The sequence below is a fragment of the Arachis hypogaea genome, chromosome 9 (genome assembly GCF_003086295.3).
Source record: "Arachis hypogaea cultivar Tifrunner chromosome 9, arahy.Tifrunner.gnm2.J5K5, whole genome shotgun sequence".
NCBI lineage: Eukaryota > Viridiplantae > Streptophyta > Magnoliopsida > Fabales > Fabaceae > Arachis > Arachis hypogaea.
The window spans coordinates 66,677,840-66,749,928 of NC_092044.1; the positions used below are offsets into that span (position 1 = coordinate 66,677,840).

The following is a 72,089-nucleotide window of genomic DNA, read 5'->3' on the forward strand; positions in this document are numbered from 1 at the left end:
AGAAATAAAAGAAAGAAGAAAGAAGAAAGAGAGAGGTGAAATAGGGAGGCTTTCAAATTTCTGCACAGAACGCGACTCATGCGTACGCACAAATATGTGTGCGTACGCTGATGAGCGGATATTTTATACGCTTTTTTGGGGTAATTTCATTATGATTTTAGTGTGTTTTAGTTAGTTTTTAGTATATTTTTATTAGTTTTAGGCAAAATTCATATTTCTAGACTTTACTATCAGTTTGTGTATTTTTTTGTGATTTCAGGTATTTTCTGGCTAAAATTGAGGGAGCTGAGCAAAAATCTGATTTAGGCTGAAAAGGACTGCTGATGCTGTTGGATTCTGACCTCTCTGCACTCGGAATAGCTTTTTTGGAGCTACAGGAGTCTAATTGGCGCGCTCTCAATTGGGTTGGAAAGTAGACATTCAGGGCTTTCTAGCAATATATAATAGTCTATACTTTGCGTGAAGACAGACGATGTAAACTGGTGTTTAACGCCAGTTCCATGTTGCAGTCTGGTGTTCAGCGCCAAAAACAGGTTGCAAGTTGGAGTTCAATGCCAGAAACAGGTTACAACCTGGAGTTTGACTCCAAAAACAGCCCAAAAACGTGAGAAGCTTAAGTCTCAGCCCCAGCACACACCAAGTGGGCCACAGAAGTGGATTGCTGCACTATTCATCTTAGTTTACTCATTTTCTGTAAACCTAGGCTACTAGTTTAGTATTTAAACAACTTTTAGAGACTTATTTTGTATCTCATAAAATTTTTTTAGATTTGAACTTTGTACCTTTTGACGGCATGAGTCTCTAAACTCCATTGTTGGGGGTGAGGAGCTCTGTAGCGTCTCGATGAATTAATGCAATGATTTCTGTTTTCCATTCAAACACGCTTGTTCCTATCTAAGATGTTCATTCGCGCTTCACTATGAAGAAGGTGGTGATCCGTGACACTCATCACCTTCCTCAATCCATGAACGTGTGCCTGACAACCACCTCCGTTCTACATTAGATTGAATGAGTATCTCTTAGATTCCTTAATCAGAATCTTCGTGGTATAAGCTATAATCCATTGGCAGCATCCTTGAGAATCCAAAAAGTCTAAACCTTGTCTGTGGTAGTCCGAGTAGGATTCTGGGATTGGACGACTGTGACAAGCTTCAAACTCGCGAGTGTTGGGCGCAGTGATAGACGCAAAAGGATCAAGGGATCTTATTCCGACATAATCGAGAACCGACAAATGATTAGCCGTGCTGTGACAGAGCATTTGGACCATTTTCACTGAGAGGATGGGAAGTAGCCATTGACAACGGTGATGCCCTACATACAGCTTGCTATGGAAGGAACCTTGCATTTTTGAAAGTGAGAAAGCATTATGTTGTAGAAATTTAGAAGACGAAGCATCTCCAAAACTCCAACATATTCTCCATTACTGCATAGTAAGTATTAATTAATCCGTGCTCTCTTGTTTATTTGCAAGTCAATTGATAACTATAATTGGTATCCTGACTAAGATTAATAAGATAACCATAGCTTGCTTCAAGCCAACGATCTCCGTGGGATTCGACCCTTACTCACGTAAGGTATTACTTGGACGACCCAGTGCACTTGCTGGTTAGTTGTGCAGATTGCAAAAGTGTGATTGTAATTTCGTGTACCAAGTTTTTGGTGCCATTGCCGGGGATTGTTTGAGTTTGAACAACTGACGGTGAAACTTGTTGCTTAGATTAGGAAAAATTAGTCTTTTTGGTTTAGAGTAACTAGAATTGCATCTTTTATTATCCCTTTTAAAAATTTTTCAAAAATATTATTTTTCTTTATTAATTTTTAGTTTTTCGTTGAGTTTAGTGTCTTATTGTAAGTTTGGTGTCAATTGCATGCTTGTCTTTGTCTTTCAATTTTCGAATTGCATGCTCTTTATTTTTCCTTGATCTTCAAATTGTTCTTGTCAATTTTTCTTGTTTGATCTTTGGTTTTTCCTATTCTATGTGTTTTCGTCTTTTCCTTGTGCATTTTCAAAATATCAGTTTTCAAAAAAAAATTATTTATTAAAAATACCTCTTTAAAACACGTTTCATTTATAGTTCAATTGGCTAGAGCGTTGGTTTGTGTTCTTGGTAATTGGATATCTTTTTTTAAATCTTTTTCAAAAATAATTTTTCTTTAATTGAATCTTGTGCCAAACTTTAAGTTTGGTGTTTTCTTGTTAATCTTTCTTTAATTTTCAAAAATTTTATTGTGGTTTTCTAAAAATTTTAAGTTTGGTGTTCTTTCTTTTGTTCTTGTTGTTCTTGTGAGTCTTCAAAGTGTTCTTGAGTCTTCTTTGTGTTTTGATCTTAAAATTTTTTAAGTTTGGTGTTTCTTGGTGTTTTCCCTCCAAAATTTTTGAAAACAAAGAGCATTATATCTAAAAATTTTAAATCTTGGATCTCTTGTGTGTTTTTCTCTTTCATCATAAAATTCAAAATTCAAAAAAACTATATTTTTTCTAACTATTTTTAAAACAATTATTTCGAATTTTTTTTCTAAAAATTTCAGAATTCATTTTTAAATTTTTAAAATTATAGCATTTTCAAAAATATTCCAACCACTTTCTCTCTCTCCTCATTTTTTCAAAAATCTTTGTAAAATATTTTCAAATTTTCTATTTTTTATTTTATTTTATTTTTTTATTTTTTGTTTTTTGTTTTGGTTTTTATTTTATTCTATTTTATTATTTCAAAAATAATTTTTTTAGATAATAAAATAAATCCACATCATCTCCCTTTCTCCATCATGGACCTAAGTGGAAATGAACAGTCCAGAAGGACTCTGGGGTCATATGCTAACCCCACTACTGCTTCATACGGGAGTAGTATCTGTATACCCTCCATCAGAGTCAGTAGCGTTGAGTTGAACCCTCAGCTCATCATCATGGTGCAGCAAAGTTGCTAGTATTCCAGTCTTTCACAAGAAGAACCTACAGAGTTTCTGGCACATTTTTTACAAATTACTGACACGGTACATGATAAGGAAGTAGATCAGGATGTCTACAGATTGTTACTGTTTCCATTTGCTGTAAAAGACCAAGCTAAGAGGTGGTTGAATAACCAACCTAAGGACAGCATAAAGACATGGAAACAACTGTCAGAAAAATTCCTGAATCACTATTTTTCTCCAAAATGGATGACACAGCTAAGGCTAAGCATCCAAGGCATCAAACAAGGAGATAATGAATCCCTTTATGATGCCTGGGAGAGATACAGAGAGATGATAAGAAAATGCCTCTCTGAAATATTTTCAGAGTGGGTGCAGTTAGACATCTTTTATTATGGGCTTACAGAGAAAGCTCAGATTTCTCTAGACCACTCATCTGGTGGATCTATACACATGAGAAAGACAATTGAAGAGGCTCAAGAGCTCATTGATACAGTTGCCAGAAATCAGCATCTGTATCTAAGTAGTGAACCTTCCATGAAAGAAGAGGCTAAAACAGTAACGACTGAACTAAGTCCTGCAGAACAAGTTACTGAATTCAATTAGCAATTAAATTTTCTAACAAAATAGCTAGCCAAATTCAAGGTGATATTGCAAGAAACAAGAATGGCTAATATGAATATGGAAGTGTAGTTGAAGCAAACAGAACAGCAATTGTCAAAACAAATAACAGAAGAGTGCCAAGCAGTTCAATTAAGAAGTGGGAAAACATTAAATACCTCACTTCAAGGCAGCAGGAAGCCAAGAAATGAATAGACTGCTACCCAAAATCCCTCTGAGGACAGTCAGAGCCCAGAGAGGAATAATTCTGGCTCTCAAACGCCAGAAAATGGGTGGAAAGCTGGCGTTGAACGCCCAACCCATGCTCAATCTTGGCGTCCAACGCCAAAAACAAGCAAGGAACTGGCGTTAAACACCCAAAGAAAGCTCAGTTCTGGCGTTCAGACGCCAGAAATAGGTAAGGAGTTGGTGTCTAACGCCACTCCAGCTTCCACCCCTGGTATTCAAACACCAATGGGGGATCAGACACATACAAGTGCTGATAGCAACTCCTCTAAAAAGGCTTCTCAACCCACAGCTGTAGGCAATAAACCTGCAGCAACTAAAGTTGAGGAATACAAAGCCAAAATGCCTTATCCTCAGAAACTCTGCCAAGCAGAACAGGATAAGCAATTTGCCCGCTTTGCAAACTATCTCAGGACTCTTGAGATAAAGATTCCGTTTGTAGAGGCACTTGAGCAAATACCCTCTTATGCTAAGTTCATGAAAGAGATCTTAAGTCATAAGAAGGATTGGAGAGAAACTGAGAAAGTTTACCTCACTGAAGAATGCAGTGCAGTCATTCTGAAAAGCTTACCTGAGAAGCTTAAAGATCTGGGAAGCTTTATGATACCATGCACATTAGAAGGTACTTGTACCAAGCAAGCTCTATGTGATCTTGGGGCAAGTATTAACCTAATACCTGCAGCTACTATCAAAAAGCTTGGGTTGACTGATGAAGTTAAACCAACCTGGATATGTCTCCAACTTGCTGATGGCTCCATTAAATACCCATCAGGCGTAATTGAAGACATGATTGTCAAGGTTGGGCCATTTGCCTTTCCCACTGACTTTGTGGTGTTGGAAATGGAGGAGCACAAGAGTGCAACTCTCATTCTAGGAAGACCTTTCCTAGCAACTGGACGAACCCTCATTGACGTCCAAAAAGGGGAAGTGACCTTGAGAGTCAATGAGGACGAGTTTAAGTTGAATGTTGTCAAAGCTATGCAGCATCCAGACACCCCAAACGACTGCATGAGCATTGATATTATTGACTCTCTGGTAAAAGAGGTCAATATGACTGAGAACCACGAATCAGAGCTAGAGGATATTTTTAAAGATGCTCAGCCTGATCTGGAGGAACCAGAGAGAATAATAGAACCTCTGAAAATCCCTCAGGAAGAGGAAAAATCTCCCAAACCCAAGCTCAAACCATTACCATCATCCCTTAAATATGCATTTCTGGGAGAAGGTGATACCTTCCCTGTAATCATAAGCTCTACGTTAGAGCCACAGGAAGAGGAAGCACTAATTCAAGTGCTAATGACACACAAGACAGCTCTTGGGTGGTCCATTAGTGATCTTATGGGCATTAGCCCAACCAGATGCATGCACAAGATCCTATTAGAGGGTGATGCTAAGCCAGTGGTTCAACCCCAAAGGCGGCTAAATCCAGCCATGAAGGAAGTGGTGCAGAAGGAGGTCACTAAATTACTAGAGGCTGGGATTATTTATCCCATTTCTGATAGCCCCTGGGTAAGCCCTGTCCAAGTCGTCCCTAAGAAGGGTGGTATGACAGTAGTTCATAATGAAAAAAATGAACTGGTTCCTACAAGAACAGTTACAGGGTGGCGTATGTGTATTGATTATAGAAGACTCAATACAGCCACCAGAAAGGATCATTTTCATTTACCATTCATAGACCAGATGCTAGAAAGACTGGCAGGTCATGAATACTACAGCTTCCTGGATGGATATTTAGGTTATAATCAAATTGCAGTAGATCCCCAGGATCAAGAGAAAACAGCATTCACATGTCCATCCGGAGTATTTGCATACAGAAGGATGCCATTTGGCCTGTGCAATGCACCTGCAACCTTTCAAAGGTGCATGCTCTCTATTTTCTCTAATATGGTGGAAAAAATTATGGAAGTCTTCATGGATGACTTTTCAATATTTGGAGACTCATTCAGCTCCTGTCTTGACCATCTAGCACTTGTTCTAAAGAGGTGCCAAGAGACTAACCTGGTTTTAAACTAGGAAAAATGTCACTTTATGGTGACTGAAGGAATTTGTCCTTGGACACAAAATTTTGAACAAGGGAATAGAGGTGGATCAAGCTAAGGTAGAAGTAATTGAAAAATTACCACCACTTGCTAATGTTGAGGCAATCAGAAGCTTTCTGGGACATGCAGGATTCTATAGGAGGTTTACAAAAGATTTTTCAAAAATTGTCAAACCTCTGAGTAATCTGCTAGATGCTGACACACCATTTATCTTTGATTAGGAGTGTCTGCAGGCGTTTGAGACTCTGAAAGCTAAGCTGGTCACAGCACCAGTCATCTTTGCACCAAACTGGACATTACCATTTGAACTGATGTGTGATGCCAGTGACCATGCCATTGGTGTAGTATTAGGACAAAGGCATGACAAGCTTCTGCACGTCATTTACTATGCCATTCGTGTTTTAAATGATACACAGAAGAACTACACAACTACAGAAGAAGAGTTACTTGCAGTGGTTTACGCCATTGACAAGTTCATATCTTATTTAGTAGGATCAAAAGTGATTGTGTACACTAATCATGCTGCTCTTAAATATCTACTCACAAAGTAGGATTCAAAACCCAGACTCATCAGATGGGTGTTGCTTCTGCAGGAGTTTGACATAGAAATAAGATGGCCACCATGTGATTTGAACTCTCTCTTTGAGTGGGCAATTTCTTGATGGATGTTGTGCATTTATCTTAATGCATTGTATTTCATGATCATATGCATCCATATACTTTAGCTTGAATGCTTTCATGCTTCTTTAATGCTTGCTTTACCTTACAAGTTCACTTAAAGCATCTCAAGCATACTAGAATGAGTAAAGTACATGCTTCTTTTGTGACATAGCTTTTATGCTAATTTGTGTTCTAAAAGGCGCCTAATTTAGAATTCACACACCTACTTGTCATCAATGTCACACTAATTCACTCACTTATTTCTAGTGATTTACCTCATTCCAATAATGTATGCTTTCTTGCTTTTATATCTTCTCCTCTTATGGTGTTGTATTTTTGTTTTTTATGATGGATGCACCACAAGCAATACGGAAGCAAGACTAAGAACACGTAGCAATTCGGAGAGTCGCCGTACCCCCTTACTCGTCTTTGAGTGCACCGAGGACAGTGCAAACTTTTAAGTGTGGGGAGGTCGTCCGACCGATCGGTGATTTTTAGTGACAAATTTCTAATTCCAACACTTTTGCATTTCATTTTAGGTTTTTAGGATTTTTACGTGCATTTTTCTTATTTTTGCATATATATACAAAATAAGCCTAGTCAAAATAATGAAAATTTTCAAGGATTTCTATCTATAGGGCACCAATTGATTTGAGTGAAAACTTTCCATTAAACTTGCATGAATTATATATCTTGTGGATCATGTTTTTGAGCTAAGAACACAAGCAAGTGAGATTTGAGCCTAATGGTGTGGTTACATCTTATAACCACTTATTTTTCCTTCTTGTGTGCATTATTCTCTTCATATGATTGTAATCTTTGATTTGTTTGATTCTTTATGTCCATTATTTTGTGTATTCATGCATTTATATGATTGAGGCCATCACTTCATTTAGCTCACCTACCCAAAAAGCCTTACCTTTTATCTTTCATTGTTAGCCAAATTTGAGCCTACGATTAACCCACTTGTTCTTATTTTAGCACATTACAAGCCTTAAAGCGAAAAACAATAAATGTCCTTAATTTGGATCTTTGATTGGCTTAGGCTAGTGTGTGAGTATCATTCAAGTGTGGGAACCTTGAGACATTGGGTGAATAAAAAGGTAGTTTTGTATTTTTATTGAAATTATTGGGAATTGGGTACATGCTCATGTATTGATCAAATGTATAGACCTTATGCATTGATGCTCTTGTATATAGAAAGAAAAAAATAAGAAAAAACAAAAGAAAAAAAGAAAAGAAAAGAAAAATAATATGGAAAAGAAAAAAATAGAAAAAGAAAGAAAAAAAAGAAAAAGAGAGTAACAAAAAGGGGACAAAATGCCCCAAAGCAAGGTCCAATAAAACTCAATACATAAGTATTGTAAAGCAAAAAGAGAATGCATGAGTATGTGAAAAAAAAAAGTGAAAAATGGGTAGTTAGGTTAGAACTTAATTGTATAGGATGTCATAGGTTAGGTGGGAAGTTTAAGCTTATCAAAGATTCAAATTTCAAGCTCACTTAACCATATATGCATCATACCTTGACCCTAGCCCCATCACAACCAAAGAAAAGACCTCATGATACTTGTATGCATGCATGGAATAAATGTTGATTGTTAGATGGAAAACAAATCTTGGAAAGCATGATTAGGAGAGAATTGAGAGAATCAACCCTAAACACTTGAGCGAATAGAGTGCAAACACTACCGGTGAGGGTTCGATTGCTCAACTACATGCTTCCACCCATAATGTCACTTTTCATGCAAATTTGTAAAAATATTTAATAGCTCAATTCAATTGTGGTTTGGCATGGTTGTTAATACCTTTTGCCCTTGTGCTTATATATGCTTCTTGGAAATTGATTTATTTTGACCAAGCAATTGCATTCATTTAGATAGTTGCATATAGGTAGATTGCATTTAGTTAGTTCCATTGAATAAATGCCATACCCTTTACTTCATTCTTGGTTTAAGCATGAGGACATGCTTGGTTTAAGTGTGGGGAGGTTGATAAACCCCGTTTTGACGGTTTATCTTGCATTGATTGTAAGAGATTTTATCACCTTTTACCCACATTTATCCATTGAATTAGCATAGTTTTGTGATTCTCTCCTTATTTGTGCTTAGATGTGAAAACATGCTTTTTAGGACTTAAAATAGCTAAATCTAATTCTCCTTGATTCCATTAGATGCCTTGATATGTTTGTTAGTGATTTCAGATTGAAAAGGCTAGGAATGGATCAAAGGAGTGAAGAGGGAAAGCATGCAAAGTGGAGAAATCATGAAAAGTCAAAGAAGTTGAACTCGCCCATGGACGCGCGCGCGCACCTGGCGCTTGCGTGCACCTTGCGAATCACCCCATGGACGCGTATGCGTGCTGTGCGCATACGCGTCGGTGCTGGTTTATGATTTTTTAATGAAAATGTGACCAACGAATTCTCAAGGGTTGTAGGGCCCAATCCCAACCAACTTTGGCGCCAAAGATGCTATTTAAAGCCAAGGATTGAAGAGCAAAGAGAGATTAGTTCATTCACACTCATTAGGATTAGTTTAGAAGTAGTTTCTAGAGAGAGAAGCTCTCACTTCTCTCTAGGATTAGGATTAGGATTAGGTTTAGTTCTTAGATCTAGGTTTCCATTCACTCATTCTTTTACTTCTACTCTTCAATTCATTGTAGTTACATTCATTCTTCTTCCATTCTTTTGTTATAATTTCCTTTATGTTGTTCTTGTATTTTGTTGTAGATCTACTTTTGTTTCTTCCACTCTCTTTCAATTCAATCAAGGTAATTCATAATAAATGTGTTTCTTTTGATTGTTGTTGTTAAGTCCTTTCAATAATTGTTGTTAGATTCTATTCTTGTTATCAAGTTACTATGCTTTCCTTTTATGCTTTCCAAGTGTTTGATGAAATGCTTGGTTGGATTTTAGAGTAGAGTTTTATGTTCTTGGCTTGGAAAGGTAACTTAGGAACTCTTGAGTTACTAATGTCCAAGTAATTGATGATTGGGATCCATTGACTCTAGTTCTCACTAATTGAATTAGTGGAGAGTTAGGACTTATGGACTAGGATTGATATAGCTCATTTGACTTTCCTTTACTACTAGTTAGAGGATGATTTAATGAGATTAATCCTTGCCAATTCTCATATTGTGGTTAGTGATTAGGATAGAGATCCTTGACCACCAACCCTTGCCAAGACCTTTTTAGGCCTTAGTTTACTTTCTTGCCATTTATCTTTCATGTTTCTTATTAAAACCCCAAAAATAATTCACAACCAATAACAAGACACTTTATTGTAATTCCTAGGGAGAACGACCCGAGGTTCAATACTTCGGTTTATAAATTTAGGGGTTTGTTACTTGTGACAAAACAATCTTTTGTATGAAATGATTATTGTTGGTTTAGAAACTATACTTGCAATGAGAATTCAATTGTGAATTCTAAACCGTCAAAAATCCAATCATCAGCTACCAAGAGGAAGAGGTTGAAATTGAAGAAGCTTGCAAAGAGGTGAAAGTTGTCAAAGAAGAACACAAAGGAGTGGAGCTTGCACGTTCATTAGAAACACCCCCCTATGTTGCCATCATCCTTCACAACATTCAAGTGGGTAAAATTCATATCCCTTAGCTTTCTAATTCCACTTGAATACGGGCTACTGGAGACGGATGGTCAACTTAGAGCTCTTTGTGGCATTAAGAGTAAGAGAAAGATGGTCAGTGGTAAGAATTGTCCTGTAAGGTTCATTATGATTGGAAGCTCAAAGTTTAAACGCAAAGGTTGGTGTAGAGCTCAACTGAATAGGTCTAGGAAGTAGTTTGGCTGCTTCAGTGAGAATTCAGACTGCTTGCCACCAAGATGGAACAATATTGCCCAACTTGAAGATGGGTGTATAAACAAGATTTGGATCCAGGAATATATGAGGATCAACTTTGGGAGCTCAAAGCTTGTGGAGAACTTCATCAATGCTTGGTACATTTACTTGGTATTGATAGAGCTTATTGGAAGTCCAAGCATTGGTGGAAGTTTCAAGATGAGTTCAAGCACAAGCCACCATGACAAGGAGCTTGCCAAATGTCCAACTTAAGGACTATAATTAAAAGTGCTGGGTGGGAGACAACCCACCATGGTATGATCGTTCCTTTTTCAATTCAGTTTTGTTTGTTTTTGAGTTTTATTTTCTCTTATTGAACATGGAATTGTTCATAACATTTGCATCTGCATCTGCATACTAGATTTTGCATCTTGCATATTAAAAAAAAAACGCACGCGATGCATCCGCGTCACAAGTGCGTGGGGAAGAAATAAGATTGAACAAAGAGTCACGCGAAAGTGTGGCTGGAGGCGTGCCTTTGGCACAAGTTGATCCACGCGACCGCGTTGCCTACGCGTCCGCGTCATATGGCAAAAAATGCCTCCCACGCGTCCGCGTCACCCACGTGAATGCGTGCCCTGTAAATCTACGTAAAAAGGGTGTATGGCCGAAAGTTGAGCTGGATACGCGTGCCCCATGCGTCTGCGCCATTTTTCAGAAAAAGGCCAACCACGCGATCGCGTCCCCTATGCGACCGCGTCACCCAGATTTTTGGCAAAATGCATTTAAACAGAGAGTTGTGCGAACGCGAGGCTGCACTCGCGCCACTAGCACAAATCGAGTCACGCGTTCACGTCCCACACGCGTCCCCTGCGCCGCACAGCCTATCCATCCCAGCGCCAACTATCTTATCTTTTCTTAATCTTTTTCTTTCCCCTTTCTTAATTCTTTCTTCTTCTTTCTTTACTTTCTTCTATTATCTCTATTCTTCATCTTATTCATTCTTTTTCTTCTTCTCTCTTTACTCTCTTCTTTCTCTTCTTCTCCCTTTCTTTTCTATATCTGGTGTTTTACATTGGTGTTACAATCTTTTTACTCATCTGTTGCATATCTCCTGCATTATTTTAGGTGCTTCTTAACTTGTTTACTATTTAGTTGAAATTTCATGTGCTTCTATTATTTTCTCACTTACATGTTGTAGCTACCATGTAATTAAGACCCTCATTATTTGGCATTAACCCACCCAGACTTTATTTATATTTTTATTTTTATTTCTGGGTTACTTTTTCTTTTTTTTCCTCTTCTTTCAGGCTGGCCACCAAGAGGGAAAAAGACGAGTTTCTAACTGGAACTGTGAACAAGTTTACCGCACAATCTTTGGAGAAAAGCATCAGTTGGAGCAACCCGTCCACCTGCACATCTCAGCATGCACCGAGGACGGTGCAATCTTTAAGTGTGGGGAGGTCAATACCGATCTCCATGGGTTAGCTATTTTCTTCTTTTCAACACCATTGTTTCATTTGTAGTTCATTGTTGCATTTGCATGTTGCATTGCATGTTTGTTTGATTTTATGCATTTAGCTACTGCTTGGTTAAAGTAATGAGTTTCTTTTTAAGACCCTATTTTTGAAAAAAAAATTTCACTAATTTAAATCAAAATTTAAATGTTAAATTTGTTTGGAAGTTGTATTTGGAACATAGTTAAAAGCTAGAACACACAACATGTGAGATTTGAACTTATTTACATGGTTACATTATTTAACCATAAATATTTTATTCTTGTGTGTTTTCTTCTCTATAACTGTAATATTTTCTTTGTTCCATTCTATATGTCCATTATTTAGTGTATTTACATGCTTGCATATGATTGAGGCCATATTTGATTATTAACTCACTTATCCCAAATAAAATCTACCCTTTTATGTCACCCTTGTTAGCCACCTTGAGCTTTTTAATCCCCTTTTGTTTTATAACCACATTACTAGCCTTAACCAGAAAAACAAATTAAAAATCCCAAGTTGAATCCTTGGTTAGCTTAAGATAGATATTGTGTATAATTTAAATGTGGGGAATTTTATGGGAACATGGGATGATAAAAAAAAAGTAGGGAATTGAATTGAATACGTTATTTGAAAATTTGGGAAGTATGCTCATGTGAAATCAAAATAATTAAATTACCATGTGCATTGATAAAAAAATAAAAATAATTAAAAAAATAGAAAAAAAATTTATGAAGTAATTAAATAAGGGGATACAAAAAAATTTATTACCCCAAATGCAAAATAAAAAGAATCAATGCACATGGGACAAAATTCAAAAATAAGTTTGATACATGAGCATGTAATACAAAAGTGGAAAAATTTGGGTAGCTAGGTAAAGCATTTTAAATTGTATAAAGTACGTATATGTTAGGTGAGATCTTAGACTAATCAAGAATTTACTTTGTTAGCTCACTTAGCCTTATATTTGTATCCTTACCTTTACCTCAGCCCCATTACAACCCTGAAAAGACCTCATGATGTTTGCATTGGTATACTAAATACTTGTTGATTGGTTAGATGAAGAACAAAGCTTAGAAAGCATGACTAGGGAAGAGTAGAGTGATTGACCCTAGACACTTAAGAGATTAGAGTGCATAAACACTACCAGTGAGGGTTCAATGCTTGATTCTATGTTCCCTGCTTTTATGAGCTATCTTCTTACAAGTTTACTTGTTTTCACTGTATGATTTGAATTAGTGGAATTTGATTCATATTTCTCTTGGAGAACTTATTTACTTTTAACCAAGTAGATAGAAACATTTTGCATGTAGTTGCATTCATATAGATAGGTTGCATTGCATACTCTCTATCATGCCTTCACTCTTATAGCTTCTCTTGAGCTTAGCATGAGGACATGCTAATGTTTAAGTGTGGGGAGATTTGATGCACCACTATTTCGTGGTACATCTTGTATTTAATTGAGTGGATTTTATCCACTAGTCTCACACTTATTCATTGAATTCGCATGTTTTATATTTTCCTTCCTGATTTTGTGCTATGATTGAAAACATGCTTCTTTGGTCTTAATTTTGCTATGTTTAATCCTCTCTTACTACCATTTGATGCCTTGATATGTGTGTTAAGTGTTTTCAGAGATTACAGGGCAGGAATGGCTTAGAGGATGGAAAGGAAGCATGCAAAAGTGGAAGGAATACAAGAAGTTGAAGGAACTGCAAAGCTGTCAGCCTGACCCTCTTGCACTAAAACGGCCATAACTTGAGCTACAGAGGTCCACGCAGACACGTTACATTTGCGAAAATCAGCGTGGCAAAATTCATTTCTAGCGAATCCTGGGCTATTTCCGGCCTAGTTTCAAGCCCAGAAAACACATATTAAAGGCTGCAAAGTAGAGGAATGAAGAGGAAAGACTCATAATTCACACTTTTCATAATTAGATGTAGTTTTTAGAGAGAGAGGCTCTCTCCTCTCTCTTAGGATTTAGGATTAGGATTTTTAGAAATTAGGATTTATTTCTTCTTCATCACAGGTTCAATATTCCTTTTACTTTATATTTCTCTTCCACTTTTAGATACTCTAATGCTTTATTTGTATTTGACTTATGTTGCCCAATTGGCTTATGAGCTTTTCCATGTTAGATTTGACTGCTTTTATTAATGCAATTGAGGTATTTCCGATTTATGCTTGCTTTATTCTATTTATGATGTCATCAATTTAATTTAGAATTTTCCCTTTTGGCTCTGATTAAGTAATTGGTGATGCTTGAGTTATCAAATAAAGCAGTGGTTGAAATTGGCAGATCCCTCTAAAGCTAGTCTTCCCACAGGGATTGACTAGGACTTGAGGATCAAACTAATTATTCCACTTGACTTTTCTTTGCTTTAGTAAAGGTTAACTAAGTGGGATTAAAATCCAATTCTCATCACAATTGATAAGGATAGGACTTCCAGTTCTAATACCTTGCCAAAAGTTTATTTTATTATTACTATTTTAATTTTTTTATCATTTAACATTCTTCTTCCTTACTTTCAAAACCCCAATTTACAAGACTCATAACTAATAATAAGAACACCTCCCTGCAATTCCTTGAGAAGACGACCCGAGGTTTGAATACTTTGGTTATCAATTTATTTAGGGGTTTGTTACTTATGACAACCAAAACGTTTGTACGAAGGGATTTTCTGTTGGTTTAGAATCTATACTTACAACGTGACTATATTTTTATAAAATTCTTTACTAGCAAAAATCCTAACGTCAGAGTCGTATGCCCGGATCCCATACTTTAGTTTCTCTATCATCCTCTTATTGACTTTCACTTGTACCTTGGATAAACAACCTTCCCAAGCACCTTTGAAGCACCCACTTGAATGTTGGAATCCTCCAAATTGAACCTTGCACCACTTGTTCCTTGAACTCCATTGTCAACCAACATCCAATCCTTGATCATTTAACACTCCAAGAAGCACCTTATGTTGGTGATCCGTCTCCAAGATAGCGATTTGATGTGGTCCGATGAAGCTCATTGAAGATATTGTTACCCACTCAAATTGCCCTTGGGTTAGAGTCACTCTCTTGGACTCTTGCATGAATGCCTCCAATTCTTAGGTGATCACCTCTTCCTCACCACCCTTTTTAAGCTCTTCCCTATCTCTTTCAAACTCAAGTGTGGAAGGTTCCTCAAGATCATTGAGGGGTTGACCAAGTTGGACAAAAAATCATTGATGATGTAATCCACTTCTTGATCAGACTCCTTCAATTCTCCCTTTACCTCTTCCGGTTCACTACTTCTACCTTACTCCTGTTGTGACCCAAGCCTTGGCTCCTCTTCTTCTCCTTGAGGCTCCATGTTCTCCTCCTCTTTACACTCATTTGTTACTACTCCACATTCCTTAAGGGAAATATCTTGATTGCTTGAGCGTAATAGGGTCAAGCGATTCATCACTTCGGCTATGGTGGCCATGAAATCCCTTTGCTTCCTTCGGAACCATACTTGCTCTTGGAAGAATGATTGAAGGTCTTGTTGTTCTTGGGACAAGGGTTGAAAAACTTTACATTTAGGTGGAAGAGAAGGTTAAAAGGTTGGGAGAAAGGTTAAATAGTTGGAAGTTGTGTTAGTGACACACATCAACACTATAGAATCTAACCAGTCAGCCATACTAGGGGGAACCTTTGTAGACATCTCAATGATATTTCTACATGAAGACATAAAGAAACTACACCTACAACAAGAAAACAAAAAGAATGTCACTATCGAACAACTTGGACAGAAACAGAAAATGAAGAAACAACCAGCAAATAGCAGGTATGGCAGCAAAAGGGCACCCCAAGATTCACAAAAAAGCAAAAGAATCATCATCAAAACCCTGAGGCACCCTTTGGAGGCAACAATGCAAATACAGAAAGAAGAAACGCAAAAAATCAAAACCCTAGCCTTACCAACAAACAAGATAGAAATCAAAGAACTTCAACCTTTTTAAAAACCCAAAAGCAAACCAAGATCAAAACTTTGAAAGGAAAACAGAAACATGCAAACAGAGAACAAAACATTAAAAATGGATGCAACCAGGAAAGGGAACGGGAAAATGTAACACCAACCTACGACAAAGAAAGAAGCAACAGCAACAAACACACAGCAACAACAACAACGATCCACGAACACCTCAAAAAGCTTCAGAGAAGAAGGAAGCCTGGGGCAAAATCAAGGGAGCCAGATGCAAAAGTTTTTGCAGAGAAGAAGAGAAGAAGTAGAAAACTGAAAAGAAATAAAAAAACCTCTGTAATTTCAAATTGAAAGAGGGAACGAAACAGCAAAAAGGAATTAAAAGCCCTATTAATAGGCTTTAAAAGCGCTTGCATACTCCCAAGGAAACAACGCTTTTGAGAAATGAACGCAGCAATAAAGAAGTAAAAAAAAACTCTGCATTTTGAAATGTAGCATTTAAAATGACGCGAAACTCACATAGGAAGGAGCAAACCGGACAGATGCTTGAACACGACTTCCTCAAAGGGATCGAAGCTTGAAAGCACAATCTTAAGGGGAAGATGAAGCTCAAGCAGGGGCATTGTTCATACCCTAGACCGAGCTATAAGGTCCAGGTTGAATGAGGATATAACAGCCGACCTCTAAGGTTGGCTTGCCACCGACCTCTTCGTAAAAGAGTTTGGCCAAATTGCCATAAAGGCCCAAGAAGGCCCAAAGGTGAAGGAACCACCGCCCATACAAGAGCGGTCGACCAAAAGATAAAGATAAGATAGCCAACTTATCATAAAGAAAGATCATTAATCAATACTATAAATACACTGGAGTACCCAAGTATAACTGATACTCCAATTCTACAAAAAAATCTGCCTAAAGCCGGTACTGGCTTAAGCATCGGAGTCTCTTGCAGGAACCACCCCCTCCGTTGAACGAGGACCCGCAACACCTCCCACTCCTACAAGTCGGGCACGGCAGCCTTGATCAATCTAGAAGATCTCATCTGAGATTGACCTCTTCATTTCAGGTAACCTTTGGAACAAGTATGCATCATGGATTGAATTATGCTCATAGTATGTAAGAGGAGGTTGTTTCCATGAAGATTGTCCATATGCTTGAGGCTCCTCCAACCTTTGATTTTCCCATACTTAATACATATTCTCATTGAAATTCCCATTTCCTACAACATAATTAGAATCAAACTCAGCTTATAGCCAAAAAGGTGAGAATTTATAATAGAAAAAGAAAATAAAAACAAAAGCTACCAAGAAAACAAGGAAAATAAATTCCTAAAACTAGCAAAAAACTAGTAAACAAACCAAAAATCAAGTTATTCATAATATCAACATATTAACAATAACCAATAACAAGCGCACTGATGAGCGGATATTTTATACGCTTTTTGGTAGTGTTTTCATATAGTTTTTAGCATGTTTTACTCACTTTTTGTTGTATTTTTATTAATTTTTATGTAAAAATAACATTTCTGGACTTTACCATGAGTTGGTGTATTTTTTGTAATTTCATGTACTTTCTGGCTGAAATTGAGGGACCTGAGCAAAAATCTGATTCAGAGGCTGAAAAAGGACTGCAGATGCTGTTGGATTCTGACCCTCCTGCACTCAAAGTGGATTTTCTGGAGTTACAGAAACTCAATTGGGGCGCTCTCAATTGCGTTGAAAAGTAGACATTTTGGGCTTTCCCGCAATATATGATAGTCTATACTTTTTCTGAGATTTGATGGGCCAAACTATCGTTTAAACGCCCACCAGAGACCCTTTTCTGGCGTAAAATGCCAGAACTGGCACCAAAGCTGGAGTTAAACGCCCAAACTGGCATCCAAGCTGGCGTTTAACTCTAAAAACAGGAAAGCTAGGAAGCTAGGAAGCTCAGCCCAAACACTCACCAAGTAGGCCCTGAAAGTGGATTTATGCACTCTCTACATCTAGTTACTCATTCTCTATAAACCTAGGTTACTAGTTTAGTATAAAAACTACTTTTAGTGAATTATTTTGGAACTTATGAAATTTTGACAAATCCTATTGTATCTTCTACAATATGAACCTCTAAATCCCATAGGTGGGGGCGAGGAGCTTTGCTATGTTTCCATGGATTAATGCAATTACTACTGTTTTCTATTCAATCACGTTTGTTTCTATTATAAGATACTCACTCATATTTCAACATGGAGAATGTGATGATCTGTGACACTCATCATCATTCCCCAACTTATGAACGCGTGCCTGACACCACTTCCGCTCTACATGAGCTCAACGTAGTCATTGGGCGACAGCTTGAGTGCATATCTCTTGGGTTTCTAATCCACGAGTTTGACCTGCATCTTCTGACAACAAAGCACTCAAACTCGTGAGATCAGAACCTTCGTGGTAGAGGCTAGAACCAATTGGCAGCATTCCTGAGATCCGAAAAGTCTAAACCTTGTCTGTGGTCTTCCGAGTAGGATCTGGGATGGGATGACTGTGACGAGCTTCAAACTCGCGAATGTTGGGCGCAGTGACAGTGTGCAAAAGGATAAATGTATCCTATTCCGACACAAGTGAGAACCGACAGATGATTAGCCATGCAGGAAACCGTAGAGGACATGTTTTCACTGAGAGGACGGATGATAGCCATTGACAACGGTGATCCACCAACATACAGCCTGCCATGGAAGGGACATGCATTTTTGGAAGAAGAAGACAGTAGAAAAACAGAAATTCAAAAGACAAAGCAATTCCGAAACCTCAACTTGCTCTATATTATTGAATAACAAGTACCATTCTTTTCATGCTCTTTTACTTTTCACAAACAAAATTCTTTTTATTATTAATCTCCTGACTAAGAGTTACAAGATAACCATAGATTGCTTCACCCTGGCAATCTCCGTGGGATCGACCCTTATTCACGTAAGGTATTACTTGGACGACCCAGTGCACTTGCTGGTTAGTTGTACGGAGTTGCAAAAATGTTAATGAAATTCCGCACACCATGCACATTAGCAATTCTCCGATAACAGCGCCAAAAACTTAACGTAGGAAAATCGTAGGTTCGTAATTTTCATAAAAATAATCATCCACAATCACAAAAAAATAAATAGTTGGTTTTGTAATCTTAAGAAAAATGATTTTTTAAATGATTATTTTATAACATATATATAAAGAGACATATTAATTGTATTTATACTTTAAAAATTATTTATTTTTTTAATATGAAACTTACAATAATCGAATTCTAAAGTATATATTGTTATTTAAATTACTATTTTAGTATTTTAATTTGTTAGTTATATAATTTTAAAATTAATCATATTTTACAATACCATAATATAATTAAAAGAATAAGGTTTAATTTTTTATTAGTCTTTATTGTTTTATCATTTTTTTAAGTCCTTATAATTTAAAATTTTGATATTATGTTAAATCCTTATATTAGATAAAAAAATTCTCAATTAGGATTTTTTTAACTTTTTAAAAATATTTATTTTTATATTTGATATACGATGAATTATAAAATTTTTTAAAAACAAATATTTCAGGATTAAGGGATATGTTTTTAAAGATAAGTACTAAGGTTCTAATTAAACAATTTTTTTTACCGAATATAATAATTCGACTATAAACTCTTAAACTATAAGAAGCTAAGTAAAAAATTATTAAATTATAAGAAATAACAAGTACTTAAATCAATAAATTATTAATATATTTTATTCTAATTGTCAAATTTTTTGGATTCGTCACCATTCTAAAGCTTTATAGTGAAGATGGATAGATTCAAAATTTTATGTCGTGGGACAAATACATAATACGTGACAATAATAAAAATTTATTTATAAACATATCAAAATCTGTTGAATTAAATAACGTCAAAATATTAATTATTGAATAGTTTTTCATCTATTTATTATCAATCAATATATATATATATATATATATATATATATATATATATATATATATATATATATATATATATATATATATATATATATATAATGTGACGATTAATTCCTTTACTTATAACTTAAATACATAGTAAATGTAAACTTAATCAACATGGTAAAGAAATTATCTTTTAAGCAAGATGTTTTTTGTTCCACTTTCGAAATAGGAAGCATATTTTAATTTTTATAAATTTGTTATTACGAAAGATTAATACATGCACTGAAATTAGTACCATGTTAAACAAGTTAAACTTTCTTTACACTTTACACAAATTATTCAGGTTTATTAGCATCTTGATTCTTCACATGGAGAAGATAATGAAGATGGTTGCTCTACTCGATTACTAGAACTTACAAGCATTGACACAACTTTGCGCATACTCGGGCGCCTTGAAGCACACGTATCAGTGCATATCACAGCAATTTTCAAGACATCACATATCTGAGCAACAAGTATTTTATCCAATAGATGCAGGTTCAATCGAGTATCAAAAATGTCCAGTGATAAAGAATGTTTGTGTATATGATTTTTCACCCATGACACGAGATCACCACCTTGATCTATTGGTTGCACTGCCTTCTTGCCAGTCAGTAGCTCCAAAAGGACAACACCATAGCTATATACGTCACATTTTTCAGTCACTTTCACGGTATATGCATACTCTGTTAAGATGTTAGAACCATCAATTATACAACAGAATTTATGTCTTGAAAGATGTTAAACAAGATATCCAGAATCATAAGCTGTGAGTTAGTTATAATGAAAAAGAATCAAGGTTCCAACAATTTTTAATTAGATTTCTATAGCTTAAAAATTTGTAATCAAGTCCTTAACATTGAGTAGAATAATATCAACCATGTTCCGATGGTGTAAACATTTCTAATAAATCGTTATATTACAAACATTTTCAACACCTCTCTCTAATTTGAAAATTTTGTGATAAAGTTAAGCCCCAATAGTTGATGATAATTGATAAGACATTTTCTTTTTAAATTTTTTATACACGTATATATCACAATTTTAAAACCATATAGACTATATAATGAACTTAGAAATTGTTAACTATAATGAACTTAGTTTTTGTACAATATAAGGACTGATTACCGAACTTTTAAACCATATAAACTAAATTGAAAGGATAAGGGAATCAAGTACAGTGGAAGATTGACTAATAAGAGGAAAATATGTTTGGATGAATATTACTCACCTGGGGCAATGTAGCCATAAGAACCTGCAACTGCAGACACTGATTTAGACGTTGACACATCAATCAGCTTTGCCAAGCCAAAGTCACCAACATGAGCTTCAAATTCATGATCAATGAGTATGTTACTAGGCTTAATGTCACGGTGGATTATCCTAGGCTTGCAATCATGGTGCAAATAAGATAGTCCTTGTGCAGCTCCAAGGGCAATTCTAAATCTTTTACGCCAATCAAGACTACAAGTTGCTCCTTGCAATAACTCCCTCAAGCTACCCTTAGCCATGTACTCGTAAAGTATTAGTTTTGAGCCATGATAGGTGCAGAAGGCATGCAATTTCACAATATTTCTGTGACGTATTTTTCCCAAGGTAGAAATTTCAGCGCGGAAGCTGTCATTTAAGACCACGCCTTCCCGGCTCAAATCTAGCTTCTTAATAGCAATTGTGTCACTGGTTGATATATCTGCTCTGTACACAGTACCAGTGCCACCTTTTCCAATGATATATTTGGGGTGGAAATTTTCAGTGGCTTCAACCACGTCTTGGAATGTTAAGACCTCCTTTGAGAAGAAGTACATGTCTGAAACAGGTGGAGCATGTGATGTGTCAACGTCTAGCTGTGGCGAAACGGAATCCACCGGACGTATCATGAGATATATAATTACCACAATCAGAACTAAAGAAACAGCACTAACGACAGCTGCAGCTATAGCCAGTACCTTCCCTAGTTTATTTGGAGAGGGCGAAGCATTTTTCGGGCAAGGGCGAAGAATTCCACCGCACAGTCCTTTATTTCCAAAGAAGCAGCTGGATGTCGAGTTCTGGAAGAAGGGTAAGGAAGGTAAAGGCCCAGAAAGATCATTGTTTGAGAAGTTGCAGGCCAACAAACTTGATAGTTGCACAAAGGTGGATGGAATTTGACCACTCAAATGGTTGTTGTTGAGTTGGAGGGATTCTAGCATGTTAAGTTTCCCAAGCTCAAAGGGGATTTGGCCTGTGAGTTCATTATGACTGAGATTCAATGTGATCTGTAAGGCCGAGAGGGCACCCAACTCGGCCGGTATGCAACCACTGAACGAGTTTTCACTCATTTGCAATTCAGTCAAGCGCACAAGTTTCCCTATTGACGCTGGAACTTGCCCTGAAAAGTTATTTCCTGTGAATCTCAGAAGCTCCAACTGAGAAAGAGTTCCTATCTCACCTGGAAAAGGACCTACAAATTTGTTATGGCTGAGATCAAGCCGTTGGAGCTTCTTGCAATTGAACAGTTCCAAAGGTAATCTACCATAAAGATAATTTGTTGAGACATTAAAGGTCACTAACTGCGAGAGGTTACCCATTTCTTTTGGCAGCTCAGACGAAAAACGATTGTTGGAAAGGTGAAGTCTCTGCAAGCTTATGCAGTTACCAATTTGTGGAGGAAGAGGACCAGTGAAGTCATTCTGATCCAATTCCAGTGCAGAAAGATTAACAAGTCTGCACAAAGTGGAAGGAAACCTGCCTCGAAAGTTGTTAGCAAAGAGACGAAGCTGCACCAAAGACTTGCATCTTAAAATCCCATAAGGGATACTTCCACTGAGCTTGTTTGAACCCAAGTTCAACAGCATCAACTTAGAATTTTGGCATAGATGAACTGGAATTCTTCCCACCAAGTTGTTGAATGATACATCAAGCACCCAGAGTCGACTGTTGGCTCCGAGCGCTCGAGGAATGGAACCAGTTAGTGAGTTGTTGAAGAGTTGCAAGGTGGTCAAGTAGAGCAAGTCCTGAAATCCAACAGGAATAGTACCTCTGAGATAATTGATAGAGAGATCAACATCAGTCAGGTTCTTCAAAGTTGTGAGCTCATTTGGGATGACACCGGTAAGCACATTCTGGAAGAGATGAAGCAATTGTAGCCCTGGAATCTTAGCCAACTCAGCTGGTATTCTTCCGGTCAACAGGTTCTCTGAAAAGTCAATCTCAGTAGCAAGAGTAAGGTTCCCAATTTCTCTTGGAATTTCTCCTGTCAACTCATTGTGGTAAAGGTACAACTTCTTTAGGAGCACAAGGTTTCCCAGCTCCCTTGGGATTGATCCCACAAGCATGTTCCTATATAGAGCCAGTACCTCTAAATTTGTGCAGTTTCCAAGCTCCTTGGGTATGGCCCCATTGAAGTTGTTTTCCCTAAGGACCAAAAATTTTATGTTCTTGAGCAGCCCAAGTGCTTTTGGAATTTCACCACTTATCTGATTCTGAGTTAAACCAAGATATTCCAAGCTCTGACATCCACCTATCTCTTGGGGTAGACTTCCTGATATCATGTTTTGACCGGTTCGGAAGCGTCGCAAGCTCTTAAGGTTGCCGAAAGAACTTGGCAAAGATCCAGTGAGATTATTGGTGTATGCAGTAAATACTGTGAGTGAAGAAAGGTTACCAATTTCCACTGGAAAATGCCCAGACAGTCTGTTGTTGTGAACGTACAATTCTGTTAAATCCAAAAGCTGGCCGATTTCAACAGGAATTCGGCCTTCTAAAAGATTGTTGTTGAGAGCAAGAACTTGCAAGCTTGAGCAGTTTCCAATCTGTTTGGGTATAATCCCAGTCAAGGAATTTCCAGAGAGGTTAAGGCGAGACAAGTAAACCAAACTACCAATGCTGGGAGCCAAAGATCCGGAGAGGTTCATCGAATGCAAGTCGAGAGACACCACCACTGGATTGCTTCCCATGCTGCAGTTCACACCCTTCCACCCACAAGGCGTGGAATCACTTGAGTTCCAATTCTCCAGGTACCTGTATTTGTCGGAAAATTTCCTTTTCATTTCAAGAAGGTATTCACCCTCTGCATTGAGTCCTTCAGAAGGACAATATAACACAACAGTTGAAAGAGTAAATATCAGCGTAAAAACCAATGCACGTGAATTATTCTCCATATGCTGATCTACTAAGAGCACTTGCAGATGCAAATTATGTACACTTTCTATACTAAAGGTGCATACTTTCTTCTGCTCTAAGTAGAAATGGGAAATGAAGCAAATTATAAGATTCACAAAAGGGTTGAAATTTTTGTAATGGACAATACAGCTAGAGTGATACTTGCCATAATAACGGGAACATACATTCTAGCTTAATAGTGGATAAATTAAGGACTAAAAGACATCACATTCTTTGAACGACAAGTTCATCTGAGAGACTAAGAGATCCTTTACATATGTTAAGGTTTGTGATGGCCGACAAAGGACGAATGAATAGATTTGATATTCTTTCCACACACTCCATAATAATATTATAGAGCTTCTCCATCCAGTAGTCTTTGGAATTTCAAAATTTCAAATGGTGCCTCTTTGGTTTGATACCAACTGGTTCCAATCAAAATCAAAAGCGAGAAAATATAGAATTGATAGAAAAAAGAAAAGAAAAGTAAATGGACAAAGCCTTGGTTGACTGTGGGAGTGGCTGTTAACAAAATGATGGGATGGCACGCTTAGCTTTTCAAGATATATATGATATGATATATGATATAAGAGGACGACATAAACTCATTCCATAAAGTTGAAATGGAATCTCTATTATGCACCAATTAACCTGAAGATAAGTGGGGTTTTAACTAGCGGCACATCCTCATTCCTCAACCTGAATTCTACCTAAGGTTGGCCGGTAGGTACATGTTTGATGGTACATAACTGAACCACAAAATTTGTCTCCTTTTGTCAAACTACTTTTTCAAATTTCCCCACCTTGTTATATTGTCTACAATTTCCAAATTTTTGTTGTACAAAATATAGTTATCATTCTCTTTATTTCGTTTGGCCGAATTTGAATTCTCTCCTAGAACGCTATGTTACGTGTTAACTTACAGAGGGAAGAAAATGTCTATGGAGGAAAAGTGTATCATACTTGTGGACAAATTATTACCGGTAAAGTATATTTTTATGTCCCTAAAGCTTGGCAAAAGTTTTAAAAATATCCTTAAGTTTTATTTTGTTTTAATTTTGTCTTAGAAGTTTTCGATTTGTATCAAATATACTCTCAACGACTAAATTTTCAAAATATTTAAGACCAATCTAACAATAATGTATAAGAATTATGTTTGATTTACTTGTATTGAGGGTTGTTCTTATAACATTGTTGTTGAATTAGTCTTAAATTTTTAGAAAAATTAGCCGTCAGGAGTATATTTGATGTAAATCGAAAATTTTTGCGATAAAATTGAAATAAAATAAAATTTAGGGGTATTTTTGAAACTTTTGTCAAACTTTAAGGACAAAAAATATACTTTACCCAATTATTATTATAATTGGCATGAGACTTTAAGTCAAGTATAATGGACTTATCGAAATTTACCTAGAAGATCGACGAATACCTCTCCTTATAAATTAGTTTATAGTCATGATGCAGTATTACCCTTAGAAGTTTATCTCAATGAGGCACGATAAATTGCTAATTAAAGATTATTTGAGTGCAATGTTCGATGAATTAAATGAGTTAGATAACGAAGATATTTTGGCGCTTGAAAATCTCATTCATAAAAAAAAATGTATTGCTCGTATTTACAATGGACGAGTAAAAGAAATGTGTTTCCAAGTGGGTGAATTAGTTCTCAAAGTTATATTGCTGATAAAAAGAAAGTAAAACTTTATGATAACTGGTCCCATAATTGGGAAGGCCTTTTTCAAGTAATCGATTTATACTCCAAAAATGCATATCACCTCCTATAATTTTTGGCATATTCATCCCATCCTCTTGATTCAAATGCAAATTTTGATCTCCTTCATCATAATTAATAATTCGAGCAATTCTCTCCACTTTTCTAGCAAGGTGTTCGAATTTTGATTTGTGATATGCCATCATAGGATTCAAAGTTGTAGTCATCTGCTGGATTAATAAATTGACCAGATTGTGATGACTTTCATCAACATGATGTCGAAAAGCAGTCATTGAACTAGAAGTAATCTATGTAGAATCCAATTGATAATTCCAAGAAAATTTAGAATATAATGGGGGCACTGAGTTATCACTAAAACTTGATGAATTTTCAAATCTATTTGGTGGAAAGCCATAAATAGGCCAACCAGCAGTTGCTGGTGTTAGACCTAGATTTTTTAAAAGTTAAATAATAAATTATTTAATTATTTATTTTATTTATTCAAAAATATATTTTCAAAGATGTTTATACTAATTAAGTACTTTTTTAATATTGATTTAAAACATTATTGATTGAAAATACTGAGAGTTTTATCCGTTTTAATTTGAATAATTAGATATTGAATTTTAATTTATAATTTAAAAAAATTAATTTAATTATCTTTATTTATTAAATTAGAGTATTTATTTAAAAATAAATTTGTAAATTGATAATTAAATAATATTTTTATAGATATTATTATTGGATTAAAATTTGTTTTCAATTACTTTATTACCCTAAGTTTATTAAAGTTACTAAAATACTAAAAATTTCCAATTTCATACACAAAACTCTAATTCCCAAATCAAACCCTAACTTTTTACCCTAACTGCCATTTCCTTTCTTAAAAAAAACACAACACACGCACCCAGGGGAAGAATAAGTAGAACGGAGAAGGGGGGACCGAGGAAGAAGAAAGGGAGAAGAGGAAGGACAGAGAGACGGCGCAAATATACATCACTGCTACCGTCGCCGTTGCTGTGTCACTAGCAAGAAGAAGAGCCAGACGAAAGAGAGAGATCGATGGAGGAGAGGAAGAAGGGCACCGATGTTGTCACAGAATGGGAGACGCGAGAAGCCGCTGACAACTGGCCGGCCCCGAATCCGTCACCTTTGCCGTTCGTCCTCGTCGCCGCCAGCTGCGCCGTTGTCGAAGAGAGATGGGTTGGAGATAGGGAGGGTCTGCGATGGGTTGTCACCGTTGGTGGAGTTCGAGCTACAGCAGCCGCCATCGAAGCTCCTGTCGCCGTTGCCATTGTTGGGTCATCACCGGAGTAAGTCACCGCTGCTGGAGCTCGTCGGAAATGCTTGGGGTTGCTGCCACTCATCTTGGTTTAGTTCAAACCGCACTGCCGTACCTTTGGATGTCGGGAATGGCATCATGGCTGCCTAGACTACAGATTGAGCAATTGCTGTTCGGTTCAGTCGATTTTCCTCAGTTACAGTACGCATTTCATTCCGGAACCCTTGAAAAGTCAGCATTCTGTTAGTTTTGCTTAAAGATTCTGAGATTTTTTTAACGTAGGGTTGAGTTATGGTCTTTGCATGTTTTGATTAAAGCTCTCGCTGTTGTCGCGGAAGTAAGATGAAATTGTAGTTGCAGTTGCCACTGTTGTGGGCCAGGGAAAAAAGGTGTTTTATGCGTTTTATAGCTTTTCGGTTTTGACTAGTTGAGGTTAGGGTTTTTCTTAAAAAATTATTTTATATTACAGAATTGTTATAAATTAATATGGTCATGAAAGATGTATTCTTGTGATTAAGTTTGTCTCACGGATGTGGTTGTTTGTTGAATTGAATTACTGATTACTTGAGTGGTATGGGTTTTTGATAAGAAATTGATTTGATTGAACATTATGAAAAGTGGTTTTCTTGGTTTTGGAATTAATTTGATATTGAAAATGAATCGGCATTGGAAAATGGTATATTGAAAATGAATTGAGATATAAAAATAAATTAATATTGTAAGCAGTTTGATTTTGAATTGGTTTAATTTTATAAATAGTTTAATATTAGAGAGGGTTTGGTTTTGAAAAAGATTTATTATTGGAATTGGTTCAATTTTGAAAACAATGACATTAGAATTGTTTGATATTGAAGCTGGTTAAGAATTGGTTGGAAAATGTGGTTTTGATGGGACCCGTAAGGGTGGCATAGTCTAAATTTAGAGGAGATGTTGTAAACATTTTTATAAAAATTGGAGACTTTGTTTAAAATGGATATTTAGAAAGATTGAGATTTAAGGATTATATGACTTGTGATGACAAGTCATCATATACCCATTTTTTAAGCTAATTTCACTTGTTTCACTAGTCTTTATGCACTTCCTTGCATCCTAAGTAAGTAAATTGGAATGAAAATGCATGACTTCTTTAAATCAAACAACCACCATTAAATTGATGCTAAATCATGAGGTTTGAACTAAAATTTATTGATTTTTAATGAATTATAAACCTTATGAGTTTAGAGATACTTTGATTGGTTGTTTTGGTTTCTTGTAGGTGAAGAAAGGAAGAAAAGAAGAAAAACGTGGCTTAGGAAGTGTGGCCAAGAGATGAGAAGTATGGTGCAACATAGAAGGAAGAAGCAAACACTGCCCTCCACAAGAGCACATTGCCCTCCAGGAGAGCAGCATAATGAACCAAGCCTTAAAAGCATCACTGCCCTGCCCACAATAAGGGCGGAGCACAATTCTATGGCAAGGAACAAAGGAAGCAAAAACTCTGCCCTGCCCTCCTCAAGAGCAGTATCGGGCTTTCATGAAAAATAATTCAAAGGAAATATGGGTTTCGAACCCAAGAACAAGGAGGAAAGGAGTAGCGCTCAAATACAAGGAAAACAAGCAAAACTTGGCTTGTTTTCAATCTCCAAGAATCGAACACAGCACCATGAGGAAGCAAGGAACTAGGCGTTACTTTGGTGCCAAGAAAACCAAGGAAAAAGGAGCAGCGTGTGCCTCCACCGAGTTTCGAACTTGGGACTTCACCCATTGGCAACATTGCCCTGCCCTCCACAAGGGCAGGGCAGCATTTCTTGGTGCATGGCCAGCGCACAAATTGGCACGGGCTTGAGCAATTGGCGCGCAACATGGACGCACGGGCAGCAAGGCAAGGCGCACCATGGCAACACTGCCCTGCCCTCCACAAGGGCAGGGCAGCATCCTGATGCTACACACGCAGCACACGCACGCACGAGGCTTCATCACACAATTTCCCTACTCTGCCCTCCACAAGGGCAGGGCAGCCTCCTGGAAGCTACTTTCTCATGGGCTGAAATTTGGATTAAAAATCCAATTTAATTCATTTCTTCACCAAATCAAAAGCCCATCCAAATTCCAAAATCCAAGAATAGAAAGTGTATAAATAGGAGATAGTTTGATGTAATTAGGACCTCTTTTTTTTATTTTTGAATTTTCACATCTTTAGACTTGATTTTTCGTTGAGAGCTTGGAAGTGAGATTTTAGAGAATTGGGAAGGAGAATTGATCTCTCTTCTTCCTCGTTCTTTCTTGAGCACTTTTTACTTTTCTTGTTTGAGTCTTGGGTGTGAAGAATTGAGGAATTTCTGTCTTAATCTCCATTCAAGATCTCTTTGATTTTCCTACTGCATAATTGAGTGGAATTCAATTTCCTTTACTGCTTCAATCTTCAATTTCTCTTTAATTACTTTGTGAACTTGGATCTGGGAAGGAAATTGAGATCTAGACTTTGCTATCTAGTCTCTGGAGTCCTGAGATCCAATTTTCCTTTTGGTTCTTCTGTTGAACCACTGCTGCAATTTAATTTCTATTTTCTGTTTGATATCTAGTTGAATTCAAATCATTTCTTACTTTGATAATTGTTGCAATTTAATTTCCCTTGCTTAAATTCTGAATTCCCAGTCCTCAAATCCCTTTTCCATTCAAGCAATTTATATTTCTTGCACTTTAAGTTACTGCAATTTACATTTCTTGCACTTTAAGTTTCAGTCATTTAATTTCTTGTTCTTTAAGATTCAGCACCTTTACTTTCAATTCTCATTAATTTCTGCAATTCCTCCCTCTCCCTTTACATTCTCTGCTATTTACTTACTGTTGGATACAAAATCACTCAACCAATGCTTGATTCGCTTGACTAAATCAACCACTGAACTAAAATTGCTCAATCCTTCAATCCCTGTGGGATCGACCTCACTCCCGTGAGTTTTATTACTTGATGCGACCCGGTACACTTGCCGGTGAGTTTTGTGTTGGATCGTTTTCCACACATCAACTTGTTTCTGAGTTATTAAGAAAAAGATATGTTTTGAGTTTAAATTGTTAATGAACAGATAGGAGGAATGGTGATGATTGAATTTAAATGAAGGATGATGAGATTTGATTTTGAAAAGTATGATTTTTGAATTAATTGAATGATATTGAGAAATGGATTTGAAAATGAAATTGAGTTTTGTTAAGAATTGAGACTCCGGGTAAGAGGCAGTAGCGTTGTCCACTTGCTCCAGAAAAAAGATGAGGAAGAAGAATGAGAAAACTGAGTTTGATTATAAAATTGAATGAATATGATAAATGAGACATGGTTGAGGATGATTGATGATAAGTATGTTTGTGTTTTCTCTTTGGTTGTAAGGGTGATAGGGCACCTATTCCTTCTAATGGTGACAGCAGGGTACATAATCCCTCTAATGGTGACAGGACACATAATCCCTCTAATGGTGATAGAGTACGAATTCTCTCTAATGATATTAATGCGCATCAGAGAGACAGTGTCAGGATTAGCTACCGGACATGTCAGGTTTGGCTATATTGTGCGCGTATTAGGAACTCGCATAGCTTAACCGGCAAGTGCACCGGGTCATCCAAGTAATACCTCATGTGAGTGAAGGTCGATCCCACGAGGATTGTCGGACTGAGCAACCAATGGTTATCTTGTTGGACTTAGTCAGGTGAATCAAAAAGAGGTTTTGGTTGTTGAAAACGCTTAAACAAAAAGCAAGAGAAATAAAGAAAGTAATAAACAATTTGGTGTGAAAACAGGATGAGAAAAACAGTTAAGGTCTCGGAAATATTTATCTTTCCAGAAAGTTCTTACCAACTATTTTAACAATGAATGATTCATTCTATGACAAATTATAAGTGTCTAAACCCTAATCTTTTAGCGATTTAGCCTCCTCCAACCTTCATCAACCACCACTCTCGTGGTCACCTAACTCAAATTAGAGGGTGAAGTTTAGAAAACAAACTAGTTTATACCATGAAGGCCTTAATCACCCCAAACTGGCTGAATTGATGTTGCTTATCCCCATCAGTTTGTGTAATTAACTGTCTAAGAGGAGTGCTTTCAAGCTGTAGTTCAAGCGAGATAACTCTCTCAAGAATCACAAGAACTTGTAGAAAAAGTTCACACTCTCGTTCCACCCAGTTCATAAGATTAAGAACGAAAATAATCCTTAGAATTGAATCAAACATAAATTAAAATAGAAGAATAATAGTTCTAATCGATAGAAATAAACAGAGATCCTAACCTTAACCAAGAGGTTTAGTTGCTCACACCTATAGAGAAAGCGTAATTTCCTATGATGCTTGATGCGAGATTCCAGATACCTAGACAGGGTGCATCTGATCCCTTTAAATACTAATCCTAGTAATAAATGCTAGACCTAAAAAAAGATATTGTTTGTAAATAAAGATTACAAAAGGAAATAAAACTAAGGAGTGTTAAATCCAATTGGAGGCCCATAGAGGGGGTGACTTCGGCCTGCTCTTGGTGTGAAACACCGGCTTGGGCATATAACGCCCTAGGAGGGGTGATTCAGGCTACTTGCTGGTGTTTAACACCATAGATGAGCGATAAAATGCCTTTGGGGAAGTAAACCCATGTAACTTTGAGCTAAACCCTCAACTTATCACTCTAGTGCAACAAAACTGCCGGTATTCTGGACTTCCACAGGAAGAACCTACTGAGTTTCTGGCAGATTTCTTACAAATTGTTGACACAGTACACAATAAAGGAGTAGACCAAGATGTCTACAGACTATTGCTCTTTTCTTTTGCTGTGAAGAACCAAGCAAAGAGGTTGTTAGATAACCAGCCCAAATCTAGCTTGAAAACTTGAAAACAGCTAGTGGACAAGTTTTTAAATCAATACTTCCCTCCAAGGAAACTGACCCAACTGAGACTGGACATCCAAGGCTTCAAACAAGGAGATAATGAATCTCTTCAAGATGCCTGGGGGAGGTATAAAAGGTTGCTAAGAAAATGTCCCACTGAAATGTTTTCAGAATGGGTACAACTAGATATTTTCTACTATGGACTTTCAGACATGGCTAAAATGTCTCTGGACCACTTTGCTGGTGGTTCTATATATATGAGAAAGACCATTGAAGAGACTCATGAGCTTATTGAGACAGTGGCCACTAATTAACATTTTTACTCATCTACTGAGACTCCTATGAAAGGAGAGGATAAGGCAATATCTACTGAACCTAACCCTCCAAAATAGGATGGCCCATTGACTCAGCAACTACATGCCCTTGCCCAGCAAATACTAGAATTGCAAGAGGTTATGCGAGAAACTCAGGCTTCTAACAGGAATATAGAAGCCCAGCTAAGTCAAATAAGGCAGCAGTTATCCAAACAGATAACAGAGGAATTCCAGGCTATGCAATTGAGGAGTGGAAAATCCCTAAACACCTAACCTCAGTGCAACAAGAGATCAAAGGAAGAAAAGCCAACAGATGAACACCAGGCTATTTTCCAAGACATCTCTGAGGGTGTTGAATGCCCAAAGAGGAATGTCATTGGCATTCAACGCCAAGAAGGGGTATTCATCCCTAGCGTTGAACGCCCAAATGGGGGTAGCAACCTTGGCATTGAACACCCAAAAGGAGATGATGTCCCTGGCGTTGTACGCCAGGAAAGGTGCAGCAACAAGGGCGTTGAACACCCAAGCAAGAGTGGTCAGTCACCTACTGACAACACCCCTCATAAAGCTAGTAACCCCCCTACCAATACATGAGGTACTCAGCCATCATCAACCAAGATTGATGAGTATAAGACTAAGATGTCATTCCCTCAGAAACTCCGCCAAGCGGAAAAGATAAACAGTTTGCCCGCTTTGCGGATTATCTCAAAACATTAGAGATCAAGATCCCTTTTACAGAGGCTCTTAAACAGATACCTTCTTATGCTAAGTTCATGAAGGACATCTTAAGTCATAAGAAGGATTAGAGAGAAACAGTCCTCCTCACTGAAGAGTGCAATGCAGTCATTCAAAAACAGCTTACCAGAGAAACTTAAGGATCCTGGAAGTTTTATGATACCATGCACTCTAGGAAATTCTTGCACAAGGACAGCTCTATGTGATCTTGGAGCAAGCATTAACCTAATACCTACATCATTAATAAAGAAGCTTTGCTTGATTGATGATGTCAAACCAACCCGCATATGCCTTCAACTTGCTGATGGTTCTATTAAGATACCATCAGGAGTGGTTGAAGATATGATTGTTAGGGTTGGACCCTTTACTTTTCCCACTGACTTGTAGTGTTGGATATGGATGGGCACAAGAGTTCATCCCTTATCCTAGGAAGACCTTCCTAGCTACAGGAAGAACCCTCATTGATGTGCAAAAAGGAGAAGTAACCCTAAGAGTCAATGAGAATAAATATGTGCTGAATGCTCTCAAAGCCATGCAGCATCCGAACACCCCAGAGGAGAGCTTAAGCATTGATATCATCGACTCCCTGGAGGAAGAAGTAAACATGGTTACCAGAATTGAGTTGGACGAAGCAGATGAAATACAGGAAACTTTGAGTTCTCCTAAAGAAGATGATAAACTGATGAGCGGATAATTTATACGCTTTTTGGCATTGTTTTTAGGTAGTTTTTAATAGGTTCAAGCTACTTTTAGGGATGTTTTCATTAGTTTTTATGCTAAATTCATATTTCTAGACTTTACTATGAGTTTGTGTGTTTTTTTGTGATTTCAGGTATCTTCTGGCTGAAATTGAGGGACCTGAGCAAAACTCTGATAAAAGGCTGATAAAGCACTACTGATGCTGTTGGAATCTGAACTTCTTGCACTCGAAATGGATTTTCTGGAGCTACAGAACTCCAAATGGCGTGCTCTCAACGGATTTGGAAAGTAGACATCCAGAGCTTTCCAGCAATATATAATAGTCCATACTTTATTCGGGAATTGATGACGTAAACTGGCGCTCAACGCCAGTTCCATGCTGCATTCTGGAGTCAAACGCCAGAAACACGTCACGAACCAGAGTTGAACGCCCAAAACACGTTACAACTTGGCGTTCAACTCCAAGATAAGCCTCAGCTCATGTAACATTCAAGCTCAGCCCAAACATACACCAAGTGGGCCCCGGAAGTGGATTTATGCATCAATTACTTACTTTTGTAAACCCTAGCAGCTAGTTTATTATAAATAGGACTTTTTACTAGTGTATTAGACATCTTTGAACGTTTAGTTCTTAGACCTTGGGGGCTGGCCTCTCGGCCATGCCTGAACCTTTCGCTTATGTATTTTCAACGGTGGAGTTTCTACACACCATAGATTAAGGGTGTGGAGCTCTGTTGTACCTCAAGTTTCAATGCAATTACTATTATTTTCTATCCAATTCGATTTATTCCTGTTCTAAGATATTCGTTGCATTTCAACTTGATGAATGTGATGATCTGTGACACTCATCATCATTCTCACCTATGAACGCGCGTGACTAACAACCACTTCCGTTCTACCTTAGACCGGGCGCATATCTCTTGGATTCCTTAATCAGAATCTTCGTGATATAAGCTAGAATTAATGGCGGCATTCATGGGAATCCAGAAAGTTTAACCTTGTCTGTGGTATTCCGAGTAGGATTCCGGGATTGAATGACTGTGATGAGCTTCAAACTCCTGAAGGCTGGGCGTTAGTGACAGACGCAAAAGAATCACGTGATTCTATTCCAACCTGATTGAGAACTAACAGATGATTAGCCGTGCTGTGACAGAGCATTTGGACCATTTTCACTGAGATGATGGGATGTAGCCATTGACAACGGTGATGCCCTACATACAGCTTGCCATGGAAAGGAGTAAGAAGGATTGGATGAATGTAATAAGAAAGTAGAAATTCGGAAGGAACACAACACCTCCATGCACCTATCTGAAATTCCCACCATTGGAGTACATGAGTAACTTTATCTTTATTTCCTGTTTATTTTATTTATCTTTTAATTATTTAATCCAATCATATTTGAATAAGCCTGACTGAGATTTACAAGATGACCATAGATTGCTTCATACCAACAATCTCCGTGGGATCGACCCTTACTCACGTAAGGTATTATTACTTGGACGACCCAGTGCCCTTGCTGGTTAGTTGTGCGGAGTTGTGACTAAGTGTAATTCACGTGTGAGAGCTACCAAACTATTGGAGCCATTGTTGATGATCATAATTCCGTGCACTAAGTTTTTAGCGCCTTTGCCGGGGATTGTTCGAGTATGGACAACTGAGGGTTCATCTTGTTGCTCAGATTAGGTAATTTTATTTTAATTTTAAGCTTTTTGTTTTTATTATTAAAATTTTCGAAAAAAAATAATAAATATTTTATCCTGTTCTTCAGAATTTTTAAGAATGAATTCTAGAGTTTCATGATGATATGTTGAAATCCGGCTGGCTGTAAAGCCATGTCTAATCTTTTGGACGGAGGCTTCAACCCATCATCACAAGAGCAAGCTAGCTGTTACTAATCCATCTGCTGCTGTATGCTTGATTTGTCACTTAAAGCTTGGCTGGCCATTGGCCATGTCTAGTGTTTTGGACCGGAGCTTTTACAAAAACTTGGCTGGCTAGTAAGCCATGTCTAATTCCTGGACTGAAGCTTTAGACTGACATTTGATGAACACTGGAATTCTCATTAAAAATTTAGAATTTCTTATTTTATTTTTCCTATATATTTTCGAAAAAATTAATAAAAATACAAAAAAATTCATAAAATCATAAAAACCAAAAATATTTTGTGTTTCTTGGTTGAGTCTTGAGTCAATTTTTAAGTTTGGTGTCAATTGCATGTTTTAAAAATTATTATGCATTTTTCAAAAATTCATGCATTCATAGTGTTCTTCATGATCTTCAAGTTGTTCTTGGTAAGTCTTCTTGTTTGATCTTGATGTTTTCTTGTTTTGTGTCTTGTGTTGTTTTTCATGTGCATTCTTGCATTCATATTGTCCAAGCATTAAAGATTTCTAAGTTTGGTGTCTTGCATGTTTTCTTTACATTGAAAAATTTTCAAAAATATGTTCTTGATGTTTATCATGATCTTCAAAGTGTTCTTGGTGTCCATCTTGACATTCATAGTGTTCTTGCATGCATCATATGTTTTGATCCAAAATTTTCATGCATTAAGTACTTTTAGTGTTTTTCTCTTTCATAAAAAAAATTTCAAAAATAAAAAAATATCTTATCTTTTAAAAATTCTTATCTTTTTAAAATCTTTTTCAAAAATCATATCTTTTCCATTTTTTATTATTTTCAAAAATGTCAAAAATCTTTTTCAAAATATTTTCAAAATCTTTTTCTTATTTTTATATCATATTTTCGAAAATCACATCATCAATTAATGTTTTGATTCAAAAATTTCAAGTTTGTTACTTTCTTGTTAAGAAAGATTCAAACTTTAAGTTCTAGAATCATATCTTGTGATTTCTTGTGAGTCAAGTCATTAATTGTGATTTTAAAATTCAAATCTTTTTCAAAACTAATTTCAATCATATCTTTTTAAAACCATATCTTTTAAAATCATATCTTTTCAAAAATATCTTTTCAATCTTATTTTTTCAAAATCATATCTTTTTAAAATCATATCTTTTTAATCATATCTTTTCATATCATATCTTTTTCAAACTTTAATTTCAAAAATCTTTTCTAACTTCTTATCTTTTCAAAATTAATTTTCAAATCTTTTTCAACTAACTAATTGATTTATTTTTTTTGTTTTATCTTTTATCTTTTTCAAAATTACCTAACTAATTTTCTCTCTCTAATTTTTGAAAATTACTTTCCTCTTTTTCAAAATTCTTCTAATTAACTAATTATTTCAAATTTTAATTTTAATTTTATTTCATTTTAATTTTCGAAAATTACTATCCCTTTTTCAAAATTTATTTTTCGAATTTCTATCCCTCTCACCTCTTTCTATTTATTTACTAACACTTCTCTTCATCCTAAATTCGAACCCCCCTCTCTCTGAGTTCGAATTTTCCTCTTCTCCTTCATATTCTTCTTCTTTTCTACTCACATAAAGGAACCTCTATATCTGGACAAAGAGGATCCCTATTATTATTTTCTGTTCCCTTCTTTTTCATATGAGCAGGAGCAAGGACAAGAACATTCTTATTGAAGCAGATCTTGAACCTGAAAGGACTTTGAAGAGGAAGTCTAGAGAAACTAAAAATCAACAATTCAGAGAAACCTCAAAAAAAAAAAAGAAAAAAAAAGAGAAAAGGGAAGACAAAAAGCTTCCACCTCCAAGTCATGGGAGATAGAGAGATTCATCTCAAGGGTCCAAAGCTCAGTAGAAGAGCATTTGACTGCACATCAAGAGAACATGAGGAATTCCCTCATCAAGAAATCCCTGAGATACCTCAGGGGATACATTTTTCTCCACATAAGTATTAGGAGCACCAAAATCACTAGGGAGGAGCAAAAAAGACAAGGAAGAGACATAGAAGAGCCCAAGGACATCAATGGTCCTTCAAGAAGGCGCCACCCTCACTAAGGTGGACTCATTCCTTGTTCTTAAACTTTTTTCTACTTTTCGTTTTTTTATGTTATATGTTTATCTATGTTTGTGTCTTTATTACATGATCATTAGTATTTAGTAACGATGTCTTAAAGCTATGAATAATTCCATGAATCCTTCATCTCTTTTAAATGAAAAATGTTTTTAATTCAAAAGAACAAGAAGTACATGAGCTTCGAATTCATCCTTGAATTTAGTTTAATTATATTGATGTAGTGACAATACTTTTTGTTTTCTGAATGAATGCTTGAACAGTGCATATTTTTGATCTTGTTGTGTATGAATGTTAAAATTGTTGGCTCTTGAAATAATGATGAACAAAGAGAAATGTTATTGACAATCTGAAAAATCATGAGATTGATTCTTGAAGCTAGAAAAAGCAGTGAAAAAGCAAAAGCTTGAAAAAAAAAAGAAGAGTGGCAAAAAAAAAATAGAAAGGAAAAGAAAAGCAAGCAGAAAAAGCCAATAGCCCTTAAAACCAAAAGGCAAGGGTAAAAAGGATCCAAGGCTTTGAGCATCAATGGATAGGAGGGCCCAAGGAAATAAAATCCAGGCCTAAGCGGCTAATTCAAGCTGTCCCTAACCATGTGCTTGTGGCATGCAGGTCCAAGTGAAAAGCTTGAGACTGAGTGGTTAAAGTCGTGATCCAAAGCAAAAAGAGTGTGCTTAAGAACTCTGGACACCTCTAACTGGGGACTTTAGCAAAGCTGAGTCACAAGCTGAAGAGGTTCACCCAGTTATGTGTCTGTGGAATTTATGTAACCAGTGGTAATACTGGAAAACAAAGTGCTTAGGGCCACGGCCAAGACTCATAAAAGTAGCTGTGTTCAAGAATCAACATACTTAATTAGGAGAATCAATAACACTATCAGAGATTCTAAGTTCCTATAGAAGCCAATCATTCTAAACTTCAAAGGATAAAGTGAGATGCCAAAACTGTTCAGAAGCAAAAAGCTACAAGTCCCGCTCATCTAATTAGAATTAATATTCATTGATATTTTGGAATTTATAGTATATTCTCTTCTTTTTATCCTATTTGATTTTCAGTTGCTTGGGGACAAGCAACAATTTAAGTTTGGTGTTGTGATGAGCGGATAATTTATACGCTTTTTGGCATTGCTTTTAGGTAGTTTTTAATAGGTTCAAGCTAATTTTAGGGATGTTTTCATTAGTTTTTATGCTAAATTCAAATTTCTAGACTTTACTATGAGTTTGTGTATTTTTCTTTGATTTTAGGTATTTTCTGGCTGAAATTGAGGGACCTGAGCAAAACTCTGATAAAAGGCTGACAAAGGACTGCTGATGTTGTTGGAATCTGACCTCCTTGCACTCGAAATGGATTTTTTGGAGCTACAAAACTCTAAACGGTGTGCTCTCAATGGCGTTGGAATGTAGACATCCAGAGCTTTCCAGCAATATATAATAGACCATACTTTATCCGGGAATTGACGACGTAAACTGGCGCTCAACGCCAGTTCCATGCTGCATTCTGGAGTCAAATGCCAGAAACACGTCACGAACCAGAGTTGAACGCCCAAAACACATTACAATTTGGCATTTGATGAGCGGATAATTTTTACGCTTTTTGGCATATTTTTTAGGTAGTTTTTAGTAAGTTCAAGCTACTTTTAGGGATGTTTTCATTAGTTTTTATGTTAAATTCACATTTCTAAACTTTACTACGAGTTTGTGTGTTTTTTTGTGATTTCAGGTAATTTCCGGCTGAAATTGAGGGACTTGAACAAAACTCTGATATGAGGCTGACAAAGGACTGCTGATGCTGTTGGAATCTGACCTCCCTGCACTCGAAATGGATTTTCTGGAGCTACAGAACTCGAAATGGCGTGCTCTCAATGGCGTTGGAAAGTAGACATCCAGAGCTTTCCAGCAATATATAATAGTCTATACTTTATTCGGGAATTGACGACGTAAACTGGCGCTCAACGCCAGTTCCATGTTGCTGTCTGGAGTAAAACGCCAGAAACACGTCACGACCCGGGGTTGAACTCCCAAAACACGTTACAACTTGGCGTTCAACTCCAAAAGAAGCCTCAGCTCGTGGATAGATCAAGCTCAGCCCAAACACGCACCAAGTGGGCCCCGGAAGTGGATTTATGCATCAATTACTTACTCATGTAAACCCTAGTAGCTAGTCTAGTATAAATAGGATAATTTACTATTGTATTAGACATCTTTGGTCTCAGTTTTATTTTATTCTTCATCTGAGGAGACTATTGATCACGTTTTGGGGGGGCTGGCCATTCGGCCATGCCTGAACCTTTCGCTTATGTATTTTCAACGGTGGAGTTTCTACACACCATAGATTAAGGGTGTGGAGCTCTGTTGTACCTCAAGTTTCAATGCAATTACTATTATTTTCTATCCAATTCGAATTATTCCTATTCTAAGATATTCGTTGCACTTCAACTTGATGAATGTGATGATCTGTGACACTCATCATCATTCTCACCTATGAATGCGCGTGATTGACAACCACTTCCGTTCTACCCTAGACCGGGCGCATATCTCTTGGATTCCTTAATCAGAATCTTCGTGGTATAAGCTAGAATTGATGGCGGCTTTCATGGGAATCCGGAAGGTCTAACCTTGTCTGTGGTATTCTGAGTAGGATTCCGGAATTGAATGACTGTGACGAGCTTCAAACTCCTGAAGGCTGGGCGTTAGTGACAGACACAAAAGAATCAAGGGATTCTACTCCAACCTGATTGAGAACCGACAGATGATTAGCCGTGCTGTGATAGAGCATTTGGACCTTTTTCACTGAGAGGATGGGATGTAGCCATTGACAACGGTGATGCCCTACATACAGCTTGCCATAGAAGGGAGTGATAAAATTGGATAAAAGCAGTAGGAAAGCAGAGATTCAGGAGGAGCACAGCATCTCCATACGTCTATCTGAAATCCCCATCATTGGATTACATGAGTAACTTTATCTTTATTTTATGTTTATTATTTATTAATTTTCGAAAATCCATAATCAATTACTATCCGCCTGACTAAGATTTACAAGATGACCATAGCTTGCTTCATACCAACAATCTCTGTGGAATCGACCCTTACTCACGTAAGGTTTATTACTTGGATGACCCAGTACACTTGCTGGTTAGTTGAACGGAGTTGTGATCACACATAGTAAAGAGCTATTATCTCGAATTAAATTTCATACAAGTACAAAGAGTACGAATCACAATTTCGTCCACCAAGTTTTTGGCGCCGTTGCCGGGGATTGTTCGAATATGGACAACTAACGGTTCGTCTTGTTGCTCAGATTAGGCAATTTTCTTTTCAAAAAGTTTTCAAAAAAATTTTCAAAAAATTTTTTTTCTTTATTTTCGTTTTTCTAATGAATATTTTCGAAAAAAATAATAAAAATACAAAAAAAATCATAAAATCATAAAAATCAAATATATTTTGCGTTTCTTGTTTGAGTCTTGAGTCAACTTTTAAGTTTGGTGTCAATTGCATGCTTTAAAAAATCTTCTTGCATTTTTCGAAAATTCGTGCATTCATGGTGTTCTTCATGATCTTCAAGTTGTTCTTGACAAGTCTTCTTGTTTGATCTTGATGTTTTCTTGTTTTGTGTTGTTTGTTGTTTTTCATATGCATTTTTTGTTTGTTAGAGTCCATGCATTAAAGATTTCTAAGTTTCGTGTCTTGCATGTTTTGTTTGCATAAAAAATTTTTCAAAATTATGTTCTTGATGTTCATCATGATCTTCAAAGTGTTCTTGGTGTTTATCTTGACATTCATAGTGTTCTTGCATGCATCATGAGTTTTGATTCATAATTTTCATGTTGTGAGTCACTTTTATGTTTTTCTCTCTCATCATCAAAAATTCAAAAATAAAAAAATATCTTTTCCTTATTTCTCTCCAAATTTTCGAAATTTTGGGTTGACTTGGTCAAAAAAATTTTAAAAATTAGTTGTTTCTTACAAGTCAAGTCAAATTTTCAATTTTAAAAATCTTATCTTTTCAAAACTTTTTCAAATCAAATTTTTTTTCATTTTTATCTTTTTAATTTCGAAAATTTCAAAATATTTTTTCAAAAATCTTTTTTCTTAATTTTAAAATTTCGAAATTACACTAACAATTAATGTGATTGATTCAAAAATTTGAAGTTTGTTACTTTCTTGTTAAGAAAGGTTCAATCTTTAAACTCTAGAATCTTATCTTTTAGTTTCTTGTTAGTCAAGTAATCAATTTTAATTTTAAAAATTAAATCTTTTTCAAAATATCTTTTTCTCAAAAATCTTATCTTTTTATCATATCTTTTTATCTTATCTTTTATCATATCTTTTTCAAAAATTTTAATTTTTTTAAAAAAAATTTGATTTCAGAATATCTTACCTAACTTCTTATCTTCTTATCTTTTCAAATTTGATTTTAAAATATTTTTCAACTAACTATTGACTTTTTTTTTGTTTCTTATCTTTTTCAAAACCACCTAACTACTTTTTCCTCTCTAATTTTCGAAAATATCTCATCCCTTTTTCAAAAATTCCTTTTTAATTAATTAATTATTTTAATTCTATCTTATCTTTTATTTTCGAAAATCATTTAACTTCTTTTCAAATTTATTTTCGAAATTTCTTCCCTCTTCCCTTCTTCTATTTATTTATTTCTCTACTAACACTTCTCTTCACCTCTCTTCATCTCAAATCACTACCTCTATCCTTACTCATTCTTCTTCACCCTTATTCTCTTTCTTCTTCTACTAACATAAAGGAATCTCTATACTGTGACATAGAAGATTCCTCTTTCTTTTCTTGTTCTCTTCTTCCCTATATGAGCAGGAACAAGGAAAAAGGAATTTTTGTTGAAGCTGATCCAGAACCTGAAAAGACTCTGAAGAGGAAACTAAGAGAAGCTAAATTACAACAATCCAGAGGCAACCTTTCTGAAATTTTCGAACAAGAGAAGGAAATGGCAGCCGAACCCAACAACAATAATGCAAGGAGAATGCTTGGTGACTTCACAAAACCAACGTCCAAATTTGATGGAAGAAGCATCTCCATTCCTGCCATTGGAGCCAACAATTTTGAGCTTAAGCCTCAACTAGTTGCTTTAATGCAACAGAACTGCAAGTTTTATGGACTTCCATCTGAAGATCCTTACCAGTTTTTAACTGAGTTTTGCATATTTGTGAGACTGTTAAAACGAATGGAGTAGATCCTGAAGTCTACAGGCTCATGCTTTTCCCTTTTGCTGTAAGAGACAAAGCTAGAACATGGTTGGACTCACAACCTAAAGATAGCCTGGACTCCTGGGATAAGCTGGTCACGGCCTTCTTGGATAAATTCTTTCCTCCTCAAAAGCTGAGCAAGCTTAGAGTGGATGTTCAGACCTTCAAGCAAAAAGATGGTGAATCCCTCTATGAAGCTTGGAAAAGATACAAGCAGATGACCAAAAAGTGTCCTTCTGACATGTTTTCAGAATGGACCATATTAGATATATTCTATTATGGTCTATCTGAATTTTCCAAGATGTTATTGGACCATTCTGCAGGTGGATCTATTCACCTAAAGAAAATGCCTGAAGAGGCTCAAGAACTTATTGACATGGTTGCAAATAACCAATTCATGTGCACTTCTGAGAGGAATTCCGTGAATAGTGGGACGCCTCAGAGGAAGGGAGTTCTTGAAATTGATACTCTGAATGCCATATTGGCTCAGAACAAAGTGTTGACTCAGCAAGTCAACATGATCTCTCAAAGTCTGAATGGATGGCAAAATGCATCCAACAGTACTAAAGAGGCAGCTTCTGAAGAAGCTTATGATCCTAAGAACCCTGCAATGGCAGAGGTTAATTACATGGGTGAACCTTATGGAAACACCTATAACTCATCATGGAGAAATCATCCAAATTTCTCATGGAAGGATCAACAAAAGCCTCAACCAGGCTTTAACAATGGTGGAAGAAATAGGCTCAGTAATAACAAGCCTTTTCCATCATCTTCTCAGCAACAGACAGAAAATTCTGAACAGAGCCCCTCTAATTTAGCAAACTTAGTCTCTAATCTGTCTAAGGCCACCTTAAGTTTCATGAGTGAAACAAGGTTCTTGGTGGACGAAATTGTGATAAAAGAGTTCCAGGCACTGTTAGAGAAGCTCACAACTCCGTTCAACTTAACCAGCAAGTGTACTGGGTCATCCAAGTAATACCTTACGTGAGTAAGGGTCGATCCCACAGAGATTGTTGGTATGAAGCAAGCTATGGTCACCTTGTAAATCTCAGTTAAGTGGATTCATAGGGTCAAATGTAATTGGATTAGATAATTAAAAGATAAATAAAATAAAAGAGGATAGAAATACTTATGTAAATTAATAGAGGGAATTTCAGATAGGCGTGTGGAGATGCTAGAATCCTCTCGAATCTCTACTTTCCTATTGCTTTCATCCAATCCATCTTACTCCTTTTCCATGGCAAGCTGTATGTAGGGCATCACCATCATCAATGGATACTTTTAATCCTCTCGGGAAAATGGTCCTATGCGCTGTCACTGCACGGCTAATCATCTGGAGGCATCAACCTTGACAATGGCTACATCCCATCCTCTCAGTGAAAATGGTCCAAATGATCTGTCACAGCACGGCTAATCATCTGTCGGTTCTCAATCAGGTTGGAGTAGAATCCCTTGATTCTTTTGCTTTGTCATCACGCCCAGTCTTCATGAGTTTGAAGCTCGTCACAGTCATTCAATACCGGAATCCTACTCGGAATACCACAGACAAGGTTAGACTTTCTGGATTCCCGTGAATGCCGCCATCTATCTAGCTTATACCATGAAGATTCTGTTGGGAAATCTAAGAGATATGCGCCCGGCCTAGAGTAGAACGGAAGTGGTTGTCAGTCACGCACGTTCATAGGTGAGAATGATGATGAGTTTCACGGATCATCACATTCATCAAAGTGTTGTGCAACGTATATCTTGGAAAAAGAATAAAAGAGAATTGAATAGAAAGTAATAGTAATTGTATTTAAACTTGAGGTATAGCAGAGCTCCACACCCTTAATCTATGGTGTGCAGAAACTCCACCGTTGAAAATACATAAGTGAAAGGTTCAGGCATGGCCGTATGGCCAGCCCCCTGAATGATCAAGAGACCGAATGATCCAAGACTAAAACAGTCAGAGATTAAACTGTCAAAAGATGTCTAATACAATAGTAACTTATCCTATTTATACTAGACTAGCTACTAGGGTTTACATGAGTAAGTAATTGATGTATAAATCCACTTCCGGGGCCCACTTGGTGTATGCTTGGGCTGAGCTTGATCTATCCACGAGCTGAGGCTTTTCTTGGAGTTGAACTCCAAGTTATAGCGTGTTTTGGGCGTTCAACTCCGGATCATGACGTGTTTCTGGCGTTTAACTCTAGACAGCAGCATGTACTTGGCGTTCAATGCCAAGTTACGTCGTCAATTTCTGAATAAAGTATAGACTATTATATATTGCTGGAAAGCTCTGGATGTCTACGTTCAAACGCCGTTGAGAGCGCGCCAATTAGAGTTCTGTAGCTCCATAAAATCCATTTTGAGTGCAGGGAGGTCAGATTCCAACAGCATCAGCAGTCCTTTTGTCAGCTTTTTTCAGAGTTTTGCTCAAGTCCCTCAATTTCAGCCAGAAATTACTTGAAATCACAGAAAAATACACAAACTCATAGTAAAGTCCAGAAATATAAATTTAACATAAAAACTAATGAAAACATCCCTAAAAGTAGCTTGAACTTACTAAAAACTACCTAAAAACAATGCCAAAAAGCGTATAAATTATCCGCTCATCACAACACCAAACTTAAATTGTTGCTTGTCCCCAAGCAACTGAAAATCAATTAGGATAAAAAGAAGAGAATATACTATAAATTTCAAAATATCATTGAATATTAATTATAATTAGATGAGCAGGACTTGTAGCTTTTTGCTTCTGAACAGTTTTGGCATCTCACTTTTTCCTTTGAAGTTTAGAATGATTGGCTTCTCTAGGAACTTAGAATTTTGGATAGTGTTATTGACTTTCCTAGTTAAGCATGTTGATTCTTGAACACAGCTACTTATGAGTCTTGGCCGTGGCCCTAAGCATTTTGTTTTCCAGTATTACCACCGGATACACAAATGCCACAGACACATGACTGGGTGAACCTTTTCAGATTGTGACTCAGCTTTGCTAGAGTCCCCAGTTAGAGGTGTCCAGAGCTCTTAAGCACACTCTTTTTGCTATGGATCACGACTTTAACCACTCAGTCTCAAGCTTTTCACTTGGACCTTCATGACACAAGCATATGGTTAGGGACAGCTTGATTTAGCCGCTTAGGCTTGGATTTTATTTCCTTGGGCCCTCCTATCCATTGATGCTCAAAGCCTTGGATCATTTTTACCCTTGCCCTTTGGTTTTAAGGGCTATTGGCTTTTTCTGCTTGCTTTTTATTTTTCTATTTTTTTTGCCATTTTTTTTTCGCGAGCTTTTTACTTTTCACTGCTTTTTCTTGCTTCAAGGATCAATTTCATGATTTTTCAGATTATCAATAACATTTCTCTTTGTTCATCATTCTTTCAGGAGCCAACAGTTTTAACATTCATAGACAACAATATCAAAAGACATATGCACTGTTCAATCATTCATTCAGAAAACAAAAAGTATTGTCACCACATCAGTTTAATTAAACTAATTTCAAGGATAAATTTGAAATTCATGTACTTCTTGTTCTTTTGAATTAAAACATTTTTCATTTAAGAGAGGTGAAGGATTAATGGAATTATTCGTAGCCTTAAGACATAGTTACTAACTACTAATGATCATGAAGTAGAGACACAAAACATAGATAAACACAACATAAAAACCGAAAAGCAGAAAGAAATAAGAACAAGGAATGAATCCACCTTAGTGGCGTCTTCTTCTTGAAGGACCAACAATGTCCTTAAGCTCTTCTATGTCCCTTCCTTGCCTTTGTTGCTCCTCCCTCATTGCTCTTTGATCTTCTCTTATTTCATGGAGAATGATAGAGTGCTCATGATGTTCCACCCTTAATTGTTCCACATTGTGGCTCAAATCTTCTAAGGAAGTGTTGAGTTGTTCCCAATAGTTGTTGGGAGGAAAGTGCATCCCTTGAGGCATCTCAGGGATTTCTTGATGATGAGCTTCCTCATGCATCTCTTGAGAACCGTGAAGGGTCTCTCTTGCTTGCTCCATCCTCTTCTTGGTGATGGGCTTATCCTCTTCAATGGGGATGTCTCCTTCTATGATAACTCCAGCTGAGTAACATAGATGGCAAATAAGGTGAGGAAAAGCTAGCCTTGCCATGGTGGAGGGCTTATCGGCTATTTTGTAGATTTCATTGGAGATGACCTCATGAACTTCTACTTCCTCTCCAATCATGATGCTATGAATCATGATGGCCCGATCCACAGTAACTTCAGATCGGTTACTAGTGGGAATCATGGAGCATTGAATGAACTCCAACTATCCTCTAGCCACAGGTTTGAGGTCCAGTCTTCTTAGTTGAACTGGCTTGCCTTTGGAGTCTCTCTTCCATTGAGCTCCTTCCACACATATGTCTGTAAGGACTTGGTCCAACCTTTGGTTAAAGTTGACCCTTCTAGTGTAGGGGCATTCATCTTCTTGCATCATGGGCAAGTGGAATGCCAACCTCACATTTTTCGGACTAAAATCTAAGTATTTCCCCCGAACCATTGTGAGATAATTCTTTGGACTCGGGTTCATACTCTGATCATGGTTCCTAGTGATCCATGCATTGGCATAGAACCCTTGAACCATTAAGATTCCGACTTGTTGCATGGGGTTGGTTAGGACTTCCCAACCTCTTCTTCGGATCTCATGTCGGATCTCCGGATACTCATTTTTCTTGAGCTTGAAAGGGACCTCAGAGGTCACCTTCTTCTTTGCCACAACATCATAGAGGTGGTCTTGATGGCTCTTGGAGATGAATCTTTCCATCTCCCATGACTCGGAGGTGGAAGCTTTTGTCTTCCCTCTTCCTTTTCTAGATGATTCTCCGGCCTTAGGTGCCATTGATGGTAATGGAAAACAAAAAAAGATTATGCTTTGACCACACCAAACTTAAAATATTGCTTGTCCTCGAGCAATAGAAGAAAGAAGAAGAGAAGAAGAAAAAGAAATTGGAGGAGAGTGAGGGGAGATGAATTCGGCCAAGGTATAGTAGAGGGGGTAGTGTTGTGTGAAAATCAAGTAGAATGAAAGGGTATATATAGGGAGAGGGGAGAGGGTAGGTTCGGCCATTTAGGGTGGGTTGGGTGGGAAAATGTTTTTGAATTTTGAAGGTAGGTGGGGTTTATGGGGAAGAGTGGATGGATGTGAGTGGTGAATAGGTGATTGGGAAGAGAGATTGAGGTGATTGGTGAAGGGTTTTTGGGAAATGTGACATGGGGAAGAGTAAAATAGGATTAGGAGGTAAGGTGGGAATATAGTAGGTGGGGATCCTGTGGGGTCCACAGATCCTGAGGTGATCTTGTGGGGTCCACAGATCCTGAAGTGTCAAGGAATTCCATCCCTACACCAAATAGGCATGTAAAATGCCTTTGCACACCATTCTGGCATTTAAACGCCGAGTGGTGCACATTCTGGCGTTGAACGCCAGTTTCATGCTTGTTACTGGCGTTCAGCGCCAGCTTTTCCTCTAGGCACATTCCTGGCGTTCAGTGCCAGAATGTTGCTTGTTTCTGGTGTTCAACGCCAGTTTCATGCTCTGTTCTGGCGTTGAACGCCAGCCAGATGCTCCTTACTGGCGTTGAACGCCAGTCTGTGCTTCCTCCAGGGTGTGATTTTTTTCTTCTGCTGTTTTTGATCCTGTTTTTAATTTTTAAATTTTTTTCGTGACTCCTCATGATCATGTACCTAATAAAACACAAAATAACAATAAAATAAAAATTAGATAAATAAAATTGGGTTGCCTCCCAACAAGCGCTTCTTTAATGTCAATAGCTTGATAGTGGCTCTCATGGAGCCACAAAGGTGATTAGGTCAATGTTGTATAGTCCCAACACCAAACTTAAAGTTTGGATATGGGGTCTTAACACCAAACTTAGAGTTTGGTTGTGGCCTCCAAACACCAAACTTAGAGTTTGACTGTGGGGGCTCTTCTTGACTCTGAACTGAGAGAAGCTCTTCATGCTTACTCTCTTTTGTCACAGAGGGATGGCCATGTGCCTTAAACACAAGGTAGTCCCCATTCAATTGAAGGACTAGTTCACCTCTGTTGACATCTATCACAGCTTTTGTTGTGGCTAGGAAAGGTCTTCCAAGGATTATGCATTCATCCTCTTCCTTCCTAATGTCTAAGATAATGAAATCAGCAGGGATATAAAGGCCTTTAACCTTTACTAACACGTGCTCCACTATTCCATAAGCTTGTCTCAATGACTTGTCTGCCAATTGTAATGAGAACAAGGCAGGTTGTACCTCAATGATCCCCAGCTTCTCCATTACAGAGAGTGGCATAAGCTTTATCCCTGACCCCAGATCACATAGAGCTTTTTCAAAGGTCATGGTGCCTATGGTACAAGGTATTAAGAACTTGCCAGGATCTTGTTTCTTTTGAGGTAGAGTTTGCTGAATCCAGGTATCTAGTTCATTGATGAGCAAGGGAGGTTCACTTTCCCAAGTCTCATTACCAAACAACTTGGCATTCAGCTTCATGATAGCTCCTAAATATTGAGCAACTTGCTCTCTAGTCACATCTTCATCCTCTTCAGAGGAAGAATAGTCTTCAGAGCTCATGAATGGCAGAAGGAGATTTAATGGAATCTCTATGGTCTATATATGAGCCTCAGATTCCTTTGGATCCTTAATAGGAAACTCCTTGCTTGAGAGACGTCCCAGGAGGTCTTCCTCACTAGGATTTTCGTCCTCCTCCTCCCTTGTGCATTCGGCCATATTGATTACATCAATGGCCTTGCACTCTCCTTTTGGATTCTCTTTTGTATTGCTTGGGAGAATACTGGGAGGAGTTTCACTAACTTTCTTACTCAGCTGGCCCACTTGTGCCTCCAGATTTCTGATGGAGGATCTTGTTTCACTCATGAAACTGAAAGTGGCCTTTGACAGATCAGAGACTAGATTGGCTAAATTAGAAGTGTTTTGTTCAGAATTCTCTGTCTGTTGCTGAGAAGATGATGGAAAAGGCTTGCTATTGCTCAGCCTATTACGTCCACCATTGTTAAAGCCTTGTTGAGGCTTTTGTTGATTGATGAGCGGATAATTTATACGCTTTTTGGCATTGTTTTTAAGTAGTTTTTAGTAAGTTCAAGCTACTTTTAGGGATGTTTTCATTAGTTTTTATGTTAAATTCACATTTCTGGACTTTACTATGAGTTTTTGTGTTTTTCTGTGATTTCAGGTAATTTCTGGCTGAAATTGAGGGACTTGAGCAAAACTCTGAAAAAGGCTGACAAAAGGACTGCTGATGCTGTTGGAATCTGACCTCCCTGCACTCGAAATGGATTTTCTGGAGCTACAGAACTCCAATCAGCGCGCTCTCAACGGCGTTGGAAAGTAGACATCCAGAGCTTTCCAGCAATATATAATAGTTTATACTTTATTCGGAAATTGATGACGTAACTTGGCGTTGAACGCCAAGTACATGCTGCTGTCTGGAGTTAAACGCCAGAAATACGTCATGATCCGCAGTTGAACGCCCAAAACACGTTATAACTTGGAGTTCAACTCCAAGAAAAGCCTCAGCTCGTGGATAGATCAAGCTCAGCCCAAGCATACACCAAGTGGGCCCCGGAAGTGTATTTATGCATCAATTACTTACTCATGTAAACCCTAGTAGCTAGTCTAGTATAAATAGGATAAGTTACTATTGTATTAGACATCTTTTGAGAGTTTAATCTCTGACTGTTTTAGTCTTTGATCATTTGGTCTCTTGATCATTCAGGGGGCTGGCCATTCGGCCATGCCTGAACCTTTCACTTATGTATTTTCAACAGTGGAGTTTCTGCACACCATAGATTAAGGGTGTGGAGCTCTGCTGTACCTCAAGTTTCAATACAATTACTATTACTTTCTATTCAATTCTCTTTTATTCTTATTCCAAGATATACGTTGCACAACACTTTGATGAATGTGATGATCTGTGACACTCATCATCATTCTCACCTATGAACGTGCGTGACTGACAACCACTTCCGTTCTACTCTAGGCCGGGCGCATATCTCTTAGATTCCCCAATAGAATCTTCGTGGTATAAGCTAGATAGATGGCGGCATTCATAGGGATCCGGAAAGTCTAACCTTGTCTGTGGTATTCCGAGTAGGATCCCGGGAATCCGGAAAGTCTAACCTTGTCTGTGGTATTCCGAGTAGGATTCCGGTATTGAATGACTGTGACGAGCTTCAAACTCCTGAAGGCTGGGCGTGATGACAAACGCAAAAGAATCAAGGGATTCTACTCCAACCTGATTGAGAACCGACAGATGATTAGCCGTGCTGTGACAGAGCATTTGGACCATTTTCACTGAGAGGATGGGATGTAGCCATTGCCAAGGGTGATGCCTCCAGACGATTAGCCGTGCAGTGACAGCGCATAGGACCATTTTCCCGAGAGGATTAAAAGTAGCCATTGATGATGGTGATGCCCTACATACAGCTTGCCATGGAAAGGAATAAGAAGGATTGGATGAATGTAATAAAAAAGTAGAGATTCGAGAGGATTCTAGCATCTCCACACGCCTATCTGAAATTCCCACTATTGATCTACATAAGTATTTCTATCCTTTTTTATTTTATTTATCTTTTAATTATCTAATCCAATTACATTTGACCCTATGAATCCACTTAACTGAGATTTACAAGGTGACCATAGCTTGCTTCATACCAACAATCTCTGTGGGATCGACCCTTACTCACGTAAGGTATTACTTGGATGACCCAGTACACTTGCTGGTTAAGTTGAACGGAGTTGTGAGCTTCTCTAACAGTGCCTGGAACTCTTTTATCACAATTTCGTCCACCAAGTTTTTGGCGCCATTGCCGGGGATTGTTCGAGTATGGACAACTGACGGTTCATCTTGTTGCTCAGATTAGGTAATTTTCTTTTCAAAAATATTTTTCAAAATTTTTCTCTTATTTTTGTTTTTCTAAAGAATATTTTCGAAAAAAATTAATAAAAATACAAAAAAATTAGAAAATCATAAAAATCAAAAATATTTTGTGTTTCTTGTTTGAGTTTTGAGTCAATTTTTAAGTTTGGTGTCAATTGCATGCTTTAAAAATGTTTCTTGCATTTTTCAAAAATCTCATGCATACATAGTGTTCTTCATGATCTTCAAGTTGTTCTTGACAAGTCTTCTTGATTGATCTTGATGATTTCTTGTTTTGTGTCTTTTGTTGTTTTTCATGTGCATTTTTTGCATTCATATTTTCCAAGCATTAAAAATTTCTAAGTTTGGTGTCTTGCATGTTTTCTTTGCATCAAAAATTTTTCAAAATTATGTTCTTGATGTTCATCATGATCTTCAAAGTGTTCTTGGTGTTCATCTTGACATTCATAGTGTTCTTGCATGCATTATGTGTTTGATCCAAAATTTTCATATTTTGGGTCATTTTTATGTTTTTCTCTCTCATCTTTAAAATTTCAAAAATCAAAAAAATATCTTTAAAATTAGTTATTTCTTACAAGTCAAGTCAAATTTTCAAAATTTAAAAATCTTATCTTTTCAAAATCTTTTTCAAAAATCATATCTTCTCCAATTTTTCCTCTTTTTCGAAAATTTCAAAAATCTTTTTCAAAATATTTTCAAAATCTTTTTCTTATCTTTATATCAAATTTTCGAAAATTAGCTAACAATTAATGTGATTGATTCAAAAATTTGAAGTTTGTTACTTTCTTGTTAAGAAAGGATCAATCTTTAAATTCTAGAATCATATCTTGTAGTTACTTGTTAGTTAAGTAATTAATTTTAATTTTAAAAATTAAATCTTTTTATCTTTTATCTTATCTTTTTCAAAAATTTTATCTCTTTCAAAATTTGATTTCAAAATTTCTTATTTAACCTCTTATCTTCTTATCTTTTAAAATTAAAATTTCAATATCTTTTTCAACTAACTCTTTGACTTTTTGTTTGTTTCTTATCTTTTTCAAAACCACCTAACTACTTTTCCCTCTCTAATTTTCGAAAATATCTCATCTCTTTTTCAAAAATTCTTTTTAATTGTTTTAAATTTTAATTTTAATCATATCTTATCTTTAATTTTCGAAAATTACTAACACCTTTTCCAAAATTATTTTCGAAATTCTCTATCTCTTTTCTTATTCTAATTAATTATTTAATTACTAACACTTCTCTTCACCTCTCTTCATCTAAAAACCCGAACACAATCTATCCCTTGTGTTTGGATTCTTCACTTTTCATTCTTCTACCCCCTTCTTTTTCTACTAACATAAAGGAATCTCTATACTATGACATAGAGGATTCCTCTTTCTTTGCTTGTTTTCTTCTCTTTCATATGAGCAGGAACAGGGAAAAAGGCACTCTTGTTGAAATTGATCCTGAACCTGAAAGGTCTCTGAAAAGGAAACTAAGAGAAACTAAATTACAACAATCCAGAAACAACCTTTCAGAAATTTTCGAACAAGAGAAGGAGATGGCAGCCGAAAATAATAATAATGCAAGGAGAATGCTTGGTGACTTCACAAAGCCAACATCCAAATTTGATGGAAGAAGCATCTCCATTCCTACCATTGGAGCCAACAACTTTGAGCTGAAACCTCAGCTAGTTGCCTTAATGCAACAAAACTGCAAGTTTTATGGACTTCCATCTGAAGATCCTTATCAGTTTTTAACTGAGTTCTTGCAGATCTGTGAGACTGTAAAGACGAATGGAGTTGATCCTGAAGTCTACAGACTCATGCTTTTCCCTTTTGCTGTGAGAGACAGAGCTAGAATATGGTTGGATTCACAACCTAAGGATAGCCTGGACTCCTGGGATAAGCTGGTCACAGCCTTCTTGGATAAATTCTTTCCTCCTCAAAAGCTGAGCAAGCTGAGAGTGGATGTTCAAACCTTCAAACAAAAAGATGGTGAATCCCTCTATGAAGCTTGGGAAAGATACAAGCAACTGACCAAAAGATGTCCATCTGACATGTTTTTAGAATGGATCATATTAGATATATTCTATTATGGTCTATCTGAATTTTCGAAAATGTCATTGGACCATTCTGCAGGTGGATCTATTCACCTAAAGAAAATGCCTGAAGAGGCTCAAGAACTCATTGACATGGTTGCAAATAACCAATTCATGTACACTTCTGAGAGGAATTCCGTGAATAATGGGACGCCTCAGAGGAAGGGAGTTCTTGAAATTGATGCTCTGAATGCCATATTGGCTCAGAACAAAGTGTTGACTCAGCAAGTCAACATGATCTCTCAAAGTCTGAATGGATGGCAAAATGCATCCAACAGTACTAAAGAGGCAGCTTCTGAAGAAGCTTATGATCCTGAGAATCCTGCAATGGCAGAGGTTAATTACATGGGTGAACCTTATGGAAACACCTATAACTCATCATGGAGAAATCATCCAAATTTCTCATGGAAGGATCAACAAAAGCCTCAACAAGGCTTTAACAATGGTGGACGCAATAGGCTGAGCAATAGCAAGCCTTATCTATCATCTTCTCAGCAACAGACAGAGAATTCTGAACAAAACACTTCTAATTTAGCCAATCTAGTCTCTGATCTGTCAAAGGCCACTTTCAGTTTCATCAGTGAAACAAGATCCTCCATCAGAAATCTGGAGGCACAAGTGGGCCAGCTGAGTAAGAAAGTCATTGAAACTCCTCCCAGTATTCTCCCAAGTAATACAGAAGAGAATCCGAAAGGAGAGTGCATGGCCATTGATATAATCAATATGGCCGAATGCACAAGGGAGGAGGAGGACGAAAATCCTAGTGAGGAAGACTTCCTGGGACGTCCTTCAAGCAAGAAGGAGTTTCCTATTAAGGATCCAAAGGAATCTGAGGCTCATACAGAGACCATAGAGATTCCATTAAATCTCCTTCTGCCATTCATGAGCTCTGAAGACTATTCTTCCTCTGAAGAGGATGAAGATGTGACTGGAGAGCAAGTTGCTCAATATTTAGGAGCTATCATGAAGCTGAATGCCAAGTTGTTTGGTAATGAGACTTGGGAAAGTGAACCTCCCTTGCTCATCAATGAACTAGATACCTGGATTCAGCAAACTCTACCTCAAAAGAAACAAGATCCTGGCAAGTTCTTAATACCTTGTACCATAGGCACCATGACCTTTGAAAAAGCTCTATGTGATCTGGGGTCAGGGATAAAGCTTATGCCACTCTCTGTAATGGAGAAGCTGGGGATCATTGGGGTACAACCTGCCTTGTTCTCATTACAATTGGCAGACAAGTCATTGAGACAAGCTTATGGAATAATGGAGGACGTGTTAGTAAAGGTTGAAGGCCTTTACGTCCCTGCTGATTTCATAATCTTAGACACTAGGAAGGAAGAGGATGAATGCATAATCCTTGGAAGACCTTTCCTAGCCACAGCAAGAGCTGTGATAGATGTCAACAGAGGTGACTTAGTCCTTCAATTGAATGGGGACTACCTTGTGTTTAAGGCACATGGCCATCCCTCTGTGACAAAAGAGAGTAAGCATGAAGAGCTTCTCTCAGTTCAGAGTCAAGAAGAGCCCCCATAGTCAAACTCTAAGTTTGGTGTTGGGAGGCCACAACCAAACTCTAAATTTGGTGTTAAGACCCCATATCCAAACTCTAAGTTTGGTGTTGGGACTATACAATATTGACCTGATCACCTTTGTGGCTCCATGAGAGCAACTGTCAAGCTATTGACATTAAAGAAGCACTTGTTGGGAGGCAACCCAATTTTATTTATCTAATTTTTATTTTATTATTATTTTGTGTTTTATTAGGTACATGATCATGAGGAGTCACGAAAAAAATATAAAAATTAAAAACAGGATCAAAAACAGCAGAACAAAAATCACACCCTGGAGGAAGCACAGACTGGCGTTCAAAGCCAGTAAGGAGCATCTGGCTGGCGTTCAACGCCAGAACAGAGCATGAAACTGGCGCTGAACGCCAGAAACAAGCATCATTCTGGTGCTGAACGCCAGGAATGTGCCTAGAGGAAAAGCTGGCGCTGAACGCCAGTAACAAGCATGAAATTGGCGTTCAACGCCAGAAACATGTTACATGTGGGCATTGAACGCCCAGAATGTGCACCACTCGGCGTTTAAACGCTAGAATGGTGTGCAAAGGCATTTTACATGCCTATTTGGTACAGGGATGGAATTCCTTGACACCTCAGGATCTGTGGACCCCATAGGATCATCTCAGGATCTGTGGACCCCACAGGATCCCCACCTACTATATTCCCACCTTACCTCCTAATCCTATTTTACTCTTCCCCATGTCACACTTCCCAAAAACCCTTCACCAATCACCTTAATCTCTCTTCCCAATCACCTATTCACCACTCACATCCATCCACTCTTCCCCATAAACCCCACATACCTTCAAAATTCAAAAACATTTCCCAACCCAATCCCACCCTATATGGCCGAACCTACCCTTTCCCCTTTCCCTATATCTACCCTTGCATTCTACTTCATTTTCACACAACAAAACCCCCTGTTCTATACCTTGGCCGAAACCCATCTCTCCCTCTCCTCCATATTCTCTTCTTCTTCTTCTTCTTCTACTCTTTCTTCTCTTGCTCGGGGATGAGCAATATTTTAAGTTTGGTGTGGTCAAAGCACAATCTTTTTGTTTTCCACTACCATCAATGGCACCTAAGGCCGGAGAATCCTCTAGAAAAAGAAAAGGGAAGACAAAAGCTTCCACCTCCGAGTCATGGGAGATGGAAAGATTCATCTCCAAGAGCCATCAAGACCACTTCTATGATGTTGTGGCAAAGAAGAAGGTGATCCCTGAGGTCCCTTTCAAGCTCAAGAAAAATGAGTATCCGGAGATCCGACATGAAATCCGAAGAAGAGGTTGGGAAGTCCTAACCAACCCCATGCAACAAGTCGGAATCTTAATGGTTCAAGAGTTCTATGCCAACGCATGGATCACTAGGAACCATGATCAAAGTATGAACCCGAGTCCAAAGAACTATCTCACAATGGTTCGGGGGAAATATTTAGATTTTAGTCCGGAAAATGTGAGGTTGGCATTCCACTTGCCCATGATGCAAGAAGATGAACGCCCCTACACTAGAAGGGTCAACTTTAATCAAGGGTTGGACCAAGTCCTTACGGACATATGTGTGGAAGGAGCTCAATGGAAGAGAGACTCCAAAGGCAAGCCAGTTCAACTAAGAAGACTGGACCTCAAGCCTGTGGCTAGAGGATGGTTGGAGTTCATTCAACGCTACATCATTCCCACTAGCAACCGATCTGAAGTTACTGTGGATCGGGCCATCATGATTCATAGCATCATGATTGGAGAGGAAGTAGAAGTTCATGAGGTCATCTCCAATGAAATCTACAAAATAGCCGACAAGCCCTCCACCATGGCAAGGCTAGCTTTTCCTCACCTTATTTGCCATCTATGTTACTCAGCTGGAGTTATCATAGAAGGAGACATCACCAAGAAGAGGATGGAGCAAGCAAGAGAAACCCTTCACGGTTCTCAAGAGATGCATGAGGAAGCTCATCATCAAGAAATCCCTGAGATGCCTCAAGGGATGCACTTTCCTCCCAACAACTATTGGGAACAACTCAACACTTCCTTAGAAGATTTGAGCCACAATGTGGAACAATTAAGGGTGGAACATCATGAGCACTCCATCATTCTCCATGAAATAAGAGAAGACCAAAGAGCAATAAGGGAGGAGCAACAAAGGCAAGGAAGGGACATAGAAGAGCTTAAGGACATTGTTGGTCCATCAAGAAGAAGACGCCACTAAGGTGGACTCATTCCTTGTTCTTATTTCTTTCTGTTTTTCGGTTTTTAATGTTGTGTTTATCTATGTTTTGTGTCTCTACTTCATGATCATTAGTAATTAGTAACTATGTCTTAAGGCTATGAATAAATTCCATTAATCCTTCACCTCTCTTAAATGAAAAATGTTTTAATTCAAAAGAACAAGAAGTACATGAATTTCGAATTTATCCTTGAATTTAATTTAATTATATTGATGTGGTGACAATACTTTTTATTTTCTGAATGAATGATTGAACAGTGCATATGTCTTTTGATATTGTTGTCTATGAATGTTAAAACTGTTGGCTCTTGAAAGAATGACGAACAAAGAGAAATGTTATTGATGATATGAAAAATCATGAAATTGATTCTTAAAGCAAGAAAAAGCAGTGAAAAAGGCAAAAGCTTGCGAAAAAAAATATAGGCGAAAAAAATAGAAAGAAAAAGAAAAAGCAAGCAGAAAAAGCTAATAGCCCTTAAAACCAAAAGGCAAGGGTAAAAAGGATCTAAGGCTTTGAGCATCAATGGATAGGAGGGCCCAAGGAAATAAAATCCAGGCCTAAGCGGCTAAACCAAGCTGTCCCTAACCATGTGCTTGTGTCATGAAGGTCCAAGTGAAAAGCTTGAGACTGAGTGGTTAAAGTCGTGATCCAAAGCAAAAAGAGTGTGCTTAAGAGCTCTGGACACCTCTAACTGGGGACTCTAGCAAAGCTGAGTCACAATTTGAAAAGGTTCACCCAGTTATGTGTCTGTGGCATTTATGTATCCGGTGGTAATACTGGAAAACAAAATGCTTAGGGCCACGGCCAAGACTCATAAGTAGCTGTGTTCAAGAATCAACATGCTTAACTAGGAAAGTCAATAACACTATCCGAAATTCTAAGTTCCTAGAGAAGCCAATCATTCTAAACTTCAAAGGAAAAAGTGAGATGCCAAAACTGTTCAGAAGCAAAAAGCTACAAGTCCCGCTCATCTAATTAGAATTAATATTCATTGATATTTTGAAATTTATAGTATATTCTCTTCTTTTTATCCTAATTGATTTTCAGTTTCTTGGGGACAAGCAACAATTTAAGTTTGGTGTTGTGATGAGCGGATAATTTATACGCTTTTTGGCATTGTTTTTAGGTAGTTTTTAGTAAGTTCAAGCTACTTTTAGGGATGTTTTCATTAGTTTTTATGTTAAATTCACATTTCTGGACTTTACTATGAGTTTGTGTGTTTTTCTGTGATTTCAGGTAATTTCTGGCTGAAATTGAGGGACTTGAGCAAAACTCTGAAAAAGGGTGACAAAAGGACTGCTGATGCTGTTGGAATCTGACCTCCCTACACTCGAAATAGAATTTCTGGAGCTACAAAACTCCAATCGGTGCGATCTCAATGGCGTTGGAAAGTAGACATCTAGAGCTTTCCAGAAATATATAATAGTTCATACTTTATTCGGCAATTGACGACGTAACTTGGCGTTGAACGCCAAGTACATGCTGCTGTCTGGAGTTAAACGCCAGAAACACGTCATGATCCGGAGTTGAACGCCCAAAACACGTTATAACTTGGAGTTCAACTCCAAGAAAAGCCTCAGCTCGTGGATAGATCAAGCTTAGCCCAAGCATACACCAAGTGGGCCTCGGAAATGGATTTATGCATCAATTACTTACTCATGTAAACCCTAGTAGCTAGTCTAGTATAAATAGGATAAGTTACTATTGTATTAGACATCTTTTGACCGTTTAATCTCTGACTGTTTTGGTCTTTGATCATTCGGTCTCTTGATCATTCAGGGGGCTGGCCATTCGGCCATGCCTGAACCTTTCACTTATGTATTTTCAACAGTGGAGTTTCTGCACACCATAGATTAAAGGTGTGGAGCTCTGCTGTACCTCAAGTTTCAATACAATTACTATTACTTTCTATTCAATTTTCTTTTATTCTTATTCCAAGATATACGTTGCTCAACACTTTGATGAATGTGACGATCCGTGACACTCATCATCATTCTCACCTTTGAACGTGCGTGACTGACAACCACTTCCGTTCTACTCTAGGCCGGGCGCATATCTCTTAGATTCCCCAACAGAATCTTCGTGGTATAAGCTAGATAGATGGCGGCATTCATGGGGATCCGGAAAGTTTAACCTTGTCTATGATATTCCGAGTAGTATCCCGGGAATCTGGAAAGTCTAACCTTGTTTGTGGTATTCCGAGTAGGATTCCGGTATTGAATGACTGTGACGAGCTTCAAACTCCTGAAGGCTGGGCGTGATGACAAACGCAATAGAATCAAGGGATTCTACTCCAACCTGATTGAGAACCGACAGATGATTAGCCGTGCTGTGACAGAGCATTTGGACCATTTTCACTGAGAGGATGGGATGTAGCCATTGCCAAGGGTGATGCCTCCAGACGATTAGCCGTGCAGTGATAGCGCATAGGACCATTTTCCCGAGAGGATTAAAAGTAGCCATTGATGATGGTGATGCCCTACATACAGCTTGCCATGGAAAGGAGTAAGAAAGATTGGATGAATGTAATAAAAAAGTAGAGATTCGAGAGGATTCTAGCATCTCCACACGCCTATCTGAAATTCCCACTATTGATCTACATAAGTATTTCTATCCTTTTTTATTTTATTTATCTTTTAATTATCTAATCCAATTACATTTGACCCTATGAATCCACTTAACTGAGATTTACAAGGTGACCATAGCTTGCTGCATACCAACAATCTCTGTGGGATCGACCCTTACTCACGTAAGGTATTACTTGGATGACCCAGTACACTTGCTGGTTAAGTTGAACGGAGTTGTGAGCTTCTCTAACAGTGCCTGGAACTCTTTTATCACAATTTCGTCCACCATTGATCCTTCCATGAGAAATTTGGATGATTTCTCCATGATGAGTTATAGGTGTTTCCATAAGGTTCACCCATGTAATTAACCTCTGCCATGGCAGGGTTCTCAGGATCATATGCTTCTTCAGAAGCTGCCTCTTTAGTACTATTGGATGCATGTTGCCATCCATTCAGATTTTGAGAGATCATGTTGACCTGTTGAGTCAACACTTTGTTCTGAGCCAATATGGCATTCAGAGCATCAATTTCAAGAACTCCTTTCTTCTGAGGTATCCCATTATTCACGGAATTTCTCTCAGAAGTGTACATGAATTGGTTGTTTACAACCATGTTAATGAGTTCTTGAGCCTTTTCAGGCGTTTTCTTTAGGTGAATAGATCCACCTGCAGAATGGTCCAATGACATTTTCGAAAATTCAGACAGGCCATAATAGAATATATTTAATATGGTCCATTATGAAAACATGTCAGATGGACATCTTTTGGTCAGCTGCTTGTATCTTTCCCAAGCTTCATAGAGGAATTCACCATCTTTTTGTTTGAAGGTTTGAACATCCACTCTCAGCTTACTCAGCTTTTGAGGAAGAAAGAATTTATCCAAGAAGGCAGTGACCAGCTTATCCCAGGAGTCCAGGCTATCCTTGGGTTGTGAATCCAACCATATTCTAGCTCTGTCTCTTACAGCAAAGGGGAAAAGCATGAGTCTGTAGACTTCAGGATCAACTCCATTCGTCTTTACAGTCTCACAGATCTGCAAGAACTCAGTTAAAAACTGATAAGGATCTTCAGATGGAAGCCCATAAAACTTGCAGTTTTGTTGCATTAAAGCAACTAGCTGAGGTTTCAGCTCAAAGTTATTGGCTCCAATGGCAGGAATGGAGATGCTTCTTCCATCAAATTTGGATGTTGGCTTTGTGAAGTCACCAAGCATTCTCCTTGCATTATTATTATTTTCGGCTGCCATCTCCTTCTCTTGTTCTAATGTTTCTGAAAGGTTACCTTTAGATTGTTGTAACTTAGCTTCTCTTAATTTTCTCTTCAGAGTCCTTTCCGATTCTGGATCAACTTCAACAAGAGTGCTTTTGTCCTTGTTCCTGCTCATATGAAAGAGAAGAAAACAAGAAAAGAAGAGGAATCCCCTATGTCACAGTATAGAGATTCCTTTATGTTAGTAGAAGAAGAAAGGGGAGAAGAATGAAGAAGAGTGGGTTCGGATATTTAGGTGAATAGAGGTGAAGAGAAGTGTTAGTAATTAAATAATTAAATAGAATAAGAGAGAAGAGATAGAAAATTCGAAAATAATTTTTAAAAAAAAGGGTTAGTAATTTTCGGAAATTAGAAATAAGATAAGATTAAAATTAAAATTTAAAACAAAAAGAATTTTTGAAAAAGAGATGAAATATTTTCGAAAATTAGAGAGGGAAAGGTAGTTAGGTGATTTTGAAAAAAGATAAGAAACAAACAAAAAGTCAAAGAGTTAGTTGAAAAAGATAGTAAAATCAAATTTGAAAAGATAAGAAGATAAGAGGTTAGATAAGATATTTTGAAATCAAATTTTGAAAAAGATAAAATTTTTGAAAAAGATAAGATAAAAGATAAAAAGATTTAATTCAAAAAATTTTAAAATTACTTACTTCACTAACAAGAAACTTCAAGATAAGATTCTAGAACTTAAAGATTGAACCTTTCTTAACAAGAAAGTAACAAACTTCAAATTTTTGAATCAATCACATTAATTATTAGTGAATTTTTGAAAATGTGATATAAAGATAAGAAAAAGATTTTGAAAAAAATTTTTGAAAAAGATATGATTTTTGAAAAAGATTTTGAAAAGATAAGATTTTTTTTTAAATTGAAAATTTGACTTGACCTGTGAGAATAACTAATTTTAAAATTTTTTGACCAAGTCAACCCAAAATTTCGAAAATTTGGAGGGAAATAAGGAAAAGATTTTTTTTATTATTTTTGAAATTTTAAAGATGAGAGAGAAAAACATAAAAATGACCCAAAATATGAAAATTTTGGATCAAACACATAATGCATGCAAGAACACTATGAATGTCAAGATGAACACCAAGAACACTTTGAAGATCGTGATGAACATCAAGAACATAATTTTGAAAAATTTTTGATGCAAAGAAAACATGCAAGACACCAAACTTAGAAATTTTTAATGCTTGGAAAATATGAATGCAAAAATGCACATGAAAAACAACAAAAGACACAAAACAAGAAATCATCAAGATCAAACAAGAAGACTTGTCAAGAACAACTTGAAGATCATGAAGAACACTATGAATGCATGAGATTTTCGAAAAATGCAAGAGAAATTTTTAAAGCATGCAATTGACACCAAACTTAAAAATTGACTCAAGGCTCAAACAAGAAACACAAAATATTTTTAGTTTTTATGATTTTATTAATTTTTTTGGATGTTTATTAAATTTTTTTTCGAGAATATTTTTTTGGAAAAACGAAAAAGAAAAGAAAATTTTGAAAAAAAATATTTTTGAAAAGTTTTTGAAAAGAAAATTACCTAATTTGAGCAACAAGATGAACCGTCAGTTGTCCATACTCGAACAATCCCCGGCAACGGCGCCAAAAACTTGGTGGACGAAATTATGATAAAAGAGTTCCAGGCACTGTTAGAGAAGCTCACAACTCCGTTCAACTTAACCAGCAAGTGTACTGGGTCATCCAAGTAATACCTTACGTGAGTAAGGGTCGATCCCACAGAGATTGTTGGTAAGAAGCAAGCTATGGTCACCTTGTAAATCTCAGTTAAGTAGATTCATAGCGTCAAATGTAATTGGATTAGATAATTAAAAGATAAATAAAATATAAAAGGATAGAAATACTTATGTAAATTAATCGTGGGAATTTCAGATAGGCATGTGGAGATGCTAGAATCCTCTCGAATCTCTACTTTCCTATTGCTTTCATCCAATCCATCTTACTCCTTTCCATGGCAAGCTGTATGTAGGGCATCACCATTCGGCCATGCCTGAACCTTTCACTTATGTGTTTTCAACGGTGGAGTTTCTACACACCATAGATTAAGGGTGTGGAGCTCTGTTATACCTCAAGTTTCAATGCAATTACTATTATTTTCTATCCAATTCGAATTATTCCTATTCTAAGATATTCGTTGCACTTCAACTTGATGAATGTGATGATCCGTGACACTCATCATCATTCTCACCTATGAACGCGCGTGATTGACAACCACTTCCGTTCTACCCTAGACCGGGCACATATCTCTTGGATTCCATAATCAGAATCTTCGTGGTATAAGCTAGAATTGATGGCGGCATTCATGGGAATCCGGAAGGTCTAACCTTGTCTATGGTATTCCGAGTAGGATTCCGGAATTGAATGACTGTGACGAGCTTCAAACTCCTGAAGGCTGGGCGTTAGTGACAGACGCAAAAGAATCAATGGATTCTACTCCAACCTGATTGAGAACCGACATATGATTAGCCGTGCTGTGACAGAGCCTTTGGACCTTTTTCACTGAGAGGATGAGAGGTAGCCATTGACAACGGTGATGCCCTACATAAAGCTTGCCATGGAAAGGAGTAAGAAGGATTGGATGAATGTAATAAGAAAGTAGAAATTTGGAAGGAACACAGCACCTCCATGCACCTATCTGAAATTCCCACCATTGGAGTACATGAGTAACTTTATCTTTATTTCCTGTTTATTTTATTTATCTTTTAATTATCTAATCCAATCATATTTGAATCAGCCTGACTGAGATTTACAAGATGACCATAGATTGCTTCATACCAACAATTTTCGTGGGATCGACCCTTACTCACGTAAGGTATTACTTAGACGACCTAGTGCACTTGCTGGTTAGTTGTGTGGAGTTGTGACTAAGTGTAATTCACGTGTGAGAGCTACCAAACTATTGGAGCCATTGTTGATGATCATAATTTCGTGCACCATAAACCTCTAAAACTTGAGCTCAAGCCATTACCATCTTCCATGAAATATGCATTTCTGGGAGATGGAGACACTTATCTTGTAATCATAAGCTCTGCCTTAGAGCCACAGGAAGAAGACGCACTAATTAAAGTGCTTGAAACTCACAAGACCGCCCTTGGGTGGACCATAAGTGACCTTTAGGGCATTAGTCCAACCCAACACCTGCACAAAATCCTGCTAAAGGATGACGCCAAACCAATGGTGCAACCACAAAGGCGACTAAATCCAGCCATGAAGGAAGTAGTGCAGAAGGAAGTCACTAAGCTCTGGGAGGCTCGAATTATTTATCCCATTTCTAACAGCCCTGGGTGAGCCCTGTACAAGTTGTTCCTAAAAAGGGAGGCATGACAGTGGTTCATAATGAAAAGAATGAATTGATTCCTACAAGAACAGTTACGGGGTGGCATATGTGCATTGACTATTGAAGGCTCAATAATGCCAAGAAGGATCATTTTCCTTTACCATTTATTGATCAAATTCTAGAGAGACAAGCAGGGCATGCTTTTTATTATTTCCTGGATGGATATTCCAGGTACAATCACATAGCAGTAGATCCACAGGATCAAGGGAAGTCAACATTCACATGCCCATATGGCGTGTTTGCCTATAAGTGAATGCCATTTGGCATGTGCAACGCACCTGCCACCTTCACGAGATGTATTCTCTCCATCTTTTCTGATATGGTGGATAGGTTCCTTAAAGTATTCATGGATGACTTCTTTGTCTTTGGAGACTCGTTTAACTGGTTTTGAAAAGATTCCAAGAGACAAAGCCAGTTTTGAACTGAAAAAAATGCCACTTCATGGTGACTGAAGGCATTGTTCTTGGGCATCAGATTTCAAACAAGGGAATAGAAGTGGATCAAGCTAAGGTAGAAGTGATTGTGTGATTACCACCACCCACTAATGTTAAAGGAATCCGAAGTTTCTTTAGACATGTAAGATTCTACAGAAGGTTTATAAAAGATTTTTCTAAAATTGCAAAACCTCTGTACAGCTTATTAACCATTGAGACTCCATTTGTCTTTGACCAAGAGTGTCTGTAGGCCTTTGAGACTCTGAAAGCTAAGCTTATCACTGCGCCTATAATCTCTGCACCCAACTAGGACTTACCATTCAAATTGATGTGTGATGTCAGTGACCATGCCATTGGCGCAGTTCTGGGGTAGAGACATGACAAGCTTCTACACGTCATTTATTATGCCAGTCGGGTTCTGAATGATGCATAGAAGAACTATACTACCACAGAAAAGGAATTACTTGTAGTGGTTTATGCCATTAAGAAGTTTAGATCCTACTTAGTAGGATCTAAGGTCATTATCTACACTGACCCTGCTGCTCTAAGGTATCTACTCACTAAGCAGGATTCTAAGCCCAGGCTCATAAGATGGGTATTACTCCTTCAAGAGTTTGATATAAAAATTAGAGACAGAAAGGGTACAGAAAATCAAGTGGCTGACCACTTGTCTCGGATTGAACCAGTGGCAGGGACTTCTCCCCCCTCAACTGACATATCCGAAACCTTTCCAGATGAGCAACTCTATGCCATCCGGATAGCACCTTAGTTTGTAGACATTGCAAATTACAAGGATATAGGGTTCATTCCTGAAGAGTACAATAGGTAGCAAGCCCAAAAACTCATGCATGATGCAAGGTACTACTTGTGGGATAAACCATATCTCTTTAAGAGATGTTCGGATAGAATAATCCGACGTTGCATGTCTGAAGAAGAGGCACAGAGAATCCTATGGCATTGCCATGGATCAGACAATGGAGGACACTTTGAGGGTGAGCGGACAGCCACCTAGGTTCTCTAAAGTGGCTTCTATTGGCCTACACTCTTTAAGGACTATAGAAAGTTTATCTGTAACTGTGACAGTTGCCAAAGGGCTGGCAATCTCCCTCATGGTCACGACATACCTCAGCAAGAGATCCTAGAGATTGAGCTGTTTGATGTATGGATCATGGACTTCATGGGACCCTTCCCACTTTCATACCCAAACACCTACATCCTTGTGGCAATAGACTCTGTGTCTAAATGTGTTGAAGCAATAGCATCACCCACTAATGACACCAGAGTAGTGATGAAGTTCTTCCAAAAGAACATCTTTTCAGCAGATTTGGTGTCCCTCGGACACTGATTAGTGATGGAGGTACTCATTTCTGCAACAGACATCTTGATTCTATCTTAAGCTGTTACGGAGTTCGCCATAAAGTGGCAACTCCATATCATCCCCAAACAAATGGGCAAGCTGAAGTCTCAAATAGAGAACTGAAGTGAATTCTAGAGAGGACAGCAAGCATCTCTAGAAAGGATTGGGCTAGAAAGCTTGATGATGCTTTGTGGGAATACAGAACAGCTTTCAAAACACCTATTGGAACCTCACCATATCAGCTGGTATATGGGAAATCCTGTCATTTGCCAGTGGAACTAGAACACAAGGCCTATTGGGCAAATAGATTCCTCAACCTTGATGCTAAAGCAGCCGGAGAAAAATGGCTACTCCAACTAAATGATTTGGATGAATTCCGACTAGCTGTATTTGAAAATGTAAAGATCTATAAAGAAAAAGCAAAAAGATGGCATGACAAAATGATATCTTCCAGAGTCTTAGAACCAGGACAAAAATTCATGCTCTTTAACTCAAGACTCAAATTATTCCCTGGGAAACTCAAATTCCGCTGGAAGGGACCGTATGTGATAACTAGTGTATCACCTTACGGGCACATAGAACTTCAAGATAAAGATCCAGACAATAGATTCACTGTCAATGGATAGAGGGTCAAGCATTACCTTGAAGGAGAAATAGAGCCAGGAGGCTCAACACTACTACTAAGATAAGTACAATGAAGTCCAGCTAAAGACATTAAAGAAGTGCTTGTTGGGAGGCAACCCAATGATTAATAGCCTAGTATTCTCTATTTTACTAATTACTTCTGTTTTAATTAGTTTTCTTTATAGTTAGTTCTTAATTAACTTGTTTTTAATGATAGTAATCATAGACAGTGTTTAAACAGAAACAGAATGATGCAGAACAAAAAACAGAGCACCCTGGGGATTGGGGATTTAACGCCCATGGAGACAGACAGCTTGGGGTTGAACGCTAGCCAGGCTTTCTGGCTGGGCGTTCAACGCCCATATGGGCAGGCAACCTAGTGTTGAACACCAAAATGGGTGCCATTCTGGGTGTTCAACGCCCAGCAAGTAGGAACAGCAACATTAAATGCTAGAATATAGCCATTTTGGGCGTTTAACACACCAGCAAAATAAACAAGGGAGGTAATTTCCAAAACCTTATCTTTTTTTCATTCAACCTATCATTTTAAATTTCAATTTTGAAATTCCATGATTTTTAAATCAAATCTTTTTCAAATATTTCGAATTCAAATTGATTTCAAATTTAAAACATTTTCAAATCTTTTTAAATCTTTTTCAAACCTCATATCTTTTTTAACTAGTTTTCAAATTTTTCAAAATATTTTCTTATATTTAGTAATTCTTGTTCATATCTTTTATTAAAATTAAAATCTTTTTCATAGTTCTTATCTTATCTTTTATATCTTGAATATCTTTTTCCTGTCTTTTTCATATCTTTTAAGTTTAAAAACTTATCTTTTTCTATCTTTTTCAAAACTTCTTTTATCTTTCTTTAACCATTGTTTTTGAAAACCCCCCTTCCCCTCCCTATATATATCCGTGCTCTCTCTCACTTATTCACCACCTCTCCATTCGAATTCTCTTCTTCTATTCTCTCATCCTTCACTTTCTTCTTCTTCCTTTTTTACCTTTTGCCTGAGGACGAGCAAAACTTTTAAGTTTGGTGTGGAAGGAGCCCTATTCTCTTATTGAGATTCAAATCCCATGGCTCTAAGAAGTTGCAAGACCCCTCCAAGAAACAAGAAGGAAGATGACCCAACAGTTATTTTCAAACCTGTTATATTCTACACCAAGCAAAATGAAGAACATTATCACAAAATAATGAGTAAGAGGCCAGTGATCCCGAAGGTCAGATTCAAATTAGGAGAAGATGAATACCCAGAGATTCAAGAGCAAATTCAAAAGAGAAGCTGGGAGATTCTAGCCAATTCTGAGATCACTGTTGGATACAACATGATCTATGAATTCTATGCAAATCTGTGGATGATAGATAAGCAAAAGAACGATGGAATAACATTCCATACTTTTCGCACTATCATCAGGGAAAAGATCATATATTTTCATTTGGAGAGGGTGAGAGAGATCTTTAAATTACCCTTACAAAGGGATGACCCTGATTCCTACAATAGAAGGGTGGTAGCCAACCCAAAGCTGGATCAAGTCCTATAGAACATCTGCCTTCCTGGAACTCAATGCATTGAAGATGCAAAAGGCAAGCCAAACCAGCTGAAAAGAATGAACCTCAAGCCAATTGCTAGAGGATAGCTAGACATCATTGGGCGTTCTATACTCCCTACAAGTAACTGCTTTGAAGTCACTATTCAGAGAGCTGTGATGATTCACTGCATCATAATGAGAAATGAGGTAGAAGTTCACCAAATAATCTCCTGTGATATGTATAAGTTGGCAAATAGAATGTCTAATAATGCCATGCTAGACTATCCAAATTTTATCTTTCGCCTATGCCAAGAGGCTAAAGTCTTAATTCACGTGGATACATTTATTCCAGTGGAAAGTCCAATCACTAAGAAAGTGATAGAAAGCTCCAAGGTACCAGAGGATCATCCCAAAAGGAAGGCACCTGAGCCTCCCCAAGAGATCCCTCCAATTGAATATTGGGATCAGTTGAAAGCATCTGTGATGCAACTGCAAACCACCTTGGATCAATTAAGAAAGGAGCAGAAAGATCACGCTAGCATGATTTGCAATCTGGTCTAGGAGCAGGAGAAGCAAGGGCGTGAGATAGAGGAGTTGAAGCACCAGAAGATCTCCCCTGAAGGGCCCAGCCCCCCTTAAGCTTGAGGTTGTTAAGTTTCAACCCTGTGACTATTTCAATTCCTGTTTTTCGTATTTCTGTTATTCTAATTCCTATTTCTCATATTTAGGTTTACATGATCACTAGTAGTATTTAAATCTTTATTTTTATTTTATTGTCTTTTAATTTAAGAATTGCATAAGCATTAGAAATTAAGTTTTATTTTCCAATTAGCTAAAAAATATTCCTCTTATCATCATTAAACATGAATAAAATAGTAATTTTTTTAGAAGAATTAGAGATGCATAAATTTTTGAGTTTTATAATAGAATAATCAATTATTTTGATGTGGTGGCATTGCTTTTGTTTTCTAAATGTATGAATGAACAGTGCATATTTGAAATTGGAATTAAAAATGTTGGCTCTTGAAAAAATGATGATAAAAGTGAAATATTATTGATAATCTGAAAAAATTCAAAAAAATTGATTCTTGAAGCAAGAAAAAGCAACAAAGAAAGAAAAAGCAGAAAAAGCCAATAGCTCTTTAAACCAAAAGGTAAGAGCAAAAAGCCAATAACCTTTTAAACTAAAAGGAAAGGGTAAAAAGATCCAAGGCTTTGAGCATCAATAGTTAGGAGGGCCTAAAAGAAACAAAAAGTTCTTAGCCTAAGCAGCTAAACTAAGCTATCCCTAACTATATGCTTATGGTGTGAAAGTGTCAAGTAAAAAGCTTGAGACTGAGCAGTTAAAGTCGTGATCCAAAGCAAAAAGAGTGTGCTAAGAACTTTGGACACCTTTATCTGGGGATTCCAGCACAGCTGAATCACAATCCGAAAGGGTTCACCCAGTTAAGTGTCTGTGGCATATATGTATCTGGTGGTAATACTGGAAAACAAAGTGCTTAGGGTCACGGCCAAGATTCTAAAAGCTGTGTTCAAGAATAAAAAAGAAGTAAACTAGGAGAGTCAATAATATCATCTGAATTCTAAGTTCTTAAAGATGCCAACACTTCTAAGTTTCAATGGATAGTGAGATGCCAAAATTATTCAGAAGCAGAAAGCTACTAAGTCCCGCTTGTCTAATTGAAACTGAGCTTCATTGAGAACTATAAGATTTATTGTACGTTATTCTTCTTTTTATCCTACTTTATTTTTAGTTTCTTGGGGACAAGCAACAGTTTAAGTTTGGTGTAATGATGAGCGGATATTTTTATACACTTTTTGGCATCATTTTCATATTGATTTTAGCATGTTTTGTTTAAGTTTCATTACATTTTCATAGGTTTTAGTGAAAAATTCACAAATTTGGATTCTACTTTGATGTTGTGTGTTTTTATGGAATTTTAGGTATTTTCTGGCTAAAATTAAAGAGCTGGAGCAAAAGTCTGATTCAGAGACAGAGAAAGCAGTGTAGATGTTATCCGGATCTGACCTTCTTGCACACGAAAGCACTTTTCTAGAGCTACAGACTTCTAAATCAAGCGTTCTCAATGACTATGGAAAGCTAACATCCAGGGATTTTCATAAATATATAATAGTTTATGCTTTGCTTCAGAAATAAAGGCCCAAAACTGGTGTTCAACGCCAACCATCTGCCTTATTCTAGCGTCCAACGCCGAAAGGAGAAGAGTCCAGTGTCCAACACCCAAAAAGGACCCCTAGCCAGTGTTCAACACCCTAGAGGCCTCCTAGCACGTGGATCTCAATCAAGCTCAGCCCAAACACTCACCAAGTGGGACCCATAAGTGGATTTCAGCACTAAAAGACTGTTTTTCCCTTCTTATGTAATTCTTAGTCATTAGCCTAGTATTTATTTGAGAACTTCTACACTTTTCAAGGATCTTCTACCACTTTACACATTTATCATTGTATTTTCTATTAGTATGAGTTTCTAAACCTCCAAGGTTGAGGGGAGGAGCTTGCTAAGTTTTATGGATTAATAAAGTACTATTATTCTATCTCAATCCGTGTTTGATTCTCCATTCTAAGATGTATATCTATTCTTCATCCTTATGAATGAGTTGAACCGACACAAGGTTATCTCATTCTACATGGGTTTGGAGTGAGTCTTTCACCGGACAACAATGAACCACTAGCTTGATCATACATCTCTTATACGGCTTATCCACGAGTTCATTGGGGAATTCTCGAGACACTAGTTTAGCCAAGGTATGGGGAGATTAGAGTCTATGTGGTAGAGGCTAGAACCAAATGCATAGCGTTCTCTGATCCGAAAGATTCAAACTTGTCTGTGGCATTTTGAGTAAGATCACTAAAGAGAATGAATTGCAGGAGCTTCACCCTCAAGCAGACTGGATCTGCCCAAACCTTGGGGTTCAGATCTGGAGTAGTATTGATGATCTCTTAAGAAGGGCGCTGATCTCATACAGCCTGCTATAGAAGAAATCATTCACAGTTGAAGAAGACAGTAAGACCAGATTGATCCAGAAGAACAAAACATCTCCAAGCCTTAACCATCTTCATATCATTGCATTCACCATCATCTGAGTAACGTTTTATTTATTTTCCTTTTATGCAAATTAAAAAAACAAACAACTCTTCTATCTGCCTGACTAAGATCTACAAGATAACCATAGCTTGCTTCAAATCATAATCCTCATGAGATCGACCCTGACTCACTCAGGTATTACTTGGATGACTCAGTGCACTTGCTAGTTCAGTTGTGTGAAGTGTAATTCCGAGCACGAGAGAGCAAGATTGGCGTTGAACGACAGTGAAGGAGTATTCTGGGTGTCCAACGCCCATTAACGGACAATTGCTGGCGTTAAACGCTAGACTTGGAACGCAGTTGGAAGTTCAACTCCCATTCTTGGCATTGAACACCAGGCAGGGGCAGGAGGCAACTCGAGCTTTGGTGCTTTTCCAGCCAATGGATCCTACACAAACCCCACCTACCCCACCTTTCCTTCTCTCTCTTACTTTTTCCACCCTTATTCCCACACCGAGTTTTCTTTGATTGGGGACAAGCAAAGTTTTTAAGTTTGGTGTTGCAGACCAAGCTCTAGATGTACATTATCATCAATGGCACCAAAGGGAGCTGAATCATCTT

The 72,089-nt window shown here is 37.4% G+C and overlaps 1 protein-coding gene across 1 annotated transcript; it reads right to left on the reverse strand.

The window, feature by feature from the left end:
* Positions 1-19,879: 19,879 nt before the first annotated feature.
* Positions 19,880-24,338, reverse strand: LOC112711009 (uncharacterized). Its single transcript, XM_025763521.3, has 2 exons — positions 20,870-24,338; positions 19,880-20,324 (listed from the first exon to the last, which is right to left on the reverse strand). The coding sequence occupies exons 1-2, from the start codon at positions 23,775-23,777 to the stop codon at positions 19,948-19,950; spliced, it is 3,285 nt and encodes a 1,094-aa protein (XP_025619306.1). The 5' UTR covers positions 23,778-24,338; the 3' UTR covers positions 19,880-19,947.
* Positions 24,339-72,089: the final 47,751 nt, after the last annotated feature.

Coding starts and splice junctions, on each gene's coding strand:
- LOC112711009 (XM_025763521.3), bottom strand. CDS start 23,777: ATGGAGAATAATTCACGTGCATTGGTTTTTACGCTGATATTTACTCTT. Junction 20,325..20,869: donor TTATGGCTACATTGCCCCAG/GTGAGTAATATT, acceptor ACATCTTAACAG/AGTATGCATATACCGTGAAA.